Raw genomic sequence first — 70950 nt, forward strand, 5'->3', positions numbered from 1 at the left:
GAAAGGCTTAAAAAACGCGGTGGCCAGCGTTGCGACGGGCTCGCCATCAGTCCCGTCGCCAGCGACAGCGAGCTTCCACGTCACGCGCACGGCCACCTGCGCGCCATGCCATCGCGCGCGCATCATCGCCGCCGGTCGCGGCGAGGCATGGCATGGCTGGGTTCAGTTGATCGCGCGCTCCGGTTAGGCGCGCGCACGCCCATGACCGAAGCGGCGGCGACCGTCCACCGGCAGTATTTGTATTTGGGCACCCCCACCCAGCAGTCCAGCACACACGTTTTTGGTGATCGGATGCCCTTGTTCTTTAAACCCCCATTTGGCCAGTTTGTTAGTGCCTGCTGTCGAGACTCGAGACTAGTCCGAGCTTATCATTGGGGCGGCTGTTGCTGTCCCGTCCCTCTAATCTGGGCACGGAGGCCGGCCTGCTCTTTCGTTCGCCTGGTTCTGGATGAAGAATTGGAAGGAACAGGTCGTCTGCGTAATAAAAGAATCAGGCGCCTAAGCATGTGTTTTAAGCAGCGTATTTGCTCTCAGAAAATTGGTTAGTTGAAGAGGTGCTGGTTTGTTCCTCTTCCTCTTGGCTGATCCTTCCTAAGTTGCTATCACCATCATGGCTCGGCTCCGCTCAGCAATACTCTACACCGAAAGTAAAAGACATTACATAAGAAATTGTATAGATAGAGGTTGAGCCCTGAGAACAATATTTTCGGTTAGGAAAGTAGTATAGATTAGCAGCATGGGGGTGGCTCCGCGAATATCAAAGGGGCGATTTGACCATCTCAAGTCACATCAGCCACCTGTTTCTGTCTCATTATATCATGTTGCAAATTTCTAGCTTACGCATATATAAGTGTTTCTTTAGGGGGTCCCGATTAGGTAGATCTCAAGAAGGATTTGCAGCCGGCAGGGCCCAGATTTGGTGGCCTCAATAACTCGTAGTCACCTTTAGCTTACAACTGACTCAACTCTCCACCCTTTTTTCCCCCTGGAGTTCTTCACCACAAACCATCCCAAGAACCAGGATGCCTCTTCTGAAACGGACATGATCCCAATGAACAAACCACTGACAAATGTAACAAATTTCTCAGGAACTTCGCAGGACTCAAAACGACTTGTCTGAAAATTTCTGCAGAACTCCTCGCCATGGCCTGCACGGCCGGCACCACGCACGGAAGCCGATCTTGGATCCGCCGCCACGGAAGCCGAACCCGCAATTGCTGTCCAGCGAGCGAGCCGTCCCCATCGCCATCCCGATCTCCATCTCCATCCCCATCCCTTCCATGATATAGAAGGGGTGCGCCCGCCCCAGCACCCGGCAGCGAGCATGTGAGGAGGGCTCACATGTCACGCCAGCTTCACAGCACGAGCTGATGAGGATAAGATGGGGCCAAGGACGATGACAGGTGCCAGTGCCACCAAGAGACAGTAAAAGGGAGAGCAGGGCTCTTGCGATCAAAGAAAGGACCATCCGGTTTCTTGATGAGCGATCAGAAGTTCAAGACACTCGAAACGGTCCTGGACGGCCTAACTTTCCTTAGGGTTGCCACTTCGCGTTGACCCGGCTTTGGGGAAAGCAAAGGATGAACGACACCAAAAGCATTCTTTTCTAAGCATCTTGATGCGAAAGAAAGACACTGGTGCTAATCCCTTTTTTTCCTTTGACAGTACGGTAATCGAAGCAACAGAGCACGATGGATATTTCACTATTGATGTTCTTCATCTGGTACAGTGTAACGAAGAAAAGCATCTCTTGGATCGGCGATGTTTAGGATGTATCAACGTCAAGCTCGGTGGAATTCAGGTGAAACTTCCACCAGATATGATAGAAACAAAAGTATCTGTCTGTGTTTACCGTCTTGGCAGAATTTCAAGGCATGACAGATACAGGGACCGGAGAATTCCGCACCTGTCAGGTTGGAAAATTTTCACGATTCGACACCAATAGAGAAAGTCAGAGAAATGGAGTCCATCAAACATATGGATGCCCGAAACCTGGATAAAATATCTAAACTGAATCGTTCATCTTGTTTTGGAGAAGAGCAGCAGTGAGGGTGCACCTCAGGAACGAGAGCAGAGGCCTTCAGCAGAATTACTCAAGAAACACTTGATTCAGACACCAAATAACGGGTACAACATCATCGCATACACAAGGAAAAGCACAAGCATCTCAACAACCAGACATATGAACAGCATTGAAGCTAACAAATTAAACTAGAAATAACATTAAGTTTTCATAAGAGGTTTATGGCTGGACGGACATACAAGTATAAACCAGTTCCAAGTTCCAGCCTTCTTGCAGCTACTGCAAAACCTATATGACAAAGACCTATAGACTCGACAACTTAGGAGACGCTTCATCCATGGAAGCCAAGGAGCACCATGGAGAAATCCAAAGCTTATAGAGAGGTTTTTAAGCCCTACAACTTTATTCTTCAGTAGTACCAATTGGGGCCATCGTTCTTCTGCTGCGCCGCGCCTGGATAGTCGACGTTGCTAGACATGTTGAAACCAGAACCAAACCTGAACTCCGATGTGCCGGTGATGTCGCCCATTTGGCTCCCATAGGGAGCGTCGTCGCGGATGAAGAACTGCTGCTGTGCCGGTTGCTGCTGCTGCTGCTGCACTGGCGCCTGCTGTGGTTGCTGCATCATGCTATTGACATCATCGAACACGCCGTTGCCCTGTCCAAAGAAACCATCATCCATCTGCATCCTCGGGGGCAGCGCATTAGGCCTCTCCATGATGCTGACACTGTCGCTGCTCATGCTCTTGTTCGCCATGAAGTTGTTGTCGTACATGTTCATCAGCTCTGCGATGGACCTCTGGCCGTCCATGGGCAGGCTGAAATCCAGATTGTTCAGCGCCTGGTTAGGTTGGCTGAAGGATCCCTGGAAGGCTTGTGACTGTGGAGGCGGCGGCGGCGGCGGCGGCTTGTTCTCAGAGCTCTGCGGGAGAGGATCGTTGTACTTGCAGGTGTACTGGTGGCTGTTGCGGGCGTTCCGGTCGAGGAATCCGTAGCTGTAGTCGCTGTGCGGGCACTGAACGTTGTTGCAGGTGTACACGCGGTTGTTCAGCATCAGCTCTGGCTCCGCGGCGGCGGGCGCGTTCCTCTTCTGGATGAACTCAACCTCAGCGGTCTCCTCCTTCATCGGCGGCGGCATGAGGAACTTGTCGCTCAGCATAGCCGCGCCAAGGTTGAAGGCGGTTGGGTCGGCGACGGCCGACTTCTGGTCGCCGGCCTCGTCGCCCTTGCACTCGTCAGCGATGTCGACGTCGTACTCGCTTGAGCTGGCGTTGAACGAGATGGCGCTGGCGATGCCGCCGGCAGACGCCGGCGGGCGGGCGCCGGGCTGCAGCTTCAGGTAGAGCTCCTCTTCCTGCTTGACGACCGCCAGCCAGGTGGAGATCTCCTTGGCGGTCATCTTGTCCTGGAGGCACTTGGACTGGCGGACGAGGCGGCGGATCTTCTCGATGTCTGGCGACATGTGCTTGATGACAGCGGTGAGCACGCTCACCTTCCAGGCCTTCTTGAGATCGTGGGGCTTCTTGTAGGGGGGCGGGACCTGGTCCTTGGGGATGCCGAGCTCCGGCCACCACTCCTCGTCGCCGGTGGGCCACCACGGCGGCGGCACGCCCTTCTCCAGCGGGTAGCGCCGCTGCGGGGGGTCGCAGTGCTGCATCAGCGCCGAGAGCAGCGAGCCGAGCGTGGTGTCCTGCAGCTCCTGCAGGGAGTGCGGGCTGGCGGCGCCTGAGGCGAGCTCGTTCTCGGCGCCGGGGACGGCGTTGTCGGCCTGGTACTTGGCGATGGCGGCCGGGCCGTTCCGGTCGAACCGAACCTTCTCCTTCCACCAGGCACGGAGGTTGTCGGAGGCGCCGCTCACCGGCTTGCCCTTCTCCGGGATGATCCCGTACACGAACCCCTGCGCGCGGCACACCTCCATCATCTTGAGCATGTACTTGAGGATGCCGTCCTGCGCGCGGGACATCTTCTTGCGCCGCGCCTGCTCCTGCGACTGCCTCGGCTTGGAGGACCCATCGCCCCCACCGCCGCCGGCAGCCGCCTGGTCCTTGCCGCGGGTCTGCTGCAGCTCCCTGAGCCGCTTCAGCTTCATGCGGTCGCGCCACATGCGGCGCTCCAGCTCCTCGATGTCCTCGACGTCGTCATCGCTGTCGTCCTCCCCGGCATCCGGGAAGCTCTCCGGCGGCGGATCGACAAGGTCGCCCTCGCCCATCACGCACTGGTCGCCGGACGACGTTTGCGGCATCAGCGACCCAAAGCCGAGGTTCTTGTCGCCGTTCTGCTGCAGGAGATCCACGAAATTGTGGACGCCAGGGAACACCATGCCCTGATCCATCATCAGCCCACCTCCCATCATCGTGACCTCAACAGACACGGCGGCAAACTCACTCGCAGTCACAAGGCAGATAGACTTTCCTTCCCTGTACTGCTACCTGTAGTATTCACCTGCACAGGAGCAACAAGCAAGATGAACACGTCAACTGCTGAATGCTTAGAGTAGAATCACCGTGTTACTATCAGTAATTAGGTGCCAAGAGGGTATACATGTGCAACGCGATGGCGTGTAAGTATTAAAATAGGTAATTAAGATGGCTGGGTGAAGCTTATTGTGGCATCTTAATTTGGTAATTACACGATTAGCAATAAGTAACTGCTATCAGTAGTATCACTTAACAGAGGGCTTGTTGCTTTGGCAACATAGATCTACACAGCTACGAGACAATCATGTGGCAGGAAAAAGCAAGCTTGCCTATTGAAGCAACAACCGGGAGTCCAAAGTTAGCAACCTAGCATGTGTTTGGTGAAACAGAACAGGGCCTTGATCTGATCAAAACAATACATGGACACTTCCCCCACAATCCTTGTTCTGAAATTGATCCGGCCAAGACTAACAGGGACCAAATATAGGATAATCCCAAGTGTTTCCACATAAATGAACAGATTACACAGCATGAAAGAGAAACAATACAAGCAAAGAATTGAAGCATGAAAACATATGCCCATAAATAGGTCAACAAAATAGCTACTTCTCATATGGCGGTGCGTAGGAAGAAGCATGTAAAGTTTTCGTCTTTTCCCCTTTTCCTCACAGAGCATGTTGGAACGTATGAAGGAACGCTCTGATTGAATCACAGGGGGGGGGGGGGGAGAAAGGACCAAAAAGCAGGGGTGGAAAGCTTTTCAGATACAATAAAAATAAAATCATTTGTTTATGAATCCATTTATTTTTACCCAGCTAAGCAGGTATGGACAGTTGGGGGCTTGGGAACAAGAACATGTACCCATGTGCTTAACAAAGGGAATCAAAGTCATCTAGAAAAAGGAAATCAGGAGGCAAAATGGAACACATCAATGATGAAACTTTTCCACCTCCAAAGATTAAGCAGAAATAAAAATCTTTTTTTTTTCCTCACGAGGAACAAAGTGTTTCCATCATACCCGGCTGCTATACATTTCCTAGAACAAGCTCCACCACAACCTTACAGCCTTTGACAAAGAACAAGTACTGAGATCCAAGCAACTACTAAAACTCAAAACAAAAGTAGCACAACAGAGATGTACGAAACTCAGGTTTTTGGACGGGAACTGCACCATCATCCTAGGCAGCAGCCTTGGACCTCTACCATGGATTCAGCCGGGCCTTTTCGGCACCAGGACAAAACATCAGGAACGAGGGGAAGGATCAAAGCAGAAAACCCAATCAGGAATTGGCCACCGCAGGGAGCTACAGTTTCCTCACGAAACATCAAAAGAGAAGAAAAAAAAATCTCGCGGAGAAACACATCATAACCCCATCAGATAATCAGCCCACCACCCTCATCGAAACCAGACACCAAAAGGAGCAGGAGAAGAGGAGGATAGCCGGAGACGGAAAGGGGCCAGCAGCCGCACGAAGCACGAGCACACAAGAACAGGGGAGCAGAAAAGGGGAGCGCCGGCAGGAAGAACTCACCTAGCTCCCAGTCTATCTCCCACTTGCTGCTGCTATTTCCCCTGCTGCTCCAGTTTTGCCATGACCTGGGAGAGGCAAGAGGGGAGGTAGGAGAGGAGCGCGGCAAGAGGGAGAGGAGAAGGATAGGGTAGGGGGGGTGGGGGGAGGCGGCACGAGTGGGAGATAAGAACGGGGGCGAGCCGGCGAGGCCAAGGCCCTCTGGCTGGCGCAAAGTAACAGGCAAGTGGTGGTGGTGGGGGGGGGGGGGGGGGTGGGCTGCTTGTGGTGCTTGCCCGCAACAGCGACCGCGCTTCTTTTATAATCCCCCTGTTAAACTAATCGTCTCCTCCCTCCACTCACGAGCCGCCACTGCGAGTTTCTGGGACGGGGACGCCGGTAAGAAAAAAGATCACCGTCACCGGCGTGGCGGCGTTTTTACCGCCAGCACGGGGTGAAAAGAGATTTTGGCTGTGGTGGTGGCGTCTCTGCCGGTGACACGCGGGGCCCGGTCGGTGGCCACCTCCCGGCCGGCGTTTGGCGGGGTCCGAGGAGGATCGGACAGCGCGTAGGGGAGGTACGGACAAAGAGGTGCTAACGGAGGAGGGTGGAGGCTATAGCCGGGAACGAGGGAAGTTACGAATTTGCCCTCGCAGATGAGGCACTCTGGATCGCTTCGGCACGTTTATGGCTCGCGGCCTCGCGCGCTACTATTGTAGAATTGCCGATTGGGTGGAGCTGTTCCATACTGCAGATTGGTTTTGTTTTGCCTCTCCTCTGAGCATAAATGTAGTATAATTCAGATTGTGTGGCTATGTAGACACTTTTCATTTAACCAAGCAATAAAACGTGATCTATTTCATGCACAAATTGTATGTGTTAGTGTCTGTTTATATATAAATTTATACGCGTACATACATTGCTATTGTAACTGGTTACACACAAAAAAAGAATTTGTGTTGTGACAGTTAGATATGTCAAAAGTTTATTTGACAAATATGGGCATGTCTGCAGGAGACGCGTCTTTTTACCCTGGTGCACCGACACCAGAGAAGCATAACGTAGCTTCGCCTCTGCTTGTGATGGTCAAATATGTGAGTTGAATGTAATCTCATATGTTTGTAATGGAAAATTTAGTGTACTTCTTTAATATGTACACCTAAGCTTTGACTATCTTATAATCATAGCATTTATAGCAATTGACGTGTATTAGTTTCTTTTTGTAACGTATCTTTAAAAAACACGACCGGAGGGGGAAGATGTCTCCACTGCATTTCACTAAGAAGTAGCACAACTGGTTTCCGATCACGAAAACCTTGAACCCTAGCTGTGCCAGCGAGAGAGATTGTTTATCGTGCAGCATTCAGTATTTAAGCCCTGGGTGAATGTCACATCTAATTGATGCTCTAACACCGAGCTACAAGCTCATATGCATAACGTATCTTAAAACAAATATAAAAATATTAACTTTACATGGGTTCCAATCTAGATGGATATATTGGTGTGATAGCACAGAAAAACACGTGCTACAAGGTAAAATGATAAGGAAGGAAATAAGGAAGATCGTCATTGCCGAGCGTGATAGGCTCTCCGCTCTTAAAATGAACAAGATAGATTTGCCACACTTAGAAATAGCACCGAATAAAGAAGCAAGCCAACCCATCTTGTTCTTTTGCCATCCATAGGAGACGATGAACATTGCTTCCCAGGCTCAGGTCGAATGAAACCAGCTGAAAATTGTGCTTTCAAAAAAAAAAAGAAAAAAGAAACCAGCTGAAAATCTTCCCAAATCGATGCTAGAGTTTTGTCCGAATCTAGCAATGCACCATCATCCGTTGTCAGTGCCCGCGAAGGGTCCCTGGCTCCCTGCGCGTTCAACAGCACCCGGTCAGGGGGCAAAACGGTCAGGCAAGAGGCAGGGGAACGAGGGCAGAGGACCCTTTTTCACGAAATCCGGTTTAAGCCCGTGTTCAGTTCCAAAATTCAAAATTCAAAAAAAAAAATTCGGCACCTGCATGGAGACTTAAATCTAGACGAAATAAAAAACGCATTGCGACTGCTGTCTGTAAATGGCGAGACGAATCTAATGAACATAATTAGACTGTAAGCAGACGCTAAATTGCTACAGTAATGCTACAGTAAACAACCTCTAATGACTGATTAATTAGGCTCATTAGATTCGTCTCGCGATTTACAGACGAGTTCTATAATTATTTTTGTGATTAGTCTATGTTTAATATTTCAAATATAGAAATATAACTTTTCAAAAAATTTTGCAACGCGCAACCAAAGGACGGGGCCTGACGGCCCTGAAATCCGTCGCCGCCGCCGCCGCCGCAGCAGCGAGACGATCCCACCTGCCCTGCAGCACGACCACGTGCTGCCTTATGGGCTGGGGCCACGTGTGCGCCCGGTGGGTCCTCACGCACCTCGGCCCCGTGTGGTCTGGCCTTTACACGCACGCCCAGCTCACCCGCGTTGGACGCTACTGGCCCAGCTTTCGCGACAACCCGCCGCAACTGACTGACGACTACCGCCAAAAGCAAAGTGCGAACCACCCTCTCCTCTTTTTTTTACCAGGTAAACGGGTCAATGCTCGCTGAATCCACCGTGTTCATACAGTGCTATTCTTACTACTGAATTTGATCCCTTCTGAATTCTCTTAAACACCTACTACGATCATCGAGCTGATTTTTGAGACATCTCTGCATTTCAGAGCATTATTCATGCTGGTAAACGAAGGGAACTGGGTGCCCGGTGGTCCAGATCAATCATTTCTGCATGGACAGCCCCGCGCGATTAGACGGCAGTATCGTAGCAAATCTGTCTCCAGGCAGCCTGTTCGGCCTGCTACCAAATCTGGTGCCGTTTCGGTGTCAATCGGACTCGCAAGGATGCTCAAACAATGCTACACGTGCCAGCGGAGCGGGGTATCAGCACAAGAAGCAACCCATCGGGGCTTCCAGTTTCCCAGCGACGGAGCATGTACTAGTATTGCTAGCACTGGCAGCAGGACCCAATTTCTGATGCTGCGACCCGGCAAAGAACAGGGTTGCATCTTGCAGGCGACCTTCAGCAGGGTCTTCTCCTTGGGGCACTCGTGCGCGTCTGCCCGGGCGACACCAGTCACCAGGGCCACCGCTTGGGCTTGGGCTTACAGATGTGCAGTGCACGAGACATTGATTCTTGTTGAACGAACGGCGATTGGTCAGTGCAGATTAATCGGGAACGGACCATACAGCTGCTTGCGATCCAGGTGAGATGGTATTGGAGTCTGCTCCAGAGCTTGTGTACCCATCTTAATAGTATTTTTGTTTGGACACGTGGTCCTCTGGTATTCGTCGCGCTGACAGGGAAAAAACATCATCTACAAAAGCGTCTAATTTAAATCTGACTGTGCTGGAGTAACGTACACGTGTACTAAGGCTGGGGAGCAAGAGCAGCAATGTACTCCAAATCGTTTCTTAAGTCCGGTAATGCCAGGTTTATTCAGATTAAAAGGGTTGTGCATGTGGACGGCACATCTCGCCTTTGGCCTTGCAGCCAATGGCCGCGCTCCGTCTGTCCTCGTCAAGGTGCTCGACCCGCCCCGTGCCAGCCTTGCCCACGCCGCGGCGGGGGGGCCACGAACTGTGCCGGCCGTGGCGCGGCGGACACCGATCCGGGCCGTACACGTACGCAGGTGGGGAAGACGGCTGGATGGGCCTCGCGGCCGCCCGCCGTGCGCTCCACTCCGTCCGATGCCATCCGCCGCACGTGCTCATCGTTGCTCCCCTGCCGCTGGGCACATGTGTGGCTGTCCCGGCGGTCGCCGCCGGTCCCAGCCACCCGCGCGCCGGTGCGGTAAAACTTAAAAGCTGCAGTACTAGGAACGGTTAATTCCGTCACAGTAACGAAATGATATGCTGCAATAGGTAGTACTGGTTTCTTCGATTTCTTGAAGAAATGGAAATATTTTTTTTCGATTTCTTTAAGAAATGGAAATGTTTTCTTCCAGATGTTGTGGTACTGTGCAGCTGAGATGTTATGAAGTAGTAATAGCACTAAGACCAATTTCAGTGGGAGTGTCATAGACATTAAATTTGCTAACATATACCAATAATATGAGGAGAGAGAAGAGGGGAGTGTCATGAAATATGAGGAGAGGGTCATCACCATGACCCTCTATTGGCACGGTTCTTAAGATTTCAGTCTAGGTAACTGTATCGATGACACTCCCATTGAGACTGGTCTAATAAACCAGTTGACATTTGGGGATAAACGTCTGCGTAGTCAACCACGAACGGCAGCAGAAGCAGTACCATCAGTCGACTAGCTACCCAGGCCAGGCAAAATGCAAAAGAAATCGGAGTCAGCTTGCACGGAGGGACACCGACAGGAACAGGAAGGTTTCCACAGACGTGCAGCTAGCTCAGCGAGCGCCCTCTCTCGGCTTGCTTACGCTAACCCGGCGCATTAATTATCTATTTGCGTCCAAGTCCTAAGCTTAAAATGTAACGAGCTTGAAGCAGATCCGTGCGTGATGCGTCGACGCCTCGCTGGCGGAACCCATTTTTCTGAAAGATATCAGCGCCAGGGCAGGAGATATGATTCTTACGGGTGTTTTGACTCTGAACTGCGCGGCTCATCAGCAGCCTGATTATGCTAACCATTTTTTTAGGGGGTCAATTCAAACAGCTGGTGGTACTGGTACGTACTCTCGTACGTGCGAAGATGAGCAGCTCGTGGAAACAACAGGGCCAACGAAACCAGGGATTTTTTTTTTCTGAAACAGAAACAGCTGCGGTCAACCCGGTTTTGACCTGATGATGCTAATGGTGTGCACAGTGGATGGTGCTGCGGGGCTGGGCGATGCCGTGGACCCGGATGGATGGGGACGGAGCACGCGTCCGCGCCCTGCCGATCTGTGCCACCTCCCTCTGCTTCGGCTCAGGCAGGCAATCTCGTTCCCAATCATGGAGGTAGCCTGCCTTATCTCTGTGGCTGTAGCCATGAATGTCCGGGCCGCCGGCAACCTGGTGCTGGTGAACAGGAAAGCTCCACCGAAGCTCCTCCAAAGAAAAAATAAGCTATTTCTTCAAAAAAGAAAAAGAAAAAAAAGCTCCCTCGGATCCACTCGGACAGAAAAGACATCAGAAGCCATCATCGGAAGGTAGGCTTGTTTGTTTCCAAGAGATTTTTTTAATCCCTGTCACATCAAAAGAGATTTTACTATTTTGAAATATTAAATAAAATCTGTTTATAAATATTTTTTGACAGCTGAGTACTAATTCGCGATACGAATCTAATGAGCCTAATTAATTTATAATTTGCTACAGTGATAATACAGTAACCATCCGCTAATCATGAATTAATATATATCATTAAATTCGTCTCGCAGTTTAGTCTCAGAGTTCTACAATTAATTTTATAATTAACTTTTATTTAATACTTCTAAATATTTAAATTCTCTTTAATGTGATATAGATTAAAATTTAGCATCTGTAACCAAACAACCCGAAACCGAGCAGCGACAAGGGTCTCTTCACAGCCTACGGGAAGACCTACAGCTACGCTACGCCGTGGAGCTATGCGAGTGCGGAAGGTTCGGCTGCCAGATGAAGGTGGATATCGTAGAAAAACCTGCAGATATTTCAGCCCCCCGCCCACTTGCATGTTTCTCGGAGACGAGAACACCGTAGCTGAATGAATACATCGACCTAGGTGGATATCGTAGAAAAACCTGCAGATATTTCAGCCCCCCGCCCACTTGCATGTTTCTCGGAGACGAGAACACCGTAGCTGAATGAATACATCGACCTAGGTTGTGGTCAGGATAACAACTGCTCGGTGCCACATCATGCAAACAGCAAGCTGCTAGTCTTGAGCTTAGTGCATGTAGCTACTAGATAGGTGATACCAAAGTGGATAGGCACAGATATTTCTCGTTCTTCAAAGATCTCAGTCTGCAGGCTTGTTTTTTTTTTTCCGATAGGAAGTCTCTGCAGGCTTGTTATGTTCTCGCCATCTATCCTTACCATGGACGAATTATCTGCACCTTATCTTTTTCAACAAAACTAGAATGAAACTGCAAGCTGTGCATCCATGGTATTCAGCCGCATATTCTCCGAATCCCGCATGCGTGCTCCCAAATCTGCAGCTTCAGTCCGGTCCCCAACTGACCGTGCCACTTGACCCAAAGTAGTGGCTGCAAATCTAAGCTGCTGCGCGCCTGAGCTCTCTTTGCCCCGTCAGTTAGGCAAATTCTCCTCCCCTGAACGTTTGATTCCGACTCACTCGTCCTTGTCTGGCTATATGTGGCGAGTAACCAATTAAGTGGGTTACAGCAAGGGGATAGGCGATGGCAGTGTGGTCTCCAGTCGCTTGCTTTCAGTTTCAGGCAGAAGCTTTCTAGGACCGATGAACCCACCCTGAACAATTTGCTGCAACTAGCAACGGTAAAAGCGACAGCAGATTTCGTGGGATGCTCTACAAAATCCCGCGGGATTCTCTCGAGAACTTTGTGAAATTCTCCATAGGTCGGAACTAAAAATTCTCTTCGGATGGTGTATGCTGTACCCAGGACTGGCAGAATGGTTCTTGCTTGGCGCTTCTCAAGTGTCCTCAAACTATCAGGATTTTGTTTAGATCACATATTACAACTCCGACACTCACAACGCAAGCACACTCACACCCTATGAACACACGTATATAAATTCTACTCCTATGAGCATCTTCGAAGACTGAGCCGGCAAATCCTCGAGATTGACGAAGTCACCACAGACGCATTGCTGTCGACGGGAACATCGCCTACCACTGAATGCACAACGACGTTAAATCTCAGAATATTCGCTCCCATAGAGAATTGAACCTAAAACTTCAAGTGCTACCGAAGCTCTTGTAACTATTAGGCTACAGACGCTTTCGCCTCAAACTATCAGGATTCGGGTCCAAACTTAGATTACTTCATATTATCAAACAAAAAACCTAGATACTTCATCTTTTGCATGTGAGGTCGAAGGGATAACGTAGTTTTATCGGGTGACCGCGACGGGAGGCACTGTCAAATCTCAAGCGCAAGATTTCTCATCAGTCGCTCGGCAGATGATGCCAGGCGCATAACGGCAGAAGGCACGCGATCCGCATTGGCCCGGTGGTTCGTAAAAGGTTTTGCCGGCCCGCGAGGTAAAGATGGTGGAATCTTTACCCGTAAACGAAAAAAAATGTCACAATCACATTGAATATTTTAACACATATATGGAGTACTAAATGAAGTCTATTTGCAAAACTTTTTGCATGAATGGGATGTAAATCGCGAGACGAATTTAATGAGTCCATTTAATCCATGATTTGGAACAGTGATGCTATAGTACCATTCGCTAATTATGGATTAATTAGCATCATTAGATTCGTCTCGCGATTTACAACCCATCTGTGAAAAAAGTTTTGTAAATAAACTTCATTTAGTACTTCAAATTAGTAAAATTCCATTGCAAAATTTTTTTTGCGTTCCCACCAAACACGGCCACTGTTGTGCGCGTGGGCTCCTATGGAATCCTAGCGTCTACTCAATCTTTCGGTGCGTAAGGTCGCTAGCTCGGTTGGTTGAGGGGGTCCAGTGGCACCACCGCGACCGGGGTTCGATTCCCGTGTGGAGCGAATTTCCGGTCCGTGGGGTAAAAAAATCCCCTCGCCTGTTCCCATTTCCAAAGCATGGTTTGGGGTCCGGCCTAACTCACAAGGCGATGGACCCCGTGTACGGGTGGGGCAGGGGGTTCGGAGGTTTTCTTGGTCTGTTGTGAGAAGTTCATTCTACCTTTCAAACAATGCCGTGGGGGCGGTCTTACCCCGCAGGTCAAAGTTTTTTTTTACTCAACCTTTCGGTCACTGTCAGAGTTTCACTTTCATCACCACCATCACGTGCGAAATAGATCCCTGCCTGCTGCTGCCAATTCATGGTCCATGGTCTGCAAAGTGGACGATTCGACCAACGCTGTGGGACTAACTGCCAATTCAGGGTCAGGTCGCACCGATGTAATGGCCGGTTTAGTTTTAACCCCCGCAGTGAACACCATCACGCGCCGTACTCTGTGTGTACTAAGTTCCTTCGCGTCTAGTGCCACTTCGTTTAACGATCTAGTAGTGGATCTGAGGAGCAGTTGAGCGTTAAGCACGCGGTGATAACTTGGGCCTGGGATCAGCTCCGGCCTCCAGGACCGACCGACCCATCCGGCCGCCACTCCCCCCCTCTAAAGTGCGGTGCCGGAAGGAGCAGCAGGACACGCCGCGCGCCCCCAGCCCCACGCCCACGCACTCGCGGGGTGGACCAGCATCTCGGCGCTTTCCCCGCCCGGCTCTGGCCCTCTCTTTCCACTGCTCCGCGATGCCGAGCTCTGAAACTTTTTGAGGTGTCGGCAGGAGCCGTGGTCACTTCGCGTCGCTTTCCTTTCCACTTAGGGTATAGCCTTTTCTTTTCCTTTTTTTCTTTTTTGAAACGAACCTTAGGGTTTGAGTTGTAGGTTTTGAAAAAAAATTTCTGGAAAGCTGCTGGTAGCTTTTCAAACTATAGTAAAGAACTTTGTTGTTTGTTTAAGTTTCTAGCTTTTCACGCTCAAAAAGCTGCCCGGAAGCTCAAACTAATAGGATCTTAGCGTTCGAACAAAATCATTATCATAGAGTTTTCGTGAGCCCTAGGAATTGGTCTGAGCCTTTTTTTAAAAAAATGGTATGAGACTTTGAACCGTTCAAACGCATAGATCAAATGGCTAACAATGCGTGCTTGCCACTTGCCATTGCGGCGGCTCCACCATTAGTCACGGATCAGAGGCACCAAACCACTTACGTAGGGTACTAGTTTTTTTTTCTTAGAAAGATATCTCAAAATCTCCCCCGAACTACTTACTGCTCACTATTGCTAAAAGCATCTAAAAGCGTATAATATTTTTTTCAAAATATCAAAACACGTATTATTTTGTAAATGATAGGCATAAATATTTTGTAATGAACTACTCAACTGTAGGGCAATGATCATTGGTCACCACCCCGAGATTGTCCTAGACATAAAGGTCATCCTAGTCGTTCTTCCATTTCCTACTTATGTAATATAAAATAAAAGATTTGACTTGCTGTTTCATCATTCTCTCTCAGATTATGAATGGTGTAGTTGAGAACACGTGTTTTCTCATCTTGAAGACTTGATTGCCTTGAAAAGGACACACAATGGAAGTCAACTAGAAGAAACTTTGCCCAGCTGCCTGAGCAGTATTGCCAAAGGATGGTACTGACGGTTGGGACATCGTACTATTATTTCCAAGCTTATGCTCGTATACGTTTTCTTAATCCATTTCAAGTTATTTGTTAAAAAGTTCCATTTCAAATTAAGGTGTATCATCACCAATTCTTTTTTTTAACTTTTAAGTATATACTAGCCTATCAATAACCCGTGCTACAGCACATGGCTAATTAAAATTAATATAAAAATAATACTTATAGTTAATAATTATAATTATCTATCTCATGCCCTCTTTCATCTATAAAATATTCTAATGGAAAAAGGTAACTGGCGACCAGTCGCGCTCCTAGACGAGCGCGCGACCGCCTAGCTCAACAGACCGCGTGCAAAACCGGCCCATCTATCCCCCACCGCATTCCGACTGGTCGCACGACCCGCCCGCGACGCGCGCGCCGACGCCGCCGCCGCCGCCGGCCCACCGCCGGGTTAGGGTCCGGGTTGCTGGGGGAGCTTCATCCCCGGCAGGCCTAGAAGGGGTCGGCGTTATCCCGGTCCTTCATGAAAGGTCATTCACAGCCACATACACTTCCCCAGATCTGCCTGTTGTTGCTCGCCAATCAGTAATACTCCAGTATCCCTTGGCTTTCAAGAAGGCTGCCGGCCTGCTTGAAGGAAACGACCTCCCTTGACCTGCTCGCTATCCACTGCTCCGAGATAAAAATTCACATGCCTGTTGCCGCCATCCTGCCCAAAGGGAGCAGGCCAAGTGTGCAGGTTCTCTGAACAACTGCCAGGGCGGTCGCACGCTGCTCGGAGCGGCAAAGTGGAGGCCGCGCCGGCCGCCGCGGCGGTTGCCGATGGCCACTTGGCGTTGGCGGCCGCGCTGCCCCCCGCCGGTCAGGCACCCAGGCACGCGCTGCGCCGGGGGCTCCCGTCCCGTTCCGTGGCGTGGATTCCCAGAGGGGATTACAGGCCCTCGCGTCGCGCATGGGGATTCCGATTTGCTGTCTGAATCGCGTGCCCCGTGGCTGGCTCGTCTACGTTCACTGCTCATCAGATGAGCTTGCTTGGGGTTGTGGGGTGGTGTTGCGGGTGATCTTTGCTGATTGGGTGATGGCTGACTCGATGGGGCTTCGTTGGAGTGGCAGCTCTGGACTTCTGGTCGGTTCATGCACGCACACTGCCCTGCGTGACTTCAATATGCGAGTCAGGAGCACGCTTGAGTAGTTGGTTCATGCACGCACACTGTATTTGCATCTCCGACAGAACAAAATGCTTCATTTTCTGGATGTAGCGCAAGAAAAAGAACGATTTGCACATCTATTTTACAACTCGGGAGCAATGTAGAACCTAAAAAAACAAATCATCCGAAAATACTGACGCTAAGGGTTTGGTTGGATCTAAGGACTAAATTATAGTCACTATCACATAAAAAAGAATTTTACTATTTTAAAATATTAAATAAAATCTAATTATAAAATAATTGCAGAACATTGGAGCTAAACTATGAGACGAACGTAGCAAGGTATACTAATATGTAATTAGATGATAATTACTGTAGTATCACTGTAGCAAATTATGAATTAATTAGACTTATTAGAGTCATCTCGCGAATTAGTACTCATAAATATATTATATTTAATATTTTAAAATAGCAAAAAAAATTGATGTAATAAGAGTTAAAAAAAAAGTCTAAATTGCGCAGCTAAGGGCGCGTTTGGTTACCTGCTTCTGCGCGTGCAAGCATCCGTAGATGCAACCTCTTGCTGTTTGGTTGCTGTGAGCCAGGCTCTGTGTGTACAATGCTGGTGTTTGGTTGCCTGCACCGAGGCTGGGAGCAAGGCTCGCACGATGTTTAAAGCACCCTCAGCCAGGCTTCGCAGATACGAGCAAATTAGTCGCATCTTGGGAGCCAGGCTCCGCCAGTGCTGGCTCACGCTGCCTGGCTCGCGGGAGAAGTGAACCAATCGCGCCCTAAGGTGCGCTTGTTGCCATGTGCAGTTGCCGGTCGCAGCGGACGAGCGCGCTGCTAGCTCGTCAAAAAACCATCGACCCGTGGCCAAGTGACAACCTGTTCGGCACGACACCGCGATGTGGCACGTGCATGTTCGGGGAAGGGGGCGCGCTCCGGCACGTGCTCATCGTGCTCCCAGGCCAGAACCATGTGTGGCTGTCTCGGCCTCGGCCGTAGCGCCAGCCGGTCCCAAGCTGAAGTCCCAACCACCGGTGGTGACCGGCCTGCGTGGTCCGCGCCTCCGCGGTGAAATTCTGCTAGTACCACTTATTCAAGAAAAAAAATTTCTGCTAGTACCTGCCGCTAGAGAGGACAGGAAGCACAGGGCAATGGTTCGATGCTCATCCGACAGATCACTTTTCCTCGTCTCGTGCACAACAGTTTTGCAGAAATAGTTGTGGAACAGAAGGAGAGATGGGTTCGTACAGGTTTATGATTGCGCTCCCTCCATTTAAAATTGTAGTTTATTTTTGGCAGAAGTCTACTTAATCCCTCCAAATATTGACATTGGTACACATGACCCCAGCTACTAAACTGGATATTACACCCCTAAACTATTATAAACCGGGCACTTGACCCCCTATGGTGGTTTTTCATGGCGGTTTTGGAGACGTGGCAGGTGAGGTGGACCAGACTTATGCCGTGGACTAGACTTGACGCCGTGGACTGGCTGAGGTGAAAAAAGTATGCATCTTTGACTGTCTGGCATGTGGGACCGTTCTTTTGGCGGGAAGGGTCTGCTCTTTCCCGCCGGGCTCTGCGCCCCTGGCGATATAATGGCGGCGGGAGGCTTTAGGAGAAGAGTAGCGGGAGGCTTCAGGCAAGAGTGAGGGAGGGACGGAGCGAGGGAGAGGGAGAAGCAGTGGCCATGGCGTCCTCCTCAAGCTCATCTCGGGAGTCCAGTAGGAGCCAAGTCGGTAGCGGGGAGCAGCAGGCGCCAGTGCCGTACAGAGTTGGGCCATCCGCATACCGGCCGCCGGTGAGGTGCCAGTGCAACCAGATGGCGCCGTGCTGGACGACGTCGAGCGATGAGAACCCCGGTCGGAGATACTATAGATGCCGTTATGGATTGGTAAGGAACTTTTGGTTGTTTTGGTTTTGTCCGGGTTTACCTTCTCTGAATTTTTGCCGGGTTTTGCCGTCTTCCCCTTTGTGCAGACGCCGGGTGATTGTGGTTTCTTCAGATGGATTGATCGTCAGGCGACTCCATATGAGCGGCCTTTACTTTGTGATCTGCGTGATGCTATTCGGCAAATGAAGAGGGAGAAAGCAGAGGAGGAGCAACAAATGCAGTTGGCGCGGAGGCAGCTTAGTGACCAGATGCAGGTGATCCAGCAGCTGGAGAAGGACAAAGATGAGCTAAAGAAGAAAATGGAGCAGATGGAGTTGAAACAAGGCAAGAATGGTTGGTTGTGTTTGATCTATGTTGTAGTAGTTCTGTTAGGCTTGTGGTTTGGACTAGTGTACAGTGCACTATGACTGGTGGTGCAGCTGTGTGTGTTGTGCATCAGTGAATGCAGATGCTTATTTTGTGTCAGCTCAATGACAGCCTATGTATGAACTTATGTACATGTTGAATCAGCTTATGTATGAGCTTATGTTGAATCAGTGAACTTATGCATGAATTAGGCTAGTAGCAATTCCAGCATTTCATTGCAGTGCACCACCATATTTACAGCAGTAATGCAGTGCATAGTTCATTACCGCATCACCATATTTACAGCAAAATAAGGCGGCACAAGTGTTCATCATCAGACCTGCTTTCACCTTAAGCATCATTCACAGCTTAACCTTACACCAAAAGAGAATGTTCCTACTACCTAGTCATGTATTTAGTAGTTATCACCAAACAACAGGTGCTACAGTCTTGAGCCACTGCGCCTTGGGATACTCTTCCTTGCCTGCTGAGATGACTCAGCCCTTGGAGTTTGCTGAGATGATGGAGCCATTGAAGCTTGCTGAGATGATGGAGCCCTTGGAGCTTGCTGAGATTTGCAACCCTTGGAGCTTGCTGAGATGGTGCAGACCTTGGAGCTTTTCTTTGACCCTACAAGCTCATAAAGATGTTAGCTTTGTACATGTCGAATTACAAGAAGAAACAAATATGTGACAGTTTGCACTTACACTTGGCAAAGGGTCTGAAATACTAGCTTCACTTTGTTTTCTCTTCCTATTGGCATCCCTCTTGATGTGTGTATTTTTCTTTTTGCCTGCTTGCTTGTTGTAAGGGCATTTTCTGATGTTGTGAGTAGTTTTCTGACATAAGCTACATTTCATCTTGATCCCAACCCTACTCATCTTTGTGCCTGTTGGCTTCTCACCAACCTCTTTTGTTCTCTTAGTTTTCTTCCCGCCTGGCATTTTCACATAACCAGGAGGGTCTGGCCTTGGCATGTCAGAAACAGGCCAACTATGTTCCCCTTCGACAGGTTGCAAGCAAAACTGATAGGTCTTCATGTACTGTGAGATTGAGTAACAGGGATCTATGTACTCATCCAAACTCTTTGAGGAGGTGTAGATAGCGCTGATTGCATGTGCACATGGAAGACCTGATAGTTGCCAGTACCTGCAGCTACATGTTCTCTTGTCTAAGTTGACAGTCCATTTCATCTTATCCTTTTCCTTCACCTCAAAGCCATTCTCTCCATTCCATAGCACATAACAGCCTGCTGACCTGTCAATGTTGAGCTTCAATTTCTTAAACACATTAGGACAAATTGTGCCAGTCTATTTCTCTGCCTTGGCCCTATTTTGTTGAATTCTGACCATCACTTTGGCCCTTATAGTCTCATTCATAGAAATGACACGTAAGAATCGAGAATCCATGATGGAGTTGTTAAATGACTCACACATGTTGTTATCCACCGAGTCACAATTGGAGCCTAGCTTGAAAAAAAGCTCTGCTCCAATGCTCAGGGGAGGTCCTCATCATGTCCTTAGTCCCTTATGGAGTTTCTTGAGCTAACTTGGTCTTATTGTAGTTGAATATTATCTGACAAGATGACTTTGCACACCTCCAAAAATTTTTTTGAAGCTTCTGTCCTCCATACTGTTTCCTCCAATTGGCATAGATGTGCCTTGCACACATCCTATGTGATGCCCTTGGAACCAACACACTGACAGCTTTCAGTAGTCCCTGTTATACTGTGGCAAAACCGCCCGACATAAACGGCTTAAGTGCGCTAACCATCATTTCAAAGACAATTAGGTTTAACTCGCACATCAGACGGAGCACATCGGCAACCCGTCGGGTAAAATCCCGATGAAACCACTTAAACCTGGATCGAACAAAGCAGCATAACTCACGCGAAGGCGAGTCCAGAGATTATAACACTTCACAATATATTACAACACAGAGAGTTTAACATAATTTTAGGATTACAAACCAAGTTCCATACTTAACAAAGTGCTCTGTAGCCAACCTAAAAGAAGTTCACCAGGGTCCTTTATTTTAGCGGAAAATAAACACAAGAACTAACGACGATAGGGGTGTCACGATGAAGCCCGATTCATGACATCACTCGTTCTTGTCATCGTTGGCCGGGGACGTATCCCATTCCACGGACCAACCAGGTGGGAGAGTGCAGGGCCAGGTCAGACTAGCAATCATATCCTCAAAGGTTTCACCTGAAACAAAATTAGAGCCACAACAAGGCTGAGTACACTAATACTCAGCAAGGCTTACCCGACCGAGGGTATACTTAGCCCATTATCTAGACATACTAGGCTTTTGGCTTGAGGAGTTTGTTTTGCCGAAAAGCAATAAAGAATAGATCCTTACTTTCAAATTTTAGCCTCAAAGTTCTAGTTCAATTATCCAGTCTAAACGAGCATGTATCCAATAGCAAACATGGTGGGAAAAATAATTATCTTTCAACAATCAACCATATTCATCAGCACTATGTTCCTCTTCTTACTCTATGTGGTAAAAGGATCAAGCAGTCTCAATAACCGGTGAGAAACGGACGATTCGAATCGAATTTGTTAACCTGGCCAGGCAGACCTAAACACACGTCACGTGGTTACTCCCAGAGTCACACGTGCAACTTTTCCCTTCAATTCCCACTTCACGGAACAGGCCCACCGCCCTTGACTATAGAGCCCGGCTCTGCACCCGTCATTAGCTAGATGACAACGACGTCAAGATGGTGGGGAGTATATTCCGGCCGCGGTTCAATCCAGTACTTAAGCTTACCGATTACCATATTCTCGACATGTGATTAGTACGTTCAAACGCTTAACCACCACTTCCACACACTGCGGCCTTATCACTTTTCACTAAACAGACGGGGCATCCCGAGTATCACGACCCCGCCCGTAGACCTTATAATTGTAGTAAGTAGTAAACAACAAACTCCTATAATTTCTCGCGAGTGACAGGAAATCACTCGACTTCTACCGAACCATTAGCATAGCTAACTGGCGACCTACACATACTAGTGTTCAAGCATCGGTACCTAGGATCATGCAACTAAGGTTCCAATCAACTTCTGGAAACTGAAATGCACAAGTAGATAGGAACAATAATAAGTTGCATAAATTTAAAATATAAGAACATGCTCCGGGGCTTGCCTTACTGGGCGTAGCTAGTCTTGGGCTCTTCCGGATTGGAGTTCGGGTCTTCAGTAGCTTCAGTTAGATTCACTTGAGCTTCACGCTGCTCACTCTCGGACTCGGGCACTAGCTCGTATGTTCCGTCAGCGAGAGTAGTAGTATCTATATGGGATGCACATGGGTGAGTTGTTGTGATGGTAATAATTTATGAATTATTTCATAATAAAGGTGTAATCCAACAAGACTCAAATTAGAAAATAAAACACTGTCATTTTTCTTTCATTGGGTAGTCATTTATAGAGTAGAAAACAACATTAGTTAGTTCATAAAGTCAAAGTAGGGTTTTCATCATATACCAAAATATACAAAAGTTGTTTCCTTTAACAAAACTAACGATAACATGCTTTGTCCAAAACTATAGTTACACATAGTTTCTGAGGTTGAAATTCTTATTTAGTGTACTTCATAAAGTATAGATCTTGCTGTAAAGATTTGAGGAAATTTTCATGCAGCAAAAAAATTATGAAAAACTATATACACAGTCACTCCTAGGATATGAAACTATTTATACAGAATAAACCATGCAGGTAATGGTGCCAAAAAGTTTACTGAGTCGTGCCACACTTATGAGGAGTCCACTGTTAATTTTTCAGTTTTTATGGAGCAGTACACAGAGCATGAAAAATGAGACAAACTTTACTAGCAATAATGCAAACTTATTTCTACAGAGGGTTGTACTTAGTTTCTGAGTCTCAAATTTTACCAGAAGAATCATACACTCAACTAAAGCCTATAGTAAAAATATTAGATTTTTCTATGTAGAGGAGCTATTTTTCTCAATTTAGCACTCTTATTCATGGCATAATTGCTTGAGCAGGTTCCACTCAAGTAAAAAGTTCTAAACTTTTTCTACAACATTTAAAAAGCATAAAAACATTACTGTAAAAGTTTCAGCCTCTAAATCAAAGCATAACAGCCATAAGAATTTAGATTCATTTATCCATGGCATAAAGCAAGGTCTATTAAAAACTAAAGCTAGATTTTTCCTATAGTCATGAAACTTTTACGCAGAGCTACTCTATTTTCTAGTACACCACTGTCCAAAAATCAGAACCAGCACATACATACAACTTGAGATACATTAAATGCTAACTATTCTTTTTATTTTAAATAGAGCAAAAACTATTGAGCAAAAGAAAAAGTGCATGTAACACTTATAGATCTAGTGGCAATGAACTCAGAACAACTGAGTTTGCATTTTTCCGATTTTTCTACAATTTTTAAATGAATTTACAAGCTCACTGAAAAATTGGAGAAAACCTAGACACCCAATTACAAAGGGATCCCTGGTCCTTTCATATATGCCCCTGGAGGCTTAAAAGAAATTGCAAAATGGCCTCTGGCCGGAGACAGAACAGGGGAGGCGGCGGCGCTGGGATTTCCGGCGAGCTCGCTCGCCGGCGGCGAGGGCCCTGTGGGGGAGAGGCAAGAGGAGGGCGAGCTCTACCTCTGGGTGGCTCGGGTGGGTCTCGGGATGGCCGGAGGCGGCTCCTCCGCGGAGCAGGGGCTCCGGCAGTGGTGGTTGGCGGCGTTCCGGCGAAAGGCCGGCGAGGTAGGGGTGATGGGGAGGACGGAGAGCTTCACTGGGCCAATAGGAAACTGTTTGTGAGGTCTATTAGGGCCAAGGAGGACCGGAGGAGGGGGCTCCGCGGCGGCCTAGGGGGCGGCGGCGGCCATGGTGGGCGGCGGCGGTCGTTCCCAGGCAAAGGGGCACGCGTGCTCGGCTCTCGAGCTCAGGAGGGGAGAAGGAAAGGGTGAAGACGTCTCTGAGCTAGCAGAAAGGGTCTAGGCGGTCAAGGGCGAGAGAAGGGGCGATGCGCAGTCCGCCGGCTTGGCGCGGCGTCACCGTGGCGCTTCGGCGGCCAACCTCGGCGTGTGCGCAGGGGACGGCGCCGCGTGGCGAGACCGAGCGGATTGGGGGGCCGGTTTGGGAGAACCCAGTGGCGTGGAGGCGAGTTTGGCCGGGGAGGATGGCGCGTGGCCGGCGGCCTCGGCTCGGCCGGCGCAGAGCAGGGGAGGGGGAGAGGGGGGGGAGAGAGAGTAGAGAGAGAAAGAGATTTGACTCAAATTTGCATTTTTCTTAAAATTTCTTACAAAAACTTAAAAATCTCCAAAACTAAAAGTTGTGCAAAATTTAATTCCCTACAACTTTGGTTTTAGAAAAATATTCATTTGAGCTGTATTTTGAAAAGTGTTTTCAAACCTATTTCACTAGTGTTTGAAATTCAAGCATCTCATTTGTTTGAAAGTTGAATTATACACAAGATTTTTAGTGCGCCATTTTAGCACTACTTAAGGGTACATTTTGATCCTATATGCCTCATGACAAGTTGAGCATTTTTTTATAAAAACAAACATAAAATTTAAAGGTTGTATGCCTACACATACACATACACTTTTATATATGCAAGAATGCATTATTTCGAATTTACTGGCAATTATGCTTAATGTTGTATGCATGACGTTGATTTAGCAATTTAATCAACTAGGGTGTCACAGCTACAAATGCAACAATTTCAGCTCTCTATGAGTTCATGAACAGACACACAGGCAACAAAATTAAAAAGTGCAATGTACAAAAAGGTTACCTTTTGTTGGTCAGAAATGAGAACCCATCCTTCCCCTCCATTATTGATATTCAAGTCTTTTTGAAGCAAACCAAGAAACCAGTACCAAGAATCATATGTCTCCGGTTCGACATATGCCCATGCAAAAAGGTACATCTGATTGTTGGCATCCCTTGCAATGGCACATAGCAACTCACCATTGGTTGCACCCTTCAAAAAACACCCATCAAGTCCAATTACTCTTCTACAACCAACTTTAAACCCCTTCTTACATGCATCAAAGCACACATAGAATCTTTGGAATATTTTCTTCAGAACAATGTCAGGGTTCAGCATCACCACCACAGTACTACCAGGGTTGCTTCTTTCTAATTCCAATTTGTAGTCATACATCTTGGAGTACTCTCCTTTGGTGCAGTCCAATGCTTCTTGCAGAACCAAAGCTTTTGCTCTCTTGCACTTGGCAAGGGACACATCACAGTGGAATTCAGTAAGTACAGACTGTCTAATTAATGCAACCTTCCATGTGGGGTTGTCCCTGATCTGATCCTTAAATTTGTTAGCAATTCTCCTTAAGGTCACCAGCTTGTTATCCCTTCTGGGTGGGCAGCTATGATCATCAACAAAGGTCACTACTTTGAACCATTCAGACCTACTGGTATTAGATCTATATATCAGCCACTTGCACCCTTTCCAAGATCATACAGTTTTTATCCTATTCTTCTCATCTTTTGGAAACAACAAAAGCCTGTGTGTTCTTAGTCCATACTTCACAAGAGCTCTCTTGAAATGTTTGCTTGACCTGAAATCCATGCCAAGACTAAACACTGGTACATGAGCTTTACTGTCAAACCTGTTCTCAGTACTCTTCCACCTAACAGCCTCCCCTTCACTATCCTCATCATATGAGTAATCATCACTTGAGTTCATATATGGACTGTCATAATCTTTTAAGTTCTCTTCTTGTTCTGATCCAACTAAGTATTTGCCTTTCATCTCCATCTTCACTTGCTTGGCATACTGTCTGACTTGTTCTGCTTCATCATCATCTCCAGAGCTGTTCTCATCTTTTGATTGATAGTCATCATCATCATCATCATCATCATCATCATCGTCATCATCATCATCAGAACTCTCTGAACTACTACCATCTGTCTTTCCCTTGTCTGCAGCCATAGGTTTAGGAGGTGACTTGTAGAATTGTCTGAATGAATCCAAGTCCTTGACTCTTTGCTTCTCTGGGGTTGTGACAACATTGGTAAGCATGGATGCAGGAACATCAATATCCATTTCCTCTGCTTCATCCAATGCCCAGTGTGTAGCCTTTTCCTCCTCAACTTCTACCACCTCCTCAACGTATATATCAGCAACTCCACCATCAGTAATGTGTTGAGCAATCTCACTGCAAGACTTGTCATTATATAGCAATCTCATCCCTTGACCCATTTCCATTCCTGGAGGCAACCAATGGAACTGAACTCCACCATAGCATGTCACATGATCTGCAAGGTGACCTTCAATCTCCGGTAAAGAAAGCTTGTCAATTTCAATGTGAGACATTGCTGTTCCCCCACCAAAGTACTGCAGGTGTCCCCCAACTATCAAGAACTCCCCTCCATAATGAAATATGATAGCTATATACTCTAAAAGATCCATTCTGGTGAAAAAACCTTGTTTAATCACCAAACAGCACGCAAAACAACCCTAAATTAAGAAAATTCACAACTCCTAGTTAACCCTACTGTCCCAACAAAATCGAGCCAAATCGATCGAAACCAACAACCTTTATGGACAACTTTGACCACAAATTGATGGCCTAATCCGCGGTAAATCAAAACCCCACCAAAACCCGCACTGACATAACCCATGCCCTAGTCGATTCATCCTGAATAACAACGGGAGAATACTGCAGAGAAGGAGTAGCAACCCCTCACCTGTTCTTTTCCACCACGAAGATCAACCTGGTCTTGTCCCAATCATCAGCTCGCCGTCTGCTTCACCGGAGAGAGGCGGCGGAGACAGAGAGAAGGGATGCGAACGGGCGGAGGGGGCGGAGAGAGCCCGAGTCCCTTTTCTCAGACTTGTTCCATCACTGACAGAACGATCCCACATGCTAGCCAGTCAAAGATGCATACCTTTTCCACCTCAGCCAGTCCACGGCGTCAAGTCTAGTCCACGGCATCAAGCCTGGTCCACCTCACCTGCCACGTCTCCAAAACCGCCCTTGAAAACCACCATAGGGGGTCAAGTGTCCGGTTTATGATAGTTTAGGGGATGTAATACCCGGTTTAGTAGCTGGGGGGTTATGTGTACCAACGTCAATACTTGGGGGGGGGTTAAGTAGACTTCTGCCTTTATTGTCAGATTTATCCAATGCCAAACTTCTGTAGTTTTGATAAAGTATGCAAAAATGTACAAATTTCTATAAGGTCATGCGATAATATTTTTCAACACCGTGATGTTAATATATTTTCTATAAACTTAATTAAAATTCAACAAATTTATTATAGTAATAGAGGAATGTTAAAATAATCCACCATGTTCGCTGAGAGAGTCTAGAAATCCTCACATCAATCTAAAAAAAAGAAGAAGAATTAGCACCGTTGAATTTTATGAAGATCTATAACTCAAGAGTCCATATCAAATACGATTTATAAATAGTTAATTTTAAATTTAAAAAATTAAAGAAATTTAGGATATGATCACAGAGTCCATACCAAATATAATTAGTAAATAGCTAAATTCGGAATTATTTACCAATGCAAATGGAGATCACCCCTAGCAACAACGAGAAGAATCGAGATGGTGATGTTTTGCTTATGTACCATTGTCATTTGTTGATGGTCGAGAGCTACAACCATTGTGGAGTAATGATGCAAGTTTAGAATAAAGCAACTTAAAAATCGATGCCTGACATGCACGTCCATCCATAGAAAGTCACGGGTGGTGTTCAAAAGTAATGACATGTCATATTAGTAATGCATCTTCAATTACCATAGTACAGCGGGTAAAAATTCTTGGGAGCATAATAGAGATAGCTACACCCTGAAGGATAATGAAGAGAAAGTATATTATACTTAGTTATATATTGAACCACTTCTCTAAATCTTCCTCTACAACTCTAGGGATAATTTATTTATCATACACGGTAACTAGAACACTTAAGAGAAATTGTACATGGCAAGTATTTTTTTGAAAAAAATAATATTCATGTCAAAATAAAATATATAATATTTAGTTACTTTCAATAAATGCCCAAAGGATGTTAGTTACTTTCAATAATAAATATATAATATTTAGTTACATTCATTCACTTTTCTTCTAAATTATTATAAAAAATATCACAAAATCTAATAAAGAAAAAAAGATTACAACCATGTCTGAACCACGACCATTAGGGAAAAACAATTACAAAGATACAAGTAAAAAAACTATTCGCATTCAATTTTTTAAAAGTAAAAATTCCAAAAGTGTTGGAGTAATGGGCTTGGCCCATTTATTCTAAAGCATTAAAAGAATTTAAAGCCCACTATTAATGCTAGGGAATCAATGCTTAATTCCGTACCGGGAATTAAGGAGGATCTCAACCTACTTAAAAGGTGGACTTCGTGTACACCACTTGTGAAGCCGGTAAGAGGAGGACGGTGAACCACACACGCGCGCGCGCTCGCTCGCCTCGCCGGGCCGGGCCGGCCGGCCGGCCGGCCGGCCGGACGGACGGTGCGCGTGCGCGTGCGCATGCCATGCGCATGCGTGGCTGGACGTGACGTGCAGGTGCGGTGCGGTGCGGTGCGGCGTGGCGCGGTGCGACGTGATGGCTATTTTGCCGTTGACAGCAATTAATCGTGCGATTAAACATAACCGCATCACCTAAATGACTCTGATGGTGTCCAGGTTCAACGATCCTGAGCACCTGAGTCACTATATAAGGAGTGCCATTCCCCTCATCCATTCTGCACCAGAGCACTGAGGCAACTCGGCTCCTCTCTTCTCCCTCTCCAGTTGCAACAACTGAGTTCCCCAACGCTAATTTCTGCGCGCACAGAATTAGCGTGAGCAGGCCTCCGAAACCTTGCTCGCCTTGAGATCCTGCACGGGATAGGCGGGCAATCAGGTTTTTGGGTAACGCTTTAGCGTGACTGCTCAAAAATACTAAGGCTTTGCCCGATTGAACGACTACTTTCTGGTGGCCGAACGACTACGTCGACTACATCTTGGTGACCGTTCGCGGGACTGCACTGCGAACTTCTTCCTGCACCGATTTAGTTCGACTACTTCGACTGAGGCCAACCGAGTAGATGTCTACTCCAGTTGGTAACAGCGCAGCCAATGCCTCCGGCAACGGCCCCGCTTTAGGGTACTCCCTGAAACTTTGGTTATTTATATTGTTTATGCTTATATGTGTGATAAGTATAAACATGTTCACATGTTTTATTTTACTTCTTAAAGTCATAGAAATATTGCTAGTTTATACATTTAATTTTGGAATTAAAATATACCGAAAATTGCCTAGATATCTAACAATCCAAAAACCTGAATGTGTTAATAGGCTTTCGGTATCTAGCTTTGCTGCATCAATCAAACCATCACCTTTTGATGGTTCAAATTACAAACGTTGGCAAGAGCGGCTTATACTGTGGTTAACACTATCGAGAGTGATCCATGTGAAAGAGGGTAAGCCTGAACAATTCTCTCCAGAGGAAGGGAGTGCGTTCGATGAGGCTGATATCCTCTTTCGAGGTTTGATCATTAGTGTTCTCGGTGAAAACTTGGTGGATTCTTATATCCGGCTGCCAACTGGCAAAGCATTGTGGGATGCTCTTGAGGCTCAATATGGAGTATCTGACGCCGGGAGTGAGTTGTATATCATGGAGCAGTTCCTTGAGTACAGGATGGTCGAAGACCGTTCTGTAGTGGAACAGGCTCATGAAATACATACTCTGGCAAAAGATCTCAAAAATTGCAGCAAAGAGTCCCCATGTGTGTTACCCAATAAGTTTGTGGCTGGAGGTATAATCTCTAAGCTGCCACCTTCTTGGAGGGACTTTGCTACTTCTCTAAAACACAAGAGACAGGAGTTCACAATAGATGGACTCATAGGGACTCTTGATGTTGAGGAGAAGGCGAGAGCAAAGGACATACGTGGGAAAGGAGTTGTTGGTGCTTCAAGTGCCAATCTTGTTCAGAAGAACAACTCCCACAAGAACAAGAAAAAACCACCGCAGAACCAACCAAAGACTAAGAAGACAACCACTTTTAAGAAGAAGAAGAAGACGGGAGCTTGCTATGTGTGCGCTAGTACGGATCACTTTGCTGCAAAGTGTCCGAACCGCAAAGGCAACGACTCCGCCAACATGGTTATTAGCGAGCCTGGAGGAACTTCGGGGTACGGTAATTTATTACCTACTGTTCTTTCAATCTTTGGTTCACCCGAGTGGTGGGTTGACACTGGTGCTAATATTCATGTTTGTGCTGATGCTTCTTTGTTCTCTTCTTACCAGACCGGCGGGACTTCCTCCTTGCTGATGGGGAACGGATCACATGCGCGTGTTCTTGGTGTTGGTACGGTAAATCTGAAGTTTACTTCGGGGAAGACCGTGCAGCTGAAGAACGTGCAGCATGTCCCCACCATCAAGAAGAATTTAGTCAGCGGCTCTCTACTGTGTAGAGATGGTTTCAAATTAGTCTTTGAGTCCAATAAATGTATCTTGTCTAAGTTTGGTACTTTTGTTGGAAAAGGTTATGAAAGTGGAGGCTTGTTCCGTCTTTCTTTGTCAGATGTTTGTAATAAAATTGCATACAATGTTATTAACGTTGATGAAACAAATGTTTGGCATTCGAGGCTTTGTCACGTTAATTTTGGTTGTATGATGCGCTTAACTAATTTGAGCTTAATTCCAAAGTTCACTTTTGTCAAAAATTCTAAGTGTCATGTATGTGTTGAATCAAAACAAACTCGTAAGCCTCATAAGACCGCGGAGGCAAGGAGCTTGGCACCCTTAGAATTAATTCATTCCGATTTGTGCGAAATGAATGGAGTGTTGACAAAAGGTGGTAAAAAATATTTCATGACTTTGATTGATGATAGTACTAGATTTTGTTACATCTATTTGTTGAAGTCAAAAGATGAAGCTTTACACTACTTTAAAATCTATAAAGCTGAAGTAGAAAATCAACTTGAGAGAAAGATCAAAAGAGTTAGGTCAGATCGTGGTGGCGAGTATTTCTCAAATTTATTTACTTTATTCTGCGAGGAACATGGTATTATTCATGAGAGGACGCCTCCCTATTCACCTCAGTCAAATGGGGTTGCCGAAAGAAAGAACCGCACTCTAACGGATTTGGTTAACGCCATGTTAGATACAGCGGGACTTTCCAAGGAATGGTGGGGTGAGGCTATATTGACTGCATGTCATGTCCTAAACCGTGTTCCTACAAAGAATAAAGAGATAATTCCATTCGAGGAATGGGAGAAGAAAAGGCCAACACTATCATACTTACGTACATGGGGTTGTTTGGCAAAAGTGAGTGTGCCAATAACCAAGAAACGTAAGCTTGGACCTAAAACTGTGCATTGTATCTTTCTAGGTTATGCTATTCACAGCGTTGGATATAGATTTTTAATAGTGAAATCTGGAGTACCTGACATGCATGTTGGTACTATAATGGAGTCCAGAGATGTTACATTTTTTGAAAACATTTTTCCCATGAGAGATGAAACAAGTTCATCTAGGCAAGAGTTCATCAAGGATGATGGCTCTGCTGAGCCGATAGAACACAATGAACATACACTTATAGAAAATCCTGAGGAGGATAACAATGATGCTCCGAGAAAGAGCAAGAGACAAAGGACTGTAAAGTCTTTTGGTGATGATTTCATTGTATACCTCATAGATGATACACCCAGAACCATTGGAGAGGCATATTCATCTCCTGATGCTGACTATTGGAAGGAAGCAGTAAGGAGTGAGATGGATTCTATTATGTCTAATGGAACCTGGGAGGTCGTTGAACGTCCTTATGGATGTAAACCGGTTGGATGCAAGTGGGTATTCAAGAAAAAGCTTAGGCCAGATGGTACTATTGAAAAGTACAAGGCTAGACTTGTGGCCAAGGGTTATACCCAAAAAGAAGGAGAATATTTCTTTGACACTTATTCACCAGTTGCCCGATTGACCACAATTCGAGTGTTACTTTCCTTGGCAGCCTCTTATGGTCTTCTCGTTCATCAGATGGACGTTAAGACGGCTTTCCTCAATGGAGAGTTAGAAGAGGAGATCTATATGGATCAGCCGGATGGGTTTGTATCAAAGGGTCAAGAAGGAATGGTTTGTAAGTTGTTAAAATCTTTATATGGTCTCAAGCAAGCACCTAAGCAGTGGCATGAAAAGTTTGATAGAACTTTGACCTCTGCCGGCTTTGTTGTGAACGAAGCTGACAGATGTGTGTACTATCGCTATGGTGGGGCTGAAGGAGTGATTTTGTGCTTGTATGTGGATGACATACTGATCTTTGGCACTAGCCTTAATGTGATTAAGGAAGTCAAAGAGTTTTTATCTCAAAATTTTGAGATGAAGGATCTGGGAGAAGCTGATGTTATCCTTAATATAAAACTGGTAAAAGAGATCAATGGTGGGGTGATTCTTACACAGTCTCACTATGTGGAGAAGGTGTTAAGTCGCTTTGGTTATAGCGACTATAAACCTGTCTCAACACCATATGATGCCAGTTTAATTCTTAGAAAGAACAAAAGGATAATGCGAGATCAGCTGAGATATTCTCAGATCATTGGTTCATTAATGTATTTAGCGAGCGCTACAAGACCTGACATCTCGTTTGCTGTAAGCAAACTGAGCCGGTTTGTTTCAAACCCGGGAGATGATCATTGGAAGGCTCTTGAAAGAGTAATGCGCTATCTGAAGGGGACAATGAACTATGAAATTCACTACACCGGGTACCCAAGGGTACTAGAAGGGTATAGTGATTCAAATTGGATTTCTGATGCTGATGAGATAAAGGCCACAAGTGAATATGTGTTTACACTTGGTAGTGGAGCTGTTTCCTGGAAGTCTTGCAAGCAGACCATCTTAACGAGGTCAACTATGGAAGCAGAACTCACAGCATTAGATACCGCCACTGTTGAGGCTGAGTGGCTTCGTGAGCTCCTTATGGACCTGCCGATAGTTGAAAAACCGTTACCGGCAATCCTAATGAACTGTGACAATCAAACGGTAATTGTCAAGGTGAATAGTTCAAAGGATAACATGAAGTCATCTAGACATGTAAAAAGGCGGTTGAAATCTGTCAGAAAATTGAGAAACTTCGGAGTTATAGCCCTGGACTATGTTCAGACGGCTAAAAATCTGGCAGATCAGTTTACAAAGGGTCTTTCACGAAATGTGATAGACAATGCATCTATGGAATTGGGCTTGAGACCCACGTGAGTCATTCTATAGTGGAAACCTGTCCTATGTGATCGGAGATCCCGTGAATTAGGATGGTGAAACAAACTAAAGTCTGACAGTGAGAAGAGAACCTTTGTGAAAAGGGCTCATTCCGTGTATAAGGTGCATTTCTCTTCTAATCTGTATGGCAGGTTGGTCTATACCTTAATGTGTGCCAGGTGGTTTCTTTTAAACAAATGAGTTGTTTTCTTGAAACAAAGATGTTGTCCTACAGAACATCTGAAAGGAACACACCTATATGAGTTTGACCACTGGTCATGGTCTATGAGAATTGGGTATTCTCTAGAAACTCATGAAGGGCCTGGAGTATGACTTATAAGCTCCAAACCGCGGGGATGCTTTTGCAGCCTAGTACCAGTGTAGGGCTCTGGTCAAACTTGTTTGCACAAAACTGGCAATTCAAGGCATAGTCCATTGCACAGTTGTGAATAAGTGTAGCCTTTGTCCTAGATGGAAGTTCAACTTAACAGTCTCTGTCGAATACTGGTATATCAGTGAGGGAATGAGGGTATTTCTAGTGTGGCTTGAATTTCTTGGTGGGGATTGTTGGAGTAATGAGCTTGGCCCATTTATTCTAAAGCATTAAAAGAATTTAAAGCCCACTATTAATGCTAGGGAATCAATGCTTAATTCCGTACCGGGAATTAAGGAGGATCTCAACCTACTTAAAAGGTGGACTTCGTGTACACCACTTGTGAAGCCGGTAAGAGGAGGACAGTGAACCACACGCGCGCGCTCGCTCGCCTCGCCGGGCCGGGCCGGGCCGTGGCCGTGGCCGAGGCGAGGCGAGGCGCGGCGCGGCGCGGCGCGGCCGGCCGGCCGGACGGGCGGTGCGCGTGCGAGTGCGCATGCGCGGCCGGACGTGACGTGCAGGTGCGGTGCGGCGTGGTGCGATGTGATGGCTATTTTGCCGTTGACAGCAATTAATCGTGCGATTAAACGTGCAATTAAATCTGTAATTAATGGCCATAACCGCATCACCTAAATGACTCTGATGGTGTCCAGGTTCAATGATCCTGAGCACCTGAGTCACTATATAAGGAGTGCCATTCCCCTCATCCATTCTGCACCAGAGCACTGAGGCAACTCGGCTCCTCTCTTCTCCCTCTCCAGTTGCAACAACTGAGTTCCCCAACGCTAATTTCTGCGCGCACAGAATTAGCGTGAGCAGGCCTCCGAAACCTTGCTCGCCTTGAGATCCTGCACGGGATAGGCGGGCAATCAGGTTTTTGGGTAACGCTTTAGCGTGACTGCTCAAAAATACTAAGGCTTTGCCCGATTGAACGACTACTTTCTGGTGGCCGAACGACTACGTCGACTACATCTTGGTGACCGTTCGCGGGACTGCACTGCGAACTTCTTCCTGCACCGATTTAGTTCGACTACTTCGACTGAGGCCAACCGAGTAGATGTCTACTCCAGTTGGTAACAGCGCAGCCAATGCCTCCGGCAACGGCCCCGCTTTAGGGTACTCCCTGAAACTTTGGTTATTTATATTGTTTATGCTTATATGTGTGATAAGTATAAACATGTTCACATATTTTATTTTACTCCTTAAAGTCATAGAAATATTGCTAGTTTATACATTTAATTTTGGAATTAAAATATACCAAAAATTGACTTGATATCTAACAAAAAGTTGGGGGGAAAAACTAGGTACCCTCGCTCCCGCTATTTGTGCGGTAGTACAAAGTAGCAATGGTAGTTGACCTTGGATATATAAATATCGGCAGCTGACAACTAGGAAAGCTGTGCTCCAGCTGACAACGAACTAGTATATCAACTCGAGAGACACTGGCCACGGAGGCCCGTCTCGGCGCACGATCGCGGCATGGGGATTGTAGCTCGCTGTCTGAATCGTGTCTCGCGGCTTGCACTGGCTACGATCAGTGTTCTGAAGAATTAAGAGCTTGGGTTTGGGGGTGCTGTTCCCGGACGATCTAGGGCGAGAGTTTTTTTTATAGTGATCTAGGGTGAGAGTTTTTTTTTTTGAGTAAGACACCGTAAAAGTGTCTCATATCTGATTCATATCAAAAAAAAAATAATTAGTAGTACAGTAGAAGGACAACTTGACACAAAACGATATAAAGAAAATAAAATTACACCAAAAAGTTCTCTGGTCGTCTTCTTCATCCGATTGTTTATCGTCCACCGGAGCTTGAAAAACACACTGAAAAGGCAGTAAGGTAAAGAGACACCTGCAAATGCCATCGCCACACAAGGCTTTGAAAACCGCAAAAACCACTCGCTGAGCAATCGTTGAAAGAACATCGGCCGGGGGAACACCCCAAGCAACACAGGCTTCTAATCTTTCACCACCAAAATAGAGGTTTGAAGAAATCGGATCTTGTCGCCAAACAGATCGAAAGAAGAAGTCAAAATCGCCACAACAAAGAACAACCAACTGCATCTCCTGAGTGATACACTAATTGTAAAGATATGAAGAGAACTTTCAGATCTAGCAGAATTAACTCCCACTTGGTCATACTGTGAGGGTTGAGACCTCGTCATCCCAGCCGCGCGCCTCTGCTGTGTAGGATTGTAGGATTTGCTGGGGGACTGCGGAGTGCTTGGGCCGTGATGGCATCCCACGGCAGTCCGTTCGCGGGCCCTTCTTCTTCCTCCGGCTCCCACCGGGGCGGGGAAGGATCCAACGTAGAAAAACGGTCAGGCCCATTCGTGTCTTGTGCTCTTGGGCTTCATGAATGGATGGCCCTACTGAACCCAGAACAAACAGGCCCTAATCGATCAAAGCAATTGGAGTAGCAGACGCACGAATTTCCTTTTCATTTTAGCCAGTCCATTAGCTGGCGAGCCCCTCGACACCCCCCCCCCCCCCCTCGACAGCGATAATCCACCCGCTGGCGAGCCACACAGGCCAAGAGCCAGGTCACGCTCACGCCCCGTATGCCGCCGCACTCCGCCACACACGACACGCGCCGCTCGCTCTGTCTTTGGCAACTGCCACCGGCGTCCGGCATCGCGCTGTCTCTGGGCTACCGCACGAAGCTACCCACTCGCGTCTCGTGACCCCGCCCACCCAGAGGACAGAGAGGGTCACGAAGCCGTCACGCGCCGCCCGTGCGCGCGCGGGGGGCGGCGCCTCCGGCCGGCTCACACGCCGTCGTCACGCGTCGCGGAAACGAGACCGCCGGGCACGCGCGCCGCGCCGCCGCCTTTGAGCGCTTTCACGGGTCCCGGCGCGCGCCCCCGCACGTCAGCAGCGCCTCCCTCTGCGCTTTTCGCGGCCTGGTGGGGTTCGGACAGGACGTTGGCACGTTGCCATCCACCGCCCTGGCTGATTCGACGTCTGCCTGGGGGCTTTGGCGAAAGGCGCCTTCCGCCGCGGCGTGCGGACGTTGGACGGGACGCCAAATTGATTTCATTCCTTCGGCTGTGGCCAAACGCGTGTGTACATTTATACACCTGTACTGCTGCTGTACAACTCCACGCCTTCTACGGTGCCGCGACGCGAGCGGTGTATACGTACGACCGGACCTGCAGGGGAGGGGAGTTATTACAGCAGCAGCAGCTTGGGGAGGATGACGAGGAGGCAGCACTGCGGGAGAGCCGCCAGGAACGGCCGTCGGTGCGTCGCCGGGCCGCCGCTCGCCGCCGGGGTGGTCGTCGGCACGTCGGACCCTGCCGCGCCAGGAGATTTCGTCAGTGCCAGCACTTTTGTCAGAACCCAGGCGGGTTCATCGAGTAAAAAGGATTTTTTATTTCGGCGTCACTGTTTTAACTACTGTGGATCGTATTCCAAGATTTGCAATGGGCTACCAATGTGATTCCTACAATACGTAGTATTTTGATGCATGATCTAGCGAATGAAATTGAATTTGCAAAATACATTTATTTTTTAGGTATCCGAGACAGAATCTAGTAGGCAAAATTAAAAAAATCACGCCGCGTTGACATGATGATTTCCTAGGTACTACAATGCATTTAGAGCTCTTTATTACTAAGACTATTTTCAGTGGGAGTTTTATGGGCATAGATACCTAGACTGAAAACTATATAATCGTGCCAGATGAGTTTCATAGTGATCAAACTCTCCTCACATCCCATGAAACTCCATGCTTCTCTCTCATTGCCACATCAGCAAAATTGATGACATTTAATGTCATGAAATCTCCATTAAAATTGGCCTAATCATTGCTAAATCCCACCACGACAAGCCGCCACATTGCAGAACGCAAGCGCATCGAGAGAAACGGCGTTGCGTCTACTGCACGCGTGGCAGGGGCGCGGAGCAGAAGCCGTACGCACCTAACGACTCCATCGGCGCGGCGGCCCCGCCCGGCGGCTCGGCGACGGGCATCCCGAGCGCGGCGCAGAGCCTCGGCGGCGGCGCGTCGACGCGGCAGATGGTGGGCAGCGCCAGCGCGCGCACGGGGTCCACGCGGACGCCGCGCGCGCTTTGACCCGCGAGGAACCCGCACAGGCACGCGGCATCGCCGCCGCCCACGACGGCCGCGAGCGCCCCGCAGCAGCCCTTGTCCGGCCGCGTCAGCGCGCTGCGGCGCTCCACGTACGTCAGGCACGGCGTCAGGTCCCGCAGCGCGCCCGCGCAGTCCAGCGACGGCGCCGGGGCGCCCAGGGGCGCGGCCGATATCTGCGCCCGCGCGCCCGGCGCCAGCGCGGCCGCCAGGGCCAGGAGCACGAGCGCCAAGGGTGGCATCATCGCGGCCGTGGCGTCGCCGCCGCCGCCGCTGCCGGTTCCCGGGATTCCTGGTGTCCGGAGGGTGCGCGCCGTGCTCTGTTTGACATGTGGTTATGGGGAAGCTCACTGCTCAGCGTGCGCCTGTGTGCCCGTTTGTGCGCGGTGCGCCTGTGTTCTTGTGTACTAGGCCGACCGGGTGATGGGGACGTGTGGTTAAGTAGTAGTAGCTTGATGGCAACGATAGCTGCTGGGATGGCACCGTTGGGGGACCATGGCCATGGCGTTCTTGCCTAACGGCCAACGGCCAGGGTAATGTGATGAAACCGCACGAATGGACATTGGAGTAACGACGATGCACAAACCGAAATCAGCAAAAAAAAAAAAATTGGAGCAATCAAGAAGTGTTCATAGGAAACATACAAGGGGACTGAAGGACATCTTCCAGGCACGCAGCTGATTTGCGAACTGCGATTAGCACGTAAACTAGAATAGAATAGGAAGGCGACATCCCTACTGAAAAAAAGTTATAGTACATATCGGCGGTACACCGAGTAGGCCATAGATCCTTTGTTTAGCAGTAGCTGCCACTGTTTCTTCGCTGTCATGCAATTATAGATTTTTGGACGGATACTTGGATTATAAAATCTTGCTACTATTGTCCCGTTGTTTTTGTCCTCGAGTTTTTGGTTCTACAAATTCAATGACGATGGATTGTCATAAGATGAATAGCTTCAAAAACACAAATTTTGCAGCAAGACACAATTCTTAAGTACCCAATTCTTTGGTTGGCCGCAGATTTTCAAGTTGGTGCTGTCATTGGCTCAATCAGGTATATACCCTCTCAAGGTTTTTATGGCGGTAAGGCGAGGCGACTCACCCCCTTCCAGACGCCTAGGCGAGTATGGCGCGCGGCGAGGCGACGCCATACACATACCTTAACCTAGATGGAGTGATAGAAACATATACCTTGTTGCTACAAGTTTTGGCTATAAAGAAAGCACAAAGCAGAACAGAGCAGTGCTATGGCTATATAGGAAGGAGAACAGAGCAGTGAAGGAAGAGCAAAGAAGGGGGCAGAACTGGACAAGACATACCTCCGAGGCTCTGAGCTGACGTGAAGGAAAGGAAGGGATGAGGGCACTCAGGCAAGGAGGCGGAGCAGAGGAAGCAAGCAAGCAGCCACGAAATCGATGGAGGGCAGGGCTTCATAGGTCAGAGGCGCCGATCTGCAGGTCTCCAATCGGCGGACGAGCATAGCGCAAGCTCCAATTGGTGGACCGAATGACTCGAATCAGCGGACGGGCAGAGCACAGGTGGAGGTCGTGGAGGCGTGGTCGCATGGAGCAGCAGCAGCAAACTCAAATCGGCTGGCCTGCAGTACGGCCTCTTCTCTTCCCCCTCCCCTCTCTTTCCTCTTGCGCGCTGCAGGCCTATAGCGATGGGGCACGCCTGCGCGGGAGTATAGGCGCGATTTCCCGCGCGCGCAGCTCCCTTCTCCCGCGCCCTACCTCTCCCTTCCCGCGCGCGCAGATCCCTCACCCTTCCCGCGCGCAAGATGCCTGCTTTTTCCCCTGCGCGCGCTAAGGGGCCTGCTGCGCGCTTGCTTTTTTCCCGCGCGTACCCGCCTTGGACTTGGGAGGTCGCCTTGGTGTCCACCCGACGCCTTGGCGACGCCTTTCTGCGCAAGGCAACGCCATATGCAGGAACAGCGTGGCAGGCAGGACGCCTCCATTGGGAAGTCGCCTGGACGCCTTTGCGTCGCCTAGGCGACGCCGTGAAAACCATGTACCCTCTATTTTAAAATATGACGTTCAGGATAGGCTAATCAATTCATAAACGTCAGATATTTTAACAGAGTAGAGGCAACGACGATGGGTTTAAAAGTGAAGGCAATGGGATTAAAATGCATCCACCAGAGAAAGGTAAAGCAAGGTTAGATATACCGTATACACTCCCACTGGTCAAACTATGAGCGAAAATGTATGTCCAACTGATAAGCAGGAGCGGCAATTTACTTCCACATCTTTCAGGCCACAGGAACTCAAACAGAACTTCCTATGGTACTGAACGAATAAAAGAAGATCATGGTGCCATTAGCATGATCATAAAACATGCTTATACTAATTACTCTGATTCAATATCGATGAAGAAAAGCATGAGGACTCTAAACATGGCGAATGGTCAGATGCTTCGGACCATAAAATCTTCTGTGGCTCACGTAAGGTGAAGGTATATGACAGGCCTAGAGTGAAGGGCTGGTGGTGACTTAAAGGTAAAATTGTAAAAAATCACTCAGCCAATACAACATTATTCCCGCACTAGTTCCATCCAAGATGAACAAAGAATCATGGCCCCCCATGCTCACATCATCAAGCAGTTCAAAATTCATAACCACCAATACACAGAAAGAGAAACTCTGTAAAGTAGCAAGTGATTGCTCCTGTATTTTCCCAGGGCACAAGGGCAAGAACCTGCTCACTCAAAACTGAGGCCTGAAGTGTTGGAACATCCATGCAAAACCAACTGTGTAGGCATCTCAGGTGCACCCACAGGCATTGTTTTAGCATGGTTACTCGCCTACGGTCATTCCGAAACCAAACTTGTAATTCTTCTTACAATGGTCAATCTGCACCACAAAATTGTGATGTTGACAAATATTAAACCTTGGGCATTCATTTCTTGTTGATTCCTCTAGTTCAACAGGAAAAAGAAAACATATCCGCTGCAACTGATTGAGTCATTATGTCATGCTTACCTCAGCAGAAAGAAGGAAGTTGACACCCATGTTCAATCTCTCCTCCAAGTATGCAGCAACAACACCATTCGAGTCGATTTTGCCTCTCAGACGGCACTGCAAAAGAATTTATTTCCAAAAAACTATAAGGAACTAAGGAAAAACAGAGAAAGACAAGGATCACATAAGGCATCCTTGTCCTAATTATGAGGGTGAGTTTTATAATTCATACTGTTCATGCATCATTGGTAGAAACAAACTGGTGAAGAGATATACTACTTGGAGGAACTCAACTGCTGTTGCAATGTTATCAGGCACAAAAGAAGTGTTTAAACACTGACCTGCCTAAGCAAGTAATCATAACCAAAGCTGGCAGTTACATCTTTCGACATGTGGTTATACATGAAGTCAGATGCGAGGGAAACCTGCAAATAGTGTAAGTCAACACTCAACACAGCACATGAAAGCATTCTGCTGTTAAGGTGGATGTCCAACCTTCTCAGAAACTTTCTGGACATAACTTAAAGCAACTATTCCAGTGCTTGCAACTTGTAGAGTACCCACCTGAAATTCTTATACGATAAAACGGCGATTATGTTGCATTCTCAAAAGCAACTCAGGTCCCTAGGTGCAACATAAGTGTGAGATGTAAGGCTTCAAGCTACTAAGGTAAAGCTTAATGAGCTGAGCAATGATGGAATGGTGTTCTTATGTTCATTCCCTGATAATGTTAAGTTTCATTTTCCAACCAATTCACAAATCACAAAAGCAAAGCTATTGAGGAAAGGAGCACAACTGGGCAACCTACTCATATTCAGGGTGGAATGTATAGCCAGTATATCAGCAATTGTTGAGCAGGTCAAATTTTTTGACACATTTAAATTCAGATACAAAAATGAGTTCTACCACAGCATGAAGCGCTTAGGTCAAATTTTCTGGCACATTTAAATTTAGATATAAAAATGAGTTCTACGGTAGCATGAAGCGCTATATTTTTTTCTCAAAAACATAACTGGCATGTGGACCCACTGTCTGCAATAGCAAAAAGAGGACGAGAGTATAGGGGTTCGAACATGCGCCCTTGAATATGCCAAGGAATCAACCTCCCCTGCTGGGCTAGCTGATCAGAGAACGGAATTTTCTTTTTCTTATTCATCTTTAAGAATATGAATTTAATTGTAACCATATGATTTTTTCCTAGAAATTCAAATAATCAATAGTATTGAGTCTATCAGCAAGCTTCAACAAAATCTTCAAAAGATAAAGCTCACACAGCTCTTATTTCACTGGGCCTACAATGTTTAAGCAGCTCATGTTTCACCAGCCTCAAACACCATCTCACAAACTTTTGAAATAAAGACGCTACACGCTAGGTGCTTAAACCTCAAGTCATTTCAAACATATCATACGTTAAAAACAAGTTCATCCCTTGTTGCGAAATGACTAGGCAAAACAAAATGATTGCACTAGTTTCTTACCATTTTATCCGTATTATAGCGAGAGGCAAAACCAATTCCAGATTTCCTCTGGTGACCAAGCCAGAATATTTCAGTTCCCAATGATAGGTTGGGAGTAACACTCTGAAAAGTTAAGGTTCCATTGTCAGAAAAAAGCTTAAAAATGAGCCTAGCTAATTTAAAGTACAAAAAATGAACACCATTCTTATGGACGAGAACATGAACTTATGGACGAGAACATGAACTTGCCTACTTCAATTTCAAAAGAGGAACCTGACAATAAAGAGTTATTTAATCAACACTTAACACTAAGCAAAGCACAAAATCAACATGCCAACCACAACTTGATAATATTGGAAAAAGTGAACTGTAGCATTACCTAATTTCAGTTATAAATGCACTAATTTTACTGTGCCCAAGTTATCTCAAATCTAGCATGGAACCTAGCAACTCAATTTTAGACATCCTGTAAACAAATCTAGTTTGTTTTCAAGTTTTGAAAACAATTGCAAGGTTCAGACACCCAAAGCGCAGACTTAATTGATTTTTAGGACATCATGAAGATAGTAATAATGTAAGATAATCAATTGATGAAATTATTAGAATAAAGCAATCAAATAGTAAATGCTAAACGAAAAAGATATATAAGACTACAACAGATAAGCACAAAAATTAATAAAGGACATAAACCAAAGGACAGAGAATTTTGTCTGACAGTCAAACAACCAAAGAGTCCTTTTTTTCATCAACACTAATAACAGTATGATGGAGTCGAAACATAAAAATAAGTTGTGTTGCAAAAGTCTTTACCTGGATATAATTTGCACCATAGAATGCATTGTTTCCAATTTGGAATTGTGTTCGATAGTCACTTCCCTAAACAAATAATTGAAGAGTTAGCACACGGACTAAATCTAGGATAAAACTAGAAATAAAATAATAGCTTACTAATACATGCTAATAAAGTAATTGATCATAAATGCTTAGAAAACAGTAGCAGACTGAAGAAGCATTGTCAGGAATTAGTACCTTGTAGTCAAAGTTAAACATCCCTTGGGAGTAATGCGCCTCTTGGGTAAGCTGGGAAAAGAGCAACCATCAGTAAAATAGGGGAAAACAAATCATCAACAACAGAAAGGATTGCCAGTGAACCAAACCCATTGATCCATATACCTGTGCATTTACTTTCAGCGTAAGATTTTCTGTCAAATCACATTTGACACGAGCATTGAGCCTCCCATCAGTCATAACACGCCCAATGAGCATTAACTACAAATAATAACATGCACAATAGCAAAACGAGTTAAGAAATACATCATTATGACAGATGCCACAATTGAATGCCATGGAACAAACCTTTGGATCTAAAAAGTTGGCACCAAACTCATAATGTGCAGTTGGAACTTTAATAGTTTCAGATGATTGGGCTGGAACTTCTAAGGAGCCCATGAAAACACTGTGGAAGCTGTTAGAATAACTGAACAGATAATAGCATAAGATACTTTCCAACATTTATGTAATAATCCCACCTGTGGCTAAGAGAAAACTTTTGATTCAACCCTTTTGTAAAGTCAAACCTCAGTCCTTCAAAAAGTTCAGGTTTCAAAGACACTGGAAAAGGAGCATTTCAGCAGAGCTCAAGAAAGCAATACTACAGAAAAAAAATTATAGCTGAGTATGCACCAACAAAACAAAACAAGCAATTGGACTATATTCCAGGTTTGTCCTTGTGCACTTGATCGAGCGATAAAATTATATGAACTACACAGCGCATTGATCCTATGGTTAATCATAGCTTGACGAGTGAGTACACAACATATATGATGAACATATGTACATATGATGGTATTCTATTCTCGTAATCTCAATTTCTTTGAACAATACTGCAGTTCAACCATTCGACTCGACCATAACATTTTTAGCTTCCTGTTCTTCTTTCTCATCTCTTATTAATACATTCGTGAACAACATTTGATGTAGACTACCTTAAAGTTGAATTTGATGAAATATTTAAGAAACAAATGATTTAGTTGGATTTATTGAGGTTAGGAATACCAAAAAGGGGGCTTGCAAGATTGAACTTTATTTGTAGCTATACTCGTCACCTATCAAATTAAGCTGAGTAATGTCAAATATATAAGGTAGTAGGAGTAGGACTAATAGGAATGCATGCGACTTCGGCCATAATAGCAAGTTGACTCACACATCTGAATCTAAAATGTGTGATGTTAAGAGATTTTAGATGTTAAAGATGTGTCCATAACCTATTGCAAGAACTAAACAGCAAAGCAGTCTGGAAATTTCCACAAAAATAGATTGTGTTTCACCTAAAATTGTGCTACCTAGCCTAGCTACCTACCATCATACTTTTGTCTTAGTATATTAGAAAGCCATATTGACTATCAAGTTTTGTCTTAAAATTGTTAGGACTTTGCATCACAAACTTGACATGTAAGATGGGAAAATGGATAACAAGTCAATAAGTTATCTGGATAAGCAGGCAAAGCTCAGCCTAAAAATTTAAATATCCAATAGTTGCGTGAACTTTTATTAAGGGCGAGGTATGGTATCTATGGATAGTTGCAATTTGTAACAAGACATACCTGTTCAATGAAATAGTAAGCAAACGTTAAGAAATGCAAGTATAGCATAGTACGGCAAGTCTAAGCAGCATACAACATAACTTAATGCCTTGGAGCAGATTGCAGAACATGCCATATACAACAGCATCTATTGCACTGCCATCAACGAAACCACCACACAGGTTTTAAGACGCACACATCGATGCTGTGCAAAAAACGGCAATAAACAAAGCACTGAAGCACCACACAGTTCTTAAGGCGCACACGGTACAGCAATGGCAATCAACGAAGCACTGAAGCACCACGCGTTTCAGATCCAACGGCAAAGCTGGCAGACATATGAAGTAGCAACCTAGCAATCGGTCAGTGCCAAGCGATTCTATAGCAGCCAAGCAACAAATTCTATCACGGGGCGCCAACAAAACGAGGGCACGCGCATACCGAGTAGCAATTACCCAATGCTGCAGCTGCAGCAGCACTTCACACGGACTAGCTGGTTAAGGAGGTAAAAGCTGGAGGGATAAGGGGACGAACTGAGGGCCTCGCGCTGGATCTCCTCGAAGGGCACGGGGCAGGGGAGGTTGAGGTAGTCCACCTTCTCCTCCTTCTTCTCCTCCCCATCCGGCCTCGGCGGGAGGATCCCGGCGAGCCCGGGCCCATACGGCGGCGCGCCCGCGTGGGCCTGCGCGGGGGGAGGCGGCGGCGGCACAGCAGCGGAGGCGGCGGATCCCATGGCGGCGGAACCCTAGGTCGGAGGTTCTGGGGTTTGGGTTTGGGGCGCTCGGCTCGGCTAGTGTCGTCTCCCTCCTCGCGACGCGGGGGGCGGCGGGGCTTTTTCAGCAAACCCCTCCGCTTCTTTTCGTATCTGCTCGGCAAGGCCGCTGGGCCGGTGGCTGCAGCCTCCAGCATATGCCCTTGTGTGGGTTTTGGGCGGGTTTCCTCAAGGATTTGTGGGGCCTACCGTCAGCGGGACAGTGAGATGAGAATACGAGATGTGCCGGGAACTTGGAGAGAAGGGAAGATCTTTTTTTTTAGTGGAGAAGGGAAGATCTTGATATACACAGTCAGGACAAATAATCTACTACTACTCCCTTGATAATTTATGCAAGAGGAACACCGTAAATTCATAATTTATATATAGTAAATTCTAATTTATTCCCTTGATAATTACCATGATCGAATTTCCTATCTCTCAGATTAAGAACTGTCCTCTAACTTTCAATATCACTCGGGACACGTCATTGTGTTTGTTTTAGAGTTGTTTTTCACATCTAGTAAATGATTTGGATGCGGACATGAAAAAGCGTACTGACTTAGCATCTCCCTCTCACATATATTATCTCTCCTTTTCTCACTTTTCCCTAATTCCATCACCATGATGTTCAAATCGTGCATGCATCCGCGACCACCAAGGCACTCGTCCTTGCTGCCAAGGGCAAGGATTTCCGACCAGGCCGGGATGTCGGATGAGCATGCCGACACACCGCTTCCATGCAAATAAATATGGACAACTTTTTTTTTACGGGTACACTCCTTCTGTACTCGTAAAGAAAGTTGCTTAGTACAAAATTTGAGTCAAATCTTAAAAATATTAATTATGGATAACTCTCAAGTTGTTGAGATTGAAAATATAAAACTATATAAATAGATTTATCTTGAAAATTACTTTTATAAAAATATTTTCCGATAAATATTTTTTATATAAACAAAAAGTCATAGTTGTGTTTTGAAGACCATATCGCTGTCCAAAATAACTTTCTTTAAGAGTACAGAGGGAGTATATATAGAGTATTGCAGTAGTCATGAGTTCACAAAGAACTCTACTAATTGACGTATTTTGAGTGTTTAGTCAACTAGAGCCACCCCGTGCATGTAAACGGCCTTCCTCCAACAATGAATGCAACATTAATTAAAAAAAGTACATTAGCACAACGCTTAGGATGGGTTTAGTTGATAAGATTCATCTGGTGCTAATTAGTTAGACTGTATAATTAGTTATTTTTTAAACTACATTTAATGCTTCATGCATGTGTCCAAAGATTCGATGTGATGGGTAGTGTAGAATTTTTTTTGGAAGCCTTACTAAGAGCAAGGTTAATAATTTAGCCTGCTGCTGGCTGTAAGAATCTTTGCAGCTCATCTCTCAGCGTATTTTTATAGTGGTTTAGCCCTCCACTCTTAATATATGACCCACTTGTCTATCTCAAAAAAGTTTTTAGTTCTTATGTCAAAGCTGCTTGTAAGCTTACAATCCACTTCTTATTTTTTTTTCTTCTCTTTCCTTCACCCTAACATTCAGCCTGCTACCAACCAAGCCAGTGTCTGGTCCTCCTCTATTTGGTATACTTAGGGGGGAAATCCTAGATTGTCGAGGAGTTACTAAACTTCATAAGAAAGACAGATGAAAAATGTAGGTGTAACTGCACTAGACTCGCAACCTACATATACTGATCAAACACACACGGGATTGGGCTTGGGCCTAAAGCCTGTAGCTGCTCGAGCAGCGGAATACCTGGCCTGGCGCTTACAGTGGAGGGAGCAAATGAAGGAGCAAATACATTGTTTGACACTGTAGATGTACTATTTGGCACTGTAGACAGAGAGGGCGTGGGAAACGAGGAGGGAGCAAATTTGCTCTTGCTCCCTCCGCTGTGGTCAGCCTTACACGCTCAATTTGGAACAGGTCGGCACCAGCCCAGCCACAAATGGGCTATGCAAAGAAGTAGATATTTCCGCCGGTCTTGAAAATAAAAACTAACAACAGCTAATTCTAAAAAAACTAACAATAGATACAAAATTCAAGTTGACTTTGGCAGATGCTTGAGCACCCACTATCTGTCTTTGTACTAGCTAGTCTTTTTCCATAACCATTTTCATGGAATTCCGTAGCCATTTTAATGACTCTCCGATGATAGGTACTAGCATATACCTCCGTTTTTTGTTTCTTTTTTACGCCGGTGGATGGAAACTTAGGACATATAATATAGTTAGCACTAAATTAGCTGGCTGAAACGTCATGTGTCAATAAAAATAAAGGTAGTATATGTAAAGGGCCGGCAGTACTATTTCTCACTGTAGCAGTCGTGTGCGCAAAAAGGTTCCTTGCGGACCTGGGAGGAGCGACACCGCGGATAGAAAGGAGGGGTGATGTGCAAGCCAGTGCCTCTCGCTGGATTCCACATCCGGGAGGAATGATGAAGGTGAATGTAGATATTGCGATTTCTAAGAACTTGTGCATTGCAACTATAGCGGCAATCGCGAGGGACGAAAGAGGATCTTTCCAGGAAGCGTCGGTGCTTGTGATTGAAGGTGTTTTGTCCCTAGAAACGGCAGAAGCTATGGCCTGTCAAGAAGGTTTAGCGCTTACTAAAGAGTAAAGACCTTGCATTGCAAAAGGTCCGGATTTCCGTTGATTGTGCAAATGTGGTAAGGAATATACAAGGCCCTGGGCTGGGCCCCTATGGCCACAATATCAAGAAGATAAAAGCAGGGGTGGCAAGTTTCACGGAAGCGGAAGCCGTCCATGAGAGCAGGAAGTCAAATGGAGAAGCTCATAGTTTGGCTAAGAGTTCAATTTATAATTCAGTAGGTCGTCATGTTTTGTTGTTATCTCCTAATGGAGTCCATTTGTTCCTGTCAACCTGATATATGAATAAAGGTGGTACAATTCTAAAAAATAAAAAATAAAAACTAACGATAGATAATTCTCAGAAAACTAACAATAGATACAAAATTCAAGTTGACTTTGGCATATGCTTGAGCACCCACTATCTGTCTTTGTACTAGCTAGTCATTTTCCATAACCATTTATTCATGGAATTCCGTAGCCATTTTAATGACTCTCCGATGATAGGTACTAGCCTATACCTCCGTTTTTTGTTTCTTTTTGACGCCGGTGGATGGAAACTTAGGAGGACATATAATATAGTTAGCGCTAAATTAGCTGGCTGCTGAAACGTCATGTGTCGATAAAAACAGAGGTAGTATATGTAAAGGGCCGGCATACTATTTGGCACTGTAGCAGTCGTGTGCGCAGAAGCTATTATTCACCCACCATACGGCTCACCTGTTATCGGCCCATGTAGGTTGAAGCGTGCACTCCTCAACTGCAAGTGGTCTCTTTTTTTTTTCTTTGAGAAATGAAAATGAATTAACAATTAGTGAATCAATAGTGCTTAACCACAACTGCCTGTAGAATGTAGATGACGTGACGACACGTATATATCGAGATGGCATCTGATGATCGGTAGCTCCTTCACTCCGACTCTCCGAGATGGGAGGGTCGATCAACAACAAGCTACACCGGCGGCCTTTGACGTTTTGCTCTACTAGCCTGTGGGTAGAAATGCGTGCACGACAGCACGAGGGTTAAGAAACTGTAGTTGACGCGCGCGGCTGTGTTTTTCCAATGACGTGACGCGCGCGGCGGGGGGCGTACGTGGCTGCATACTCTCCATGCAACCCAGGACTCGTTTAATTGTGATTGATGGTGATCATCTACTCCTCGCTTGATGTTACTACCCAAAACACGCAACAAGTCGGCAAGTTTCTACGTATTGTGTGGCCGTAAGCAGAGCTCGTTAATGCAAAGATGGCAGAAGCCGTAGAAAAACAGAGCATCGCAGCGCATGCGAGCGGAGCTGCTAAAGCACCTGTCCTTAGCGTTTACCTTTGATCAATAAGTGAGGCGTTAATTTTCCTCCGTTGTTGTTGCTTTCTGAGTTGTGATAGATCCATCAGCGTGCCGCCGGTCACAGCCGCCAGCAGGCACACGACTGCCGGCCACGAATTACAGGCCCGTTTCGCATTCACAGTTGGCTGCTGAACCCATGCACGGTCATGATCAGTGAGCCGGTCGAGGATCGGCGCCTACTAATCGCCTACCAAAACAAGGATCATCAATCGATCAGCGCGCGGCAGGTGGGTGGTAGCAGAAAAGCTAGCGACAACTCCGTCATCATCCATGGCGCGACGAACCAGTCGTCTAGAAACACGTCGCTTTCAGAAGACAAGGAAGGAGGTCTCCCCGTCACCGAATTCTCTGTCGCCGAGCACACGGCCCACCCGGGCCTTGCGATCACACGCCGGCCGGTCCAATCGATCTAGAAGGGGCTTTGTCTATTTCCACACCGTATATATGAGGTCACAATCATGCATCTAGCAGGCTGGAACTTTATATACATATATAGTATATATCTACAGTATCTAACTCGCTAGAAACTGCTGCTACAGCAATCTAGGAGATTGTGCATCTAGAATCTCACTAGACAACCAGCGAGACCGATCCAAAGAAAACCACGCGGTAAACAAACAAGGGATAGAAAGATGCGGAGTGGAAATTATCCAAGTGCCAGCCATCTGGCAGCGACCGATCTGACGGTATGAGGTCACGTGTGACGGCCGCGCGTAGGCTTTACTCTTTTGTACTTACCCAGCGCTGTGTCTTTTTCGGAGGTGACCATAATTAAGGTTTTTCCCATGACGTCGAGGGAAATTATTAAACAAACTGGAAAGAATTGGCAATAGCTGAGTAGCAAATAATTAGTGCTCCATTAGGCAACTTTCTTTTTTAGAGTACTCAAAATTTATCAAGGTGTCCTTCGCCGACGACGTTCTCTTAGTGATCTATCCTCACTGATCGATGACACTGTTGTTGCTGGTCAAATTGTAGTAGCAGTCTTGTTAGATGCTCTATCTAACCGATGATCTCCATCAGCCTTGTTGTCAATGGTCCTCATCTAGGCCATCACCGCCGGTCAATTTTTTTTTTTGTTCTGTGTCTAACAAAATTGTCACGCTAACTAGTCTCAATATTATTCAACCTTCCGTGATTCTAGATATCTAAAAAATTATATCAAAAGCTCTTGCATTCATTTAAGACTAAGGTGGTTACATATGTTTTTTTTTCTTTTAGCAAAAGCTAAATGGGGTCCTAGCTCGGTAGGTTTGGAGCTCAACCACACCCCTACCAAGCAAGCAAGCAATCTCCACCGTGCTCTAGATCTGCCATCTTCTATGGATCAAGAAGTAGGTTTTCTTCCTCATTAAACAACCTTTTAATCTAAAACTCTGAACACAAAAGGTTTCACTCATGCAGCTTCAAGATCGATTGCCACACTCACGCCACCCACTACAATTTATGGATTTGTTGAACTAGGTATTGGTAGCTCCACAATTTCCTAGATCTTGGGTTGAGGTCAGGAGGAATTATATTAGTAACTTTGTTTATAGTTTAGACTAGATATATATTTAAATTATTCTTATTTGGTCTATAAAATACATATCCAAAGTTTGACACATTATTTGAAATAACAGATGATTCATGTTGCATGGTAGAAAACAGTCTCGCTCTATTCATAAAGAAATCATTTCTCATCTTTACTGTTTCACAGTCACTGACGACCGGTTTGTAAATCCTCATGTCACAAGTTAGTAGCCGTGGCCATAGTCCATCTTTAGACTTGTAAGTCAGGCAAAAAAATATTGCGATTTCACTATACCTAATATGATAAAATCATTAAATTACTCTTGATCTCCATCGACCTTGTTGTCAATGGGTCCTCATCTAGGACATCGTCGCTGGTCAAATTGTTGTGTTTTGTGTCTAAGAAAATTGTCACGCTAGCTAGTCTAAATATTATTCAACCTTCCGTGATTCTAGATATCTCAAAAATTATGTCAAAAGCTCTTGCATTCACTTAAGACTAAGGTGGCTACATATGATTCTTTTTTCCTTTAGGAAAAGCTACATAGGGTCCTGATGTCCTCGCTCGATACGTTGGGAGCTCAACCGCGCCCCTACGAAGCAAGCAATCACTCTCCACTGCGCTCTAGATCCGCTATCTTCTATGGATCTAGAAGCAGGTTTTCTTCCTCATTAAACAGCCTTTAATCTAAAACTCTAAACACAAAATGTTTCTCTCATGCAGCTTAAAGATCGATTGCGACACTCATGCCACCCACTACAATTTAGGTATTGGTAGCTCCAAAATTTCCTAGATCATCTTGTCACTACTACAGAAAAAGCCTTTGATCCTACACATTAATTCCGGCAACCATTGGACCCGGGACCAATGAAGTCTTGAGCCCCGATTCCAACGGATAGGGGGTGGCAAGGAGCTTTAATTCCGATTGGAGCCATCAACCGGGACTAAAAATCACCCTTTAGTCCCGATTGGTGGCTCCCACCGGGACCAAAGGTCCTGGACAATTAGTCCCAGGTGGTAACACCAACCGGGACTAAAGAATGGCCCTTTTGTCCCGGTTGGTGGCTCCAACTGGGACTAAAGGGTCCTTCACAGATTTGTTTAAAAAGAAAGGTATCCCATTCAAAGTCACATGTGCTGTGTAGGTGGAGTAGTAAGGAAGCTCGCGCAAGAGGAGACATTTCGAGTTCGAGTCCTGAGTTGCACATAATAGTTTTTGCCTTGCACATGCTCTTTAGTCCTGGTGACTAAAGGCTAGGACCTTTCGTCCCGGACTCCCCATCCCGGTTTGAAAACCGGGACTAATGGGAGTTGGGAACCGGGACAAAAGGCCCATTGTCCAGTAGTGGGTTGAGATCGGGAGGAGTTAGGTGAAGAACTTTGTTTATAGTTTAGACTAAATATAAATATAAATTATTTTGATTTAGTCTACAAAGTAGATATCCAAAGTTTGACACATTATTTGAAATAACAAATGATTTATACCGCATGATAGAGACAGTCCCACTCTGTTCGTAAAAAAGTCATTTCTCATCTTTATCGTTTCACATGTCCCACTGACCGGTTTGTAAATCCTCTTGTGTCGACGTCACAAGGTAATTTAGTAGACTCTGGCCACGGTCCATCTTTAGACCACTTATAAATCGAAAAAAATATTGTTATTTCTCTATACCCCTTAACATTCTCGTGTTTCAAATCAGGAAACCTAGAAGTTACTGTACTCTCGTACTCGTATTCATCTCCCATACGTACTGAAACAACAGTGGCCCTGTTCGGATGAGATGAAAAGCGTTGGCTGGGCTGGGCTTCTTGCGGCTGGGCATCCCAGCCGTTCGGCTGCCGCGGCGTCTTGCCCAGTGCTGAGGAATCCCGCTCCCCCCTATGTACTGTTCATTCAGCCATCCAGGCGATCTATCCAGCAAAAAAAATAGTAAAAACCAGCCTGTACTGTTCATTCAGTCACAGCCCCGTCCAGCCAGCTCTTTTAAGCTCAACCGATCGGGGTCAGTTCTTGCTAAAGCACCCGCGCGCATCGGCAATCGGCAGGACATGGTGGCAACAAGTTCTTACCAAGAACAAACCAATAATGGCTGCGGGCGCACTTTACGAGTCATCGGGTCAACGAGCAGATCTCCAGAAACAAAAGGCCAAATAATCTAGAAGCGACGCGCACCGCCCGGCACACGTCGGTCTCCCGTCCCCCATCCCCTGTCGGTCGCCAGCCAAACCTCTAGAAGCCCAGGTCCAGCGGAGAACAATTCCAGGGCAAACCGCCGCAGCACAAGCAGAAACAGGGATCGCAACCCAGCAGGTTATCTTGATCGTTTCCACCGGTTGTTTTACTGCTGGGTCGCGTCCTGTCCCGTGGGCGGTGAGCCGGTGACGCCCCTGGCTTATCCCTCCCGCCTTCCGCCCCTTCCAGAACAGAGAAGTCCTCCGGCCTTCGTCGCTGACGCGCTCTCGCGTCGCGCGCTATATAACCGGCAGCCCCGCGGCCTTCCGTCGCCACGGTTGCAGAGCCAGAGCAAGACGCGACTGCTTTTGCTTCATCAGTAGCGAGCCTACGCGTTGCCGCCCATCACTTTCTTGGTCGTGTCTCATCGATCGGGCTGAGCTAGCTCCCGGCAGCGGAAGGGCAGGAAGAGGACGAGGATGAGCTCGGTGTGCGCGAGGCCCGTGGGCGCGGGGTGCTACTTCGTCGGCGGGGCCAGGGGCCAGCGGCGGACGCGGGTGCGGGTGGCGGCCGCGGCGGCAGCGGCGGTGGCCGCGCCGGCGTCGAGGGCGGCGACGATGTACGAGGTGCTGGCGGTGGAGGAGACGGCGGGGCCCGCGGAGATCAAGGCGGCGTACCGGCGCGAGGCGCGGCGGTGGCACCCGGACGCGTGCCCCGGCGGCGCCGACCGCTTCATGGCGGCGCGGGAGGCCTACGAGGTGCTGTCCGACCCGGAGCGCAGGCGCGGCTACGACATCCAGCTCCGCTGCGGCGGGTTCGGTGGCGCCGGCGACTCTGGCTACCGCGCGGCGCGGCGCGCGGGGTTCGCCGACTGGGAGGCGCAGCTGGCCGGGCTGCAGTGGCGCGCGGCGGAGCGGCGCGGCCGCGCGGGCGGGGAGACGTGGGGTAGCAGGATGCGCCGGGCCGCCGCGTAGCAGTCCCGGTGGGTGGGTGGCGTCGGAGGTGGCTGCTGATTTAGTTTTACCCTCCTCTTTCTTCTTTTCTTTCCCGCTTCTACAGCGTTCGCGCTGTTTGTAGTGTACAGGAGCTCTCGCAGTAAATATTATGGTGTACATAATAGTGAAGTAAACATTTTCTCAGACCCTTTCAGGTGCAGTACGATCAAATTTTAAGTTCAAACTCTGTTTTACCCAAATTCACACTGTTGTGCCGCATCACTTGAGAAACGACAGCCGGATAAGATCAGCGTATCATCAAACCTACACATCTTGAAAATTAAGAAATTCGGGGATCTGTGACTGTGAGGTGTGAGCCGGAGCCAGCCGACATGCCCGCAGCGGCACAGGCAGCAGCCCACTGGGTTGGCCACTTGCTGTGGTGGTCGTGTGCCGAAAGCGAGATGAAGCCGTCAGCCGAATGGGCTTCAAGCTTATCCGCAGGAGCTCAACCCATCCGAATCGAGTCATCAGAGAGTGGGATGTACAAGGACGCTCAAGGTCAAGCAGATCTGGTGTGGATCATCCATCTTCTGACGCAAGTTGGAATTTCTCAACATCGCCCTGTTCATGGTCCGGTTTACACGGTTTATGGGTAAAATCCGACCCAACCCACTGGAGGCGCAGTGCAACAGTTTGGTTTCCGCGGGTTTCATGGTTTCCATGGGTTAATCTGCGATGAAGTCATCTGTGCGCGCATCCACCTCCACCGCCGGCTCCTCCTCGGCCGCCGCCCTCCGCATCCGCCTTGACGTCGGCGCCGGCTGCTGCTGTTGCTAGGCGCCGCCTCCACGGCGGCCTCCGACCGGCTCCTCTTGATGTGCGCCTACTCGCCGCGCTCGCACTCGGCCTCGTGGGCTCGTGGCCGCTGTCCCCTGCCGATCCGGCACTGTCATCGCCGACAGCACCCGGGGGGACGACGGCTCCGTCTCCGGGGCTCCGACGTCATCGCCGAAGAGCGGCGCGTGGTCGGCGGCGAGGTCCGTCCCGTGCTGGCCCGGCATCGTCATCGCCGACAGCGCCTGGGGGACGACGGCTTCGTCTCCGGGGCTCCGATGTCGTCGCTGAAGAGCAGCACGTGGTCGGAGGCGAGGTCGAGGCGCGAGAAGCTAAGCGACGCGCGGAGGCTGTCCACGGCCATCGACGGCGCGCGCAGCAAGAGGCCGCGCCGCTCGTCCCTGGGCGCGCACAGCAAGAGGCCCCGCCGCTCGTCCCTGGGCATGCGCAGCAAGGAGGCCGGCGGCGGCATCCGCTGGACGCCACGGCGATGGTAGCGATGACGAGGTTCCCGACCCACGAACAGCACCGCGGACGTCAGCCAATCCACGCGCGGCCTCCAGCATCTCTAGCGCCCCCCCCCCCCCACCCACCCCCGGGGCCTCCTCTCATGGTGCTGCGGGTGGGTGATGCCGAGGCGGCTGCGGGGTACAGTGGCGTGGCTATGAGGAGGAGCTAACGGGTTGCGTGGTTAGAACCAGATGGAATCCAACCCGGACTGGACTTCTAACGCGGCTTGGGATGGGTTGGTTTACGGGTTGGATTGGTTTCCAACCGGACTATGTACAGGGCGGTCTCAACAACCGTTTATTTTAGAGTACATGAAGTAGACAGAGAATATACACACTCCATGCATTAGCAGAAACCTTTATAATAATAATTCTACATACTCCTCCATTTTAACCCTGGAGGCGCTATAGAATAACATGGCTTCATCAGAGTTGTCACGAAATGCCTAGCTAAAGATCACTATGTTTCTGAATCAACAAAGCTGAACTTAGCCTGAACAAGTGAACAATGAGTGATGGTTTGCACTGAAGCAGGCAGCAGGGCCGAGTAATTTACCGCAGCGCCGGGGAGTTCGGGGCCTGCTCCACAAGGCAAGGCAATAATCGTTGATAGATGCTGTCCAGGAAATCATACCATAAGATGCTGATGGAACATAATAAGCACACCAACTGCTGGAGAACAATGCTTCAGGTAAACCATCAAGGGAAGCTGGCAGATCTGGAATAGGCAAGGCCTCTTGCAATGAAGTTACGGCCATGAACTGCAAAAGATGGAGCATGTGAGGACTTTGATTGATAGTATTAAGTGTAGTCCAGGATATTGGTAGTATAAGTGTAGTACAGGATATTGGTAGCAAGTCTGCCGCTGGCCAATACTGGATACAGACTGTAGGAGCAGGATAAGGTTACGATTAGTTCTAACTTCTAAGTCACCAAATAAACAAGAATAATGATGAGTTGACTGGTTAAGATTAGTTCTGCATCAATTGGCTGTAACGGTTTTAGTTTATAATCTATAAAAGAATATTCTAGAGTACAGTCAAATTTCTAATATTCTTGTCGGCACCCTGTAGCAGGGATACCCACTCCTACTGCAGCAAGACATGACTCGCGTAGACACCCGTAACTACGCCACAAGGGGCGGAGCAGCCGGACCCCACAGGTCAGGCTCCTACCTCACCGGGCCAACGGCCCCGGACCCGCTCCCCGCTCTGGGACGGGTCCGGTGACGCCACGTGTCCCTGAGGAGGGGAAACTCCGAGCCAACAGCCGAGGGCTCGGACCCCTAGGGACCTCCCCGCGTCCATCCGGACCTCCCACGCGCGTAGAGCCAGCATACCGCCGGGGCGGGGTCCGGGGGCGCCACGTGTCCCGCAGGCGCGGGCGCGAGTCTTCCGCTGGAAGATTCGCCCACCCACCGCATTCAATGCGGGTGGTTGAGGCGTGCTCTGTCGCTGCGGCACGCGGGGCAGCCTTTGTCAGGCCTCACTGTAGACCGCGTAATACCGAGGTACATAGTGCAGCCGCCTGCGTCGCATCCGCGCAGAGCCCGTCTGCCGCATTAATTGGATACGACGACACGTCACCTTTTCATCATACCGCCTACGCCGCAAGCTACACGACCTGTTCAACTACGCGGCAGGCAACGCCGCAAGCTACACCCAGGCGCCGTTTCGACAAGACAAGGCATGACTATGCCGGACGGAAGATTCCCACGGACAGAGCAAGGAAATTCAGGAATAAGATCTCCGTCGCCTGCAATGCCATAATATCTGAACTGTATGTCATTTTATACTACATCATTGGGCCCACCTGTCGGGGACCCAACGGCCATGTACGCGTCTCCCTTGAGATATAAAAGGGAGGCGCTCGCTGCACATTAGAGATCTCTCAGACTCACTCTGGACTCAGCACTAGACACGCCAAAACTCTCAACCTCTTGAGAGCGCAAGCAATACAACACACAGTGGACGTAGGGTATTATGCTCCGGCGGCCCGAACCACTCTAAACCTGCTGCGTTCATCACGTTCTTCCAGCAAGATTGAACTAATCCTAGCTAACCCCCGAGTACTTACCCTCTGGGTTTAGACGGGTGCATTACGCCACCCGGCTGTGGTTTTCCACACCACGACATTTGGCGCGCCAGATAGGGGCATTTAGCTGGTCTTAGTTCATCTCTTGCCCGTCTCCATGGTTCGGGTGGTTGAGCACTCCCACCGCGACGATGACGTGGAGATGAGGGAGGGTGTGGCGTCATCCGCGCGAGGCGAAGTAGTGGTGTCTTTCTTTCCATTACGCTCGTCTTCCTGCCCCAGGGGCAACCGTACCCGTGGAGCAGCCACCGTCGGCAGCGGCGTGTGCCGCACGTCGGCAAGAGTCAGGGCGCCCATCAAGGGCCCCCTTACAAGCTGCGAGCGGCGGAGCGCTGGTGGCAGCTAGGGAGTTGCTTCGCAACCCTCCGGCTGCTGCAGCCTCGCCAGACGCCCTGAGACAGTGGCGGGACGACGTTGACCGTCTCCTCCATCTGGCTCAGGCCTCCCCCAGTTCTGCAAGGACTGGGCAACGACCTCCGCCTGGCAATGCGGTGGTACCCTACCACCGGCGTCAGGGCGGTGCGTCAGTGTCCGTGCGCTCCCCCACGGTAAGGGGCGCACGAACAGAAGACTTGCGGGCGGAGCTCAACCGCAGGCGCGCGGGTGAGGACGTCCGTATCTCTGTGGAAAGGGCGCGAGAACGCCGCCTCAACATTGAGGGCCGCAACCTCAACGCCGACTTGGATGTAGCGGCACCCAAGCCTCCGGGAAACGCCCGGATACAAGGGGGCACCCCGGTGGCTGGGGTGGGCTGCGCTGCGCTGGCGGATTACCTCCGCGCGGTGGCATGGCCATCCAAGTTCCGCCCACACCTGCCGGAGAAGTACGACGGTACCACTAATACGTCGGAATTCCTGCAGGTGTACGTTACCGCCATCACAGCAGCTGGTGGCAACGACGTCGTCATGGCGAGCTACTTTCATGTAGCCTTGACTGGGCCAGCCCGGACTTGGCTCATGAACCTCACTCCTGGGACGATTCAGTCCCGGGAGGAGCTCTGTGTGAGGTTCACTGCGAACTTCACCAGTGCGTACTAGCAGCATGGTGTGGAGGCTCACCTCCACGCCGTGAGGCAGAAACCCGGAGAGACGCTCCGGGCATTCATCTCGCGCTTCACCAAGGTACGGGGTACCATTCCTCGTATCTCTGACACATCTATCATTACTGCTTTCCATCAGGGGGCACGTGATGAGAAGATGCTCGAGAAGCTGGCGATGCACGAGGTGGAAAGCGTTACCACGTTTTTCTCCCTGGCAGACAAGTGTGCCAGGGCCGCTGAGGGCCGTGCATGGCAGTCAGCCCCCCCCAAGACGGAGACGCCAAATCTGGTGGCTACGGGGCTACCGCCCAGGGCGGTGGCAAGAAAAATAAGAACAAGAACCGGAGTCACGGGGAGCCACATCCCGGTGGTCCAGTCGCTGCAGCAACGGCAGCAGCTGCTGCGGCAGCAGCTGGGGGCCAGAATGCGCATGGTAAACGCCCGCGACCGCAAGGTGGCAGCGGAGGTTCATGCCCAGTGCATCCCACCGCTCGCCACAGCGCCGCTGACTGTCGCGAGATCCAGAAACTCGCGAAGCGGGTCAGTGGGCGGCATGAGCAGTCTTCCAAGGATGGCTCACCCCCTCCTCGCCAGTGGTCTGGCAAAGAGAAAGCCTCCGATAGCGGGACCGCTGCCGGGGAGAAGGAGCTGGGGTACCAGTCCCCCGCTCGGGAGCTGAAGGGCGTTTACAGCTGCGACAACTCCGACTCCGACAACGAGGAGCGCCGCAAGAAGTTGTACCTAATGTACGGCGGAAGCTGGGAGCTTGTCTCCCGGCGGGACGTGAAGACCCTTCGCCGAGAGGTCCTTTCGGTGAAGCCGGGGGTCCCGAAGGCGGCGCCGCACCACAGGTGGAGGAACACCACCATCTCCTTCGGGCCATCTGACTGCCCGAAGAACATGGCCGGGGCTGGTGTACTACCTCTAGTCACTGCCCCTGTCATAGCTAACATCATGCTCTATCACGTGCTAATTGATGGTGGGGCTGGCCTCAACGTCATCAGCTATGCAGCGTTCAAGCAGCTACAGATCCCGGAGTCCAAGCTGACTCCCTCTCGCCCATTCTCCGGAGTGGGCCCACATCCGGTGTTCCCTCTGGGGAGCATCACTCTGCCGGTCACGTTCGGGACCGAGGAGAACTTCTGCACAGAGAGCGTCCAGTTTGATGTTGCGGAGGTGAACCTCCCGTTCAATGCCATCATTGGCAGGCCGGCTCTCTACCACTTCATGGCCATTGCCCATTACAGGTATTTGGTCCTGAAGATGCCTTCCCCTGTCGGGGTTCTCACCGTGCGGGGTGACCGCACCGCAGCCGTCGCTGCGGTTGAGAAACTGCATGCTCTAGCGGCAGAGGCTGCATGTTCTGAGGAGGACCCATCCACCTCGCGAGCCAGGGCGCCCGCAAAGGCACCTAAGGTTCAGCCGTCTGATCCGGATGATGTTCCTGTGAAGACCGTGCAGATCGGAGCGGACTCCTCCAGGACCACCCGCATCACGAGAAACCTGGAGGAGAAATAGGAAGACGCGCTCATCACTTTCCTCCGGGCAAATATGGACGTGTTCGCCTGGGAACCGTCATAGATGCCCGGGATCCACAGAGAAGTGATCGAGCACCATCTGAGGATCTACCCCGACGCCACGCCGGTACGCCAGAAGCCTCGGAAGCAGTCCGTGGAGCGGCAAAACTTCATCAGTGAAGAAGTCCGCAATCTGCTACACGCTGGCTTCATCGAGGAGGTCCACCACCCCGAGTGGTTGGCCAACTCGGTCGTCGTCCCAAAGGCCAACGGGAAGCTTCGGATGTGCATCGACTACACCAACCTCAACAAGGCATGTCCTAGAGACCCCTATCCTCTTCCACGTATCGATCAGATTGTGGATTCCACCTCCGGGTGTGTAACACCCGGTTTATAAAAGGACATAAACCGAACAATCATATACGTGCCAGGATCAAGTCACACATATATACAACAGAATGAACAATATATCACAGCACATATCACGTAAAAAGATATAATAAAGCGAGTACGATTGTTATTTATTACAATAATGACAGAATGTCTGGTACAGAGTATACGGAAGCGTAAAACATAAACGAAGCCTCTCAGAAGCTGGGCACCACAGGGACGTTGACTGGGAGACGAACGCCTAGAAGTCCTCGTAGTCCTGGTAGCGCTGAGCAAACTCCCTCGCGTCGGCGGGAACTGAGCAGCAGTAGCGTATCCAAGAGAAAAAAGTAGAGAAGAGGCAAGAGTGAGTACACAACTTGTACTCAACAAGTATAACACAAACTATGAGGCTCTAAGGTTGGCTGACTCAACTGCATTAGCTTTTAAGTATTGGAAAAAATTTATTAAAGCTATTTACTACGAGTTGATGAATTACCATAAACCCAGTTACATAATAATTAATCATGATTAATCATGTTACTACTGAGAACAAAACCAAAACCACCAAGGTAACCCCGAGAGGCACCTCCCTCGTCGGAAGGAGATAACCCCACTAATCAAAAGGAGGATCTGGGCCGCTCATAACCGTGAGCACGGCTAGTATACCCGTTTTACACTCTGCAGAGGTTGCACATCTTTACCCACAAGTCGTGAGCTACGCTAATTGTTCATCACACTTCCTTAGGTGAGATGGCTAGCAAACTCACTACGAGGCCGTTACAAAGAATCTCGTTGGTAAGGCGTAACCGCGAAGAGTTGGATCGGCGACGATGGGGCCCACCTCACGGGGGTACAAGCACAGGTGCGCAAACCAAGCACAGACCAAGCCGGAGGAGCAGGTGTAAGCATCTAGGCCCTCAAGGTATGTTTCGGTGATTAATGACAACCATTATTGTGACTAATGAGTTTGTGCAGCTTAATAGATCATTATCGCTCATTTGGTCATATGTCAAAAGAGGCCCCTCAATTTCGGTTATTCTAAAAGGCGATCTCGGTTTTCAACTTATATATGTCAAGGCTAAGGATCTTTCTAGTCCTAAGTGTCACAAGGTTGAGAAGGACACTTAGGTTAGTATAGGTTTTATAGTTTTATAGTGATCGCACTATTAAGAGGGGTTAAGGCTAAGTAACTTGAGCATGGACATGATCATTTGAAAATGGATGCACACTATGGTCACTCAGGTTTCTAGAAGTTCAAATAAGTGGTTCTCAAACTATATCTCAAGAATATTTGGATTTCATTCAAGACTCAAATCAGAAAAGACAAAATCAGAAAAAGTCTATACACCGGTTTAACCGACGCTCTCAATTTTCTATACGTCGGTTAAACGAAGTCAGCAGAGTCTGGACAAATTCAATACACCGGTTAAACCGACGTGTTTGAATTTAACGTCGGTGCATTAGTCCAGAGTTGGTTTTTCCAGGGCAATTCAAGTTCTATTCACCGGATTAACCGACGCTGTTTGAATCAAGACGTCGGTGCAATTGACCAGTGAGATGGTTTTTTCAGAGGAATTCAAAAGTTGTACTCACCGGTTAAACCGACGATAGGTTTGAGTTAACGTCGGTGCAGTTGTCCAGAGACTTGGTTTTTCAGTGGTTCAGTGGACAACTATACTCACCGGTTAAACCGATGCTACGTCGGTTAATCTGCCCCAGTTGTAACGGCTAGTTTTCAGAAGAGGCAGTTTACATTCACCGGTTAAACCGACGATGACAATGGGGGGTACGTCGGATTAACCGGCGCTACGCAGTTTTCTGGCAGCTTTTCTCCAACGGCTCTATTTGTGTGAGCTGCCTATATATACCCCTCCAATGGGTCATTTCGCCCACTCTTGACACCAGGCAACATCCAAACACTCATACCATAGTCAAGAGCCACCTTGAGCTTCATCATTCACATACTTGTGCATTCAATCAATCAAGAAGCAAGATTAAGGACTTGAGTAGAGAGAAGCTAGTGTGCATCCGTTCTTGGTGATCGGTTCTTGCTCAAGTGAAGGCCTTAGCTTGTTACTCTTGGTGATTGGCATCACCTAGGCGATCTTGGTGATCGAGGTGTTTCTCGCGGAGCTTGCCAAGGATTGTGGGAGCCCGGAGAAGAAGATTGTACGTGGCTTGATCTCCACCACGCCGGGATGGTGAACGGAGACTCTTAGTGAGCGCCCTCGTCTCGGTGACTTGGGAGGTGACAATACTCTTTGTGAGTGTCACAACGTGGATTAGGGGTGTGTGCCAACACATCGATACCACGGGAAAAAATCCGGTTGTCTCTTGTCCATTCCTTTTATTCAAGCATTTTCTTTCATGCAATTTACTCATATGCTTGACTTAGAGATCATAACTTAGCTCTACCTTGCTAGGCTTTACTTTGTTTTAGCTCTCTTAGCTTGTGTTAGAAGCTTAGTTATCCGGTTGGTGAATTGGTGCCCTACTAGCATTGCATAGGTTAAAGTTGCTTTACTTTGTTTTAGAATTTGAAAAAGGCCCAATTCACCCCCCCTCTTGGTCCATCGATCCTTACAATTGGTATCAGAGCCTCGTTGCTCATTTGGATCATTAGGCTTCACCGCCTAGAGCTATGGCCAAGATGGGTGGTTCGCCGCCTCACTTCGAGGGCAAGAACTTTGCCTATTGGAAAGTTCGCATGGCCGCATACCTTGATGCGATTGCCCCCGAAGTATGGTTGGCGACTAAGACCGGGTTCACCGGAACTCCCACCACCGAACAATTAAAATGGAATGCTAAGGCTAGAAATGCAATTTTCGAAGCCATTAGTGAGGAAGTCTTTGCTAGAGTTAATGGCATGGACTTAGCAAGTGATATATGGAAAGAACTAATTGAAATTCATGAAGGCTCCACAAAAGTCCGTGAACAAAAATATCACTTGTTTAGAGCTAAGTATGATTCTTTTAAAATGCTAGCTCATGAAAATTGCAATGATATGTACTCTCGCTTGAATGTCATTGTCAAGGACATTAATGCACTTGAAATATCCAAAATTGACAGTGCCTCCATCAATCGCAAGATTCTCATGCTCCTCCCGAAGCCCAAGTATAACATCATCAATGCTATGCTTCAAAAGGAGAATCTTGACACAATGGAAGTAGGAGAACTTGTGGGCGAAATTCGCGCTCATGAGATGAGTATCCTTGGTATGTCCGAAGAGCCAACTTCAAGCAAATCAATTGCTCTAAAGACCAAGGCAAACAAAGCCCGCAAGCTCAAGATGATCAAGCAAGATTCTAGCTCAAGCAATGAAGAAGATGATCATCATGAAAGCTCATCCGATGTTGAAGATGATGGAGAGCTTGCTCTTATGATGAGAAAATTCACCCGCTTGAATGACAAGATCAACAAGAAGGGGTTCAACTTTGACTCTAAGAAGGGAATGTTCCGGCCAATGGATGTCAAGAACAAAATTTGCTACAATTGTGGAGAAAAAGGTCACATCCGTCCAAATTGCCCCAAGCCGGACAAAAGAAACAAGGATCACAAGAGCAAGCATCGCCATGATTCAAGCGATGATGAAGAAGAAGAAAGGAAGAATAAAAACAAGAGACTTGGGAAGAAAAAGAGCCATGACAAGAAGACCAAGCTCTTCCCAAAGAAGAAAGGGCACACCAAGAGAAGCTTCTTGGTGGAAAAATAAGAGTGGGTGACCGATGTCTCATCAAGCGAAGATTCAAGTGATGAAGAAGACATAGTCACCATCGCCCTCACAAATGAAGAACCATCACTACCTCCACCTCCAATGTGCCTCATGGCCAAAGGTAACTCTAAGGTATGTGAGAGTGAAGATGATAGTGATGATGAGCTTGACCCTAATGAGTTTGCTAACCTCATTAATGAGTATACATCCGTCATCAAGAGGGAAAAGGGCAAAGTCAAGATTCTTGAGAGCACTCGTGCAAAGTTAGAGCTTGCCCACTCCGATTTGCTTGGCAAGTACAATGACTTGCTCAAAAAGCACAATGAGTCACTTGTACTTGCTAAGCAAGTTGAAGAGAGCCACAAAAAGCTTAAACAAGAGCATAGGGAGTTGGCTCACAAGTATCAAGAACTTGAATTTGCCTATGAAGCAATTGACCCAAGTCTTGAGAACTTTGCTCATGAAACTATTGAGAAGGTCAATGCTTCTACTTCATGTGATGACCTACTCATTAATGCAAATGCTACTAATGCTTTGCCCGAGCTTGCACCTTCTAGGGAAAAGGATTTGATGGATCAAGTTGCAAGCCTCAAGAGTAGTGTGGAGAAGCTCTCAAGAGGAGAATACATCCACAAAGAGATTCTCTTCAACAATGCCCGTGACTATGGCAAGAGAGGTCTTGGTTCATTTCCGGAGCCAAACATAGCTACTACTCCTTCTCCGGAGATCAAGATTAGCTTCATCAAGGAAGTTGGATCATATTGCCAACATTGTCAAGTCACCGGGCACCACACTAGGGAGTGCACCTTACCATCACGTCCTCTTCCCACTTTACCTAAGAATTACTCATCAATGTTTGAAAATAACCATTTTCTCTTGAGTAAAGTGAAGGGCAAGGTGAAGGCCAAATTCATTGGCAAACTCACTAAGGAGTCAAAGAAAAAGCTTCCCAAGCAACTTTGGGTCCCAAAAGCTCTTGTCACACATGTGCAAGGCCCAAAGCTTGTTTGGGTTCCTAAAACTCAAAAGTGAATTCTCATGTGTGTAGGTGAACTACAAAGCCGGTGGAAAACATTGGGTACTTGATAGCGGTTGCTCTCAACATATGACCGGCAATGATAGCATGTTCACCTCCCTTGAAGACCCCGGCGATCATGAACATGTCACCTATGGTGATAACTCAAGGGGAAAGGTTTTAGGTTTGGGTAGAATAGCAATCTCTAAAGATTTATCTATTTCTAATGTCTTGTTTGTAGAAGCACTTAGTTTTAATCTTATTTCAATTGCTCAATTGTGTGATCTTGGACTAACGTGTGCCTTTGACAAGAATGGTGTTGTAGTAACTCATGAAAAAGACAAGTCATTGGTATTCACGGGGTTTAGGCATGGCAACATTTACTTGGTGGATTTCTCTTCAAAGCAAACAAGTACCATGACATGCCTCTTCACCAAGTCTTCTCTTGGGTGGCTTTGGCATAGAAGAATTGCTCATATTGGCATGAGCAACCTCAAGAAAGCCCACAAGAGAGGGATGATCACCGGCTTGAAGGACGTCACCTTTGACAAGAACAAGCTATGTAAAGCATGTCAAGCCGGGAAGCAAGTTGCAACACATCATCCCATCAAGACGATGTTGTCTACCTCCAAGCCGCTCGAGCTACTTCACATGGATCTCTTTGGTCCAACTACATACAAGAGCATTGGTGGTAACCTCTATTGCCTAGTAATTGTTGATGATTTTTCACGTTACACTTGGGTTATGTTTCTAGGCGATAAGGGTGAAACTCCGGAAATCTTCAAGACCTTTGCAAGAAGAGCTCAAAGGGAGTACAACTCCCCAATTGTGAAGATCCGGAGTGACAACGGCACCGAGTTCAAGAACATGAAAATTGAAGAATGGTGCGATGAAGAGGGCATCAAGCATGAGTTTTCCGCCACCTACACGCCTCAACAAAATGGAGTGGTGGAAAGAAAGAACAAGACACTCATCACCCTAGCAAGAGCAATGTTGGATGATTATGGCACGTCCGAGAAGTTTTGGGCGGAAGCAATCAACACGGCGTGTCATGCATCCAACCGAGTGTATCCCCACCGACTCCTCAAGAAAACTCCATATGAGCTCATCACCGGGAAGAAACCAAATATATCATACTTTCGAGTCTTTGGTTGCAAATGCTTCATCTACAAGAAGAAAAGGCTCGGTAAGTTTGAAAGTAGATGTGATGAAGGTTTCTTTCTTGGTTATGCATCAAACTCCAAAGCATATAGAGTATTCAATCAAACCTCCGGGTTAGTTGAAGAAACATGTGATGTGGAGTTTGATGAATCTAATGGCTCCCAAGAGGAGGTTGTTGGCTATGAAAATGTAGGTGATGAAGAGATTGATGAAGCTTTGAAGAATATGTCCATTGGGGATATCAAGCCGGAAGAGGTGCATAAAGGCAATGATCAAGGGGGAGGACCTTCCTCATCTACACCAAGCACCTCCAAGGCACCCCAAGTGGATAAAGATCAAGAAAAAGATGATCCACTACCTCAAGAAGATGTGCCAACACCAACACCCCAAGTCCAAGAACAAGAAGAGCAAAATGTTCCACAACTAGTACAAGTCACACAAGATCCACCCCAACAACCATCCACGCAAATACCGCTAGTGAAGCATGGTCGCATCTCCAAGGATCATCCAATTGGTCAAATCATTGGTAGTCCTTCCAAGGGAGTAAGAACTCGCTCTAAACATGCTTCATTTTGCGAATATCACTCGTTTGTTTCTTGTATTGAACCCACTAGCATAGAGGAAGCGCTTGAGGACTCGGATTGGGTGATGGCCATGCAAGAAGAATTGAACAACTTCACCCGCAATGAAGTTTGGGTCCTCGAAGCTCCTCCAAAAGACAAGAACATCATCGGCACCAAGTGGGTCTTTCGAAACAAGCAAGATGAACATGGGGTGGTGATACGCAACAAAGCAAGACTTGTAGCAAAAGGGTTCTCTCAAGTCGAAGGTTTGGATTTTGGTGAAACTTTTGCTCCGGTCGCAAGACTTGAAGCTATCCGTATCCTTCTTGCTTACTCTTCACATCATAACATTAAGTTGTATCAAATGGATGTGAAAAGTGCTTTCTTAAATGGCGTTATTAACGAACTTGTTTATGTTGAGCAACCTCCCGGGTTTGAAGATCCGAGGAATCCTAACCATGTTTATAGGTTGCACAAGGCACTCTATGGGCTAAAACAAGCTCCAAGGGCTTGGTATGAGAGGCTTCGTGACTTCCTAATCATGCAAGGCTTCAAGATCGGGAGGGTGGACACCACGTTGTTCACAAAAGACGTCAACGGGGATCTTTTCATTTGTCAAATTTATGTTGACGATATTATCTTTGGCTCAACTAATGATTTACTAAGCCATGAGTTTGCTACCATGATGTCTAGGGAATTCGAGATGTCCATGATTGGCGAATTGACCTTCTTCCTTGGTTTTCAAGTCAAACAAATGAAGGAAGGGACATTCATCCATCAAGAAAAATATACCAAAGATATCTTGAAGAAGTTCAAGATGGATGAGTGCAAGCCAATCAAGACACCCATGGCAACCAATGGGCATCTCGACTTGGATGTGGACGGTAAACCGATTGATCAATCCCTCTATCGTTCTATGATAGGGTCTTTGCTTTACCTTACCGCATCTAGGCCCGATATAATGTTTAGTGTGTGCTTGTGTGCCCGCTTTCAAGCTAACCCAAAGGAGTCACACCTTTCGGCTGTGAATAGGATCCTTCGGTATCTCAAGCACACTCCTAGCATAGGCTTGTGGTACCCCAAAGGCGCTAGTTTAGATCTCTTGGGATACTCGGATTCGGATTTTGCCGGAAGCCGTGTGGATCGCAAGAGTACCTCCGGGGGTTGCCACTTGCTTGGGCGTTCTCTAGTTTCTTGGTCGAGTAAGAAGCAGAATTCCGTGGCTTTGTCCACCGCGGAAGCGGAATATATAGCGGCCGGTGCATGTTGTGCCCAAATCCTATATATGAAGCAAACCCTTTTGGACTTTGGTGTGAAACTAGATAGGATCCCACTCCTTTGTGACAATGAAAGTGCCGTAAAAATTGCCAAGAATCCAGTTCAACACTCTCGCACAAAGCACATTGATATTCGCCATCACTTCTTGCGTGATCACGAAGCCAAGGGGGACATTTCCCTTCAAGGTGTGAGATCCGAGGAGCAATTGGCGGATATATTCACAAAACCTCTAGACGAGAGTACCTTTGTTAGGCTAAGAAATGAGCTCAATGTGTTAGATGCGGCAAACGTCATGTAAGTTGCCATGTCATATAGAAAAATGCATACATATAGGACACTTGTCTAACCATGGTAAGATAGTGATGAGCAAGGGTTTAGCTAGAGGTGGTGGTCCACTTGTTTTCCTCTAGGCTGGTAGAAAGGCTCATCATGAAGAAGCTTCCCGTGAGTTCAAACTTGACAAGTAGATCTTAATTTCTTGTTATGCATTTCTTGTCATATAGGTGTGCACTTCATGTTTATTATACTTTCGCATGTGGTTGTAGTTTGCATCATCATTGCATGCGTAAGGGTCACAAAGGAGATCACTTGATGAAAATGAGACTTGTTTTCATATACAAGATCTTAATTCATGAAAAGTGAAAAGAGCAAAGTGTTAGGTGCGTTATTGCCTAGTGAGCAATGTCATGATGAGTTTGAAGCTTTCTATCTTCAATATTCCTATGACATGGCTCATACATTTTATTTGGCGCTTTGTCTCTCTTGCGGCTTTTCCTTGTGTTTAAAAAGAAATTTATTTAAGCAAGTGTGCTATCCTATTTATTTTGAGGGGTAAAGTCGCCTATGCAAGTCCATTAACTTGAGTTTATTTGAATTTTATAAGTTTATTGGACTTAGCATAGAAGAGTGAGCTGAGTGTGGGGTTTTTGGCTTCACCGGTTAAACCGACGTTCAATGGAGCATCATCATCGGTTCAACCGGCGTTACTAAAGTTTGTCTCAGCTCAGTCAAGTTTCAGGCGTTCAACCGGCGTATACAAAAGTCACATCATCGGATCAACCGGTGATCATAAATGCAAAACAGACCTAGCAATCAACCGGTGCTTTGATCAATCAACCGACGAGTTCATTTTTGACAAGCATCGGTTCAACCGGCGTTCAAAAACAGATCTGGTAGAGCCTCGGGTGAACTACACCGACGCAATCAACCGGCGCTCATACCCTAGACGTCGGATCGACCGGTGTAAAGGAAAATCGCGGGTCCCACCTGTCATATATGAGTCGTGCTCGAGCCGCCGCCTCTCTTTCCTCTGTTTCGCCCGCATCCATCTTCGAGCCGCCGCCGCCTTCCCTTCGCGCCGCCGCCGTCTCTCCACCGCCGCCGTGCGCCCGCGCTGCCACCACCGTTCCACCTTGCCGCCGCCGTGCGCCGTCACTCCTAGCCGCCGCCGCGCACCCTCGCGCTCACCCAGCGCCGCCCGCGCGCACCTGCACAACCCACGCCGCTGCTCGCCGCCACGGTCGCCAACCGCCGTGAACTCACGCCGCCACCACCACTTTCGCAGCCACGCCGCCGCTCCCACACGCCTTGCCGCCCACGCAGCCGCACCTCCACGCCGCAGCCGCAGCCGATCTGCGCTCACCAGGTGCTCGACGATTTGCCTGGGCTGCTTCTTTCGCGCCGCGTTCGTGTTTCGCTCACCGTCAGTCGAGATGGGTCGCGAGAAGAGGAAAGGGAAGGAAGTTGTGGTCGAGAAGCCCGCTCGCAAGCGGACACGTGCAGAGAAGGAGGCCGAGAGGGCCGAGATGGTGGCCAAGGCCGCCGAAGAGCAGGCATCAGGCCGCGCTCGTCCGTTCCAGATCAGGGAGGACCCCAGAGGCAGAGGCAGAGGCAGAGGCAGGGGCATGGGCAGAGTGAGAGGTGCCAGGGCCACCAGAGCCGCGACAGCAGCAGCAGCAGAGTCAGATCAGTCAGATACAGCTGCAGATTCAGATTCAGAGGCAGAGCAGTCCGAGCAGTCTCAGGGGCAGAGCACACAGGAGTCACCGACTCTACGACGGTCTGGCCGCACTCGGCAGACATCCCCAGCAGCAGAGACTTCACCAGCGACCGAGCGTCGCACTGGACCGAGGACGCGAGGAGGTCACCAGCCACAGGAGCCTCGCAGGTCCACAGCTGCAGCAGCAGCAGCTCGTAGAGCCGAGGCCCTAGAGGCCGAGCGCGCAGTGTTCCGTATGGACACTGTTGTGCGTCTGGAGCCAGGTGTGCTGCTCCAGAACTTGACCCGAGCCAATGCGGCCAAGGTCAAGAGGCTCAGGTGGAGTGTTGACGAGGAGGTCTGGTTCCCGGTGACCCGAGACAGCAGAGTCGACAGGAGGTTCTGGACTTTGCTACAGGCCAGTTTCTACGAGACCTACCAGAGGCGGGGCCACCGGATCTTTCAGCACAGGGTTCTTGACTGGGTCTCACTGAGGACAGCCGCAGGGGGAGCAGATGTGAGAGCACACTTTGCTCACTTCAGAGGTCTGCCTAGACTGCTAGAGATGGAGCAGAACCGTTATATCGAGGACTGGGTCAGAGTGTTCTACGCTACAGCTTGGATAGCCCCCGAGCGCAGAGCTGTACACTTCATGTTTGGAGGGCAGGACTTTGGTTTGTCGAGGGCGACCATTGCTGGTATTCTTGGAGTTGACCTGGTCGACGTCTCGCTGCACGAGAGGGTTTACGGGGACTCAGATCCACCCCGCAGGGCGATGGTTGGCGGGATTGCTCCTTCTCACGAGGCGATCACTCAGTGTTTCCGCCAGCCGTTCCCAGCCTCTTACGCCAGAGTGCCGAGCTTGCTGACCCCAGAGGCTTATGCTGTTCACATGGCACTCCGGAGGACTCTGTTACCGAGGAGTGGCTACCCAGAGGGGTTTACGGGACTGCAGCAGCTCCTGCTTCTACACATCTTCACTCACGAGCCGTTTGACATAGTTGACTTTATTCTGGCTGAGATAGAGGATGTGATCACAGACGGGATGGGTGTGGTGCGACAGTTTCCCTATGCGCACTGGATCAGTTACATATGCTCTATGATAGTGCCAGCAGAGTCACCCATCAGTGCTCCTTACCGTCACGACGAGGCTCCCAGGTTCCCTGTCTACCGACCCACAGCTCCACAGGACAGGAGGAGGGGCAGACACGCAGATAGAGCAGCGATGGCTCGACTGTCACCGGAGGTTCAGGCACGAGTGGCAGAGGAGGATGAGGCACTCCTAGCAGCAGAGGCACAGCTTCCC

The 70950-nt window shown here is 47.9% G+C and overlaps 4 protein-coding genes across 6 annotated transcripts; 1 reads left to right on the forward strand and 3 right to left on the reverse strand.

Moving 5' to 3' along the window:
* Positions 1-2089: 2089 nt before the first annotated feature.
* LOC120652519 (protein ETHYLENE-INSENSITIVE 3-like 1a) lies at positions 2090-6202 on the reverse strand. The gene is made up of 2 exons (XM_039930372.1): positions 5973-6202; positions 2090-4465 (listed from the first exon to the last, which is right to left on the reverse strand). Exon 2 carries the CDS (start codon positions 4374-4376, stop codon positions 2433-2435), a length of 1944 nt encoding a protein of 647 aa, XP_039786306.1. The 5' UTR covers positions 4377-4465; positions 5973-6202; the 3' UTR covers positions 2090-2432.
* A 29983-nt stretch (positions 6203-36185) lies between these two features.
* Positions 36186-39118, reverse strand: LOC120652520 (non-specific lipid transfer protein GPI-anchored 2-like). 2 transcript variants are annotated; one of them, XM_039930374.1, is made up of 2 exons: positions 37089-38297; positions 36186-36461 (listed from the first exon to the last, which is right to left on the reverse strand). In XM_039930374.1, exons 1-2 carry the CDS (start codon positions 37501-37503, stop codon positions 36337-36339), a joined length of 540 nt encoding a protein of 179 aa, XP_039786308.1. In that variant the 5' UTR covers positions 37504-38297; the 3' UTR covers positions 36186-36336. The 2 variants fall into 2 exon arrangements, with proteins under 2 accessions (XP_039786308.1, XP_039786309.1); XM_039930375.1 differs by lacking the exon at positions 36186-36461 and adding an exon at positions 38577-39118 and having other exon boundaries at positions 36475-38422.
* Positions 39119-39567: 449 nt separating this feature from the next.
* Positions 39568-45152, reverse strand: LOC120652521 (mitochondrial import receptor subunit TOM40-1-like). Of its 2 annotated transcripts, none has more exons than XR_005666589.1 (11): positions 44790-45137; positions 43203-43284; positions 43030-43129; positions 42847-42942; positions 42703-42753; positions 42484-42549; positions 41695-41796; positions 40712-40780; positions 40449-40641; positions 40238-40333; positions 39568-40108 (listed from the first exon to the last, which is right to left on the reverse strand). XR_005666589.1 is itself a non-coding variant. In XM_039930376.1 (11 exons), the coding sequence occupies exons 1-11, from the start codon at positions 44986-44988 to the stop codon at positions 40052-40054; spliced, it is 1002 nt and encodes a 333-aa protein (XP_039786310.1). In that variant the 5' UTR covers positions 44989-45152; the 3' UTR covers positions 39568-40051. The 2 variants fall into 2 exon arrangements, 1 of the variants encoding a protein (XP_039786310.1); XM_039930376.1 differs by having other exon boundaries at positions 40558-40641; positions 44790-45152.
* Positions 45153-52757: 7605 nt separating this feature from the next.
* LOC120652522 (chaperone protein DnaJ-like) lies at positions 52758-53800 on the forward strand. The gene has a single exon (XM_039930377.1). It carries the CDS (start codon positions 53114-53116, stop codon positions 53606-53608), a length of 495 nt encoding a protein of 164 aa, XP_039786311.1. The 5' UTR covers positions 52758-53113; the 3' UTR covers positions 53609-53800.
* Positions 53801-70950: the final 17150 nt, after the last annotated feature.

The sequence above is a fragment of the Panicum virgatum genome, chromosome 9K, assembly GCF_016808335.1.
Source record: "Panicum virgatum strain AP13 chromosome 9K, P.virgatum_v5, whole genome shotgun sequence".
NCBI lineage: Eukaryota > Viridiplantae > Streptophyta > Magnoliopsida > Poales > Poaceae > Panicum > Panicum virgatum.

What these genes read in the sequence shown, in the direction of transcription:
- LOC120652520 (XM_039930374.1), bottom strand. Translation starts at nt 37,503, where the DNA reads ATGATGCCACCCTTGGCGCTCGTGCTCCTGGCCCTGGCGGCCGCGCTG. An exon ending in CGCGCCGATGGAGTCGTTAG is followed by an intron (nt 36,462 to 37,088) that starts GTGCGTACGGCT and finishes CTGGCGCGGCAG; the next exon opens with GGTCCGACGTGCCGACGACC.
- LOC120652521 (XM_039930376.1), bottom strand. Translation starts at nt 44,988, where the DNA reads ATGGGATCCGCCGCCTCCGCTGCTGTGCCGCCGCCGCCTCCCCCCGCG. An exon ending in CCAACTTTTTAGATCCAAAG is followed by an intron (nt 42,943 to 43,029) that starts GTTTGTTCCATG and finishes TATTATTTGTAG; the next exon opens with TTAATGCTCATTGGGCGTGT. An exon ending in CGCTGAAAGTAAATGCACAG is followed by an intron (nt 42,754 to 42,846) that starts GTATATGGATCA and finishes CTCTTTTCCCAG; the next exon opens with CTTACCCAAGAGGCGCATTA.
- LOC120652522 (XM_039930377.1), top strand. Translation starts at nt 53,114, where the DNA reads ATGAGCTCGGTGTGCGCGAGGCCCGTGGGCGCGGGGTGCTACTTCGTC.
- LOC120652519 (XM_039930372.1), bottom strand. Translation starts at nt 4,376, where the DNA reads ATGATGGGAGGTGGGCTGATGATGGATCAGGGCATGGTGTTCCCTGGC.